The 71661-nt window shown below is 39.5% G+C and overlaps 4 protein-coding genes across 5 annotated transcripts; 3 read left to right on the forward strand and 1 right to left on the reverse strand.

The window, feature by feature from the left end:
• Positions 1–8946: 8946 nt before the first annotated feature.
• hrh2b (histamine receptor H2b) lies at positions 8947–10319 on the forward strand. Its single transcript, XM_026183076.1, has 2 exons — positions 8947–9567; positions 9836–10319. The coding sequence occupies exons 1-2, from the start codon at positions 8947–8949 to the stop codon at positions 10310–10312; spliced, it is 1098 nt and encodes a 365-aa protein (XP_026038861.1). The 3' UTR covers positions 10313–10319.
• An 8508-nt stretch (positions 10320–18827) lies between these two features.
• Positions 18828–42845, forward strand: kcnip1b (Kv channel interacting protein 1 b). Of its 2 annotated transcripts, XM_026182429.1 has the most exons (10): positions 18828–18897; positions 18983–19322; positions 19724–19949; positions 38104–38228; positions 39373–39442; positions 39525–39595; positions 39688–39795; positions 39885–39989; positions 40447–40509; positions 41270–42845. In XM_026182429.1, the coding sequence occupies exons 3-10, from the start codon at positions 19862–19864 to the stop codon at positions 41315–41317; spliced, it is 678 nt and encodes a 225-aa protein (XP_026038214.1). In that variant the 5' UTR covers positions 18828–18897; positions 18983–19322; positions 19724–19861; the 3' UTR covers positions 41318–42845. The 2 variants fall into 2 exon arrangements, with proteins under 2 accessions (XP_026038214.1, XP_026038215.1); XM_026182430.1 differs by lacking the exons at positions 18828–18897; positions 18983–19322; positions 19724–19949 and adding an exon at positions 31123–31801.
• Positions 42846–49212: 6367 nt separating this feature from the next.
• Positions 49213–54922, forward strand: npm1a (nucleophosmin 1a). Its single transcript, XM_026182605.1, has 11 exons — positions 49213–49419; positions 50516–50595; positions 50813–50932; positions 51086–51179; positions 51318–51430; positions 51526–51605; positions 52933–52999; positions 53089–53199; positions 53321–53431; positions 53515–53589; positions 53864–54922. The coding sequence occupies exons 1-11, from the start codon at positions 49374–49376 to the stop codon at positions 53906–53908; spliced, it is 942 nt and encodes a 313-aa protein (XP_026038390.1). The 5' UTR covers positions 49213–49373; the 3' UTR covers positions 53909–54922.
• A 2047-nt stretch (positions 54923–56969) lies between these two features.
• Positions 56970–60374, reverse strand: LOC113031118 (claudin-7-A-like). The gene is made up of 4 exons (XM_026183011.1): positions 59886–60374; positions 57885–58049; positions 57705–57789; positions 56970–57606 (listed from the first exon to the last, which is right to left on the reverse strand). The coding sequence occupies exons 1-4, from the start codon at positions 60106–60108 to the stop codon at positions 57438–57440; spliced, it is 642 nt and encodes a 213-aa protein (XP_026038796.1). The 5' UTR covers positions 60109–60374; the 3' UTR covers positions 56970–57437.
• Between the last annotated feature and the right edge of the window lie 11287 nt (positions 60375–71661).

The following is a 71661-nucleotide window of genomic DNA, read 5'->3' on the forward strand; positions in this document are numbered from 1 at the left end:
CCTGGGGTTATTTGTCTCTCAGAAACAGTTCATAACTTCCCTTCAACTCATTCATGTTAACTAAAAGGTAAACCTGTTTCTCCATCACCTGTTCAGCTCTGATGATTCAGTAAGGACATCTCCTGGTTTCATCTTCATGTTTCCCTCTCACCAGATAACCACACCGATATCATGACCATGCTAGCTAGCACGCAGTACGAAAAAGTCAGCATAACGAAAATAAACTCCAACTAAACTTGGTTCATATCTGACCCAGATGGACTGCAGGTTATAACTTCTTACCTGAAGTTCAGTTCACCTGACACTCGGACCAGCGGCCGCTTCGGGTCTCCCCTCTTGCCTCCCTTTTCCTTCATCCACGTGCTGGCTTCCACCACTTGCTAATGTTATTGAATCTGTGGAAGCTCCACGATAGCCACCACACGAAGTAACGAATAACGAGCCTATCTAAATCCCAGTAACGAGTAACGCGTTCCCGGTTTTGGCATAATAACTAGTTATACCGTGCTCGTTGCCACAATAATAACGTAGTTACTGTAACGCGTTACTTAATAACGCGTTAGTCCCAACACTGGTAGAGACACACCCTAAAGGACTGGCAGCTGTAATTGCAGCAAAAGGTGGTTCTACAAAGTATTGACTCAGGGGACTGAATAATTACGCACACCCCATTTTGCAGTTATTTATTTGTAAAAACTGTTTGGAATCATGTATGATTTTCGTTCCACTTCTCACATGTAAACCACTTTGTATTGATATTTCACGTGGAATTCCAGTAAAATTGATTTGTGTTTGTGGCTGTAATGTGACAAAATGTGGAAAAGTTCAAGGGGGCCGAATACTTTTGCAAGCCACTGTATGTACCCAGATTTTACTGCAAAGGAAAAATTTTTTTTGTTTTTTTAGTATATATATCTCTATCTTAGAGTGAACTGAACTGAATTATATTTACATTTTTAGCAGGATTTCTGATTTTATTTTGGATATGTACACATGCGAGATAATCTCGCATGTGTACACATCCAAATATGGGCACTACTATACATGTGACAGGGATCCCAGGACAGACATCTTTGAAAAAATGAAGCCTCCTATATCATCTAGAGTTTGCAGTACAGTTAGGTATCATAACTCTTAAGTTACATGTGTTATTGTTTAATCCCTTGAGCCTGAAGGATTATTCAGACTTGCTTTAATTGTTAACTTGTTTTCCTTCGTGGGCAAGTATGGTGATTTGAGCACGTACTGTCAACTCAGGAACCTCGTTTGAAAGAAACCATTAACTTATTTTGTTAAATGACCATTTATTTTTAGAGTCTTATTGCAATGGAGGTACAGTTTTATAATGGATCACTAGTCATTATAGAGCCTGAATATTAGTTTAGGGATTCAAGAGAGACAGTGCATGTCACACTAGAAGGTTTGAAGCTAAAATACCAACAAACAGTCTGAGAATTTTTTTTTAAGTCGGGACTTGCTGCTGAGAAGAGACATTGTTATTGAATATATAAGACACAGACCATAAATAAAATGCCTGTTAAGTGACAATGACTGAGAGTGAAATTGAACTTTTTGTTTTATATACATATATATGTGTGTGTATAGATAGATAGATAGATAGATAGATAGATATAGCTGGATAGCGTAGTTGTAAGACTACATGCCTTTGGAGCGGAGGGTCTGTATCCAGTAAGGTTCCCAGGGCTAGACCCCCCATGCTAAGCAAGCCTACTGCAGAAATGAGCGAGACAGATAAATATGAAGGCATGCCGGCGCCATCGCCCGGATCAACAAGGTCCGCGTCAGGTGTTGAGGAACCAGAGCACCCTAATGAGAAGTGGGCTACTGGAACAAGAAGGCATCGGTGGGCAAGAGATGAAATTAGGGCGTTGTTGGAATGCTACTACGCATGTAACCCTGGCGGAAGGGGTTACATGAATAGGATGAGAGACCTATGGAATCTTCGACACCCAACATCCACAATGACGGCGAAACAACTAGCAGCTCAGTGTTCCAACATTCGAAAGAAGGGACTGCTCTCACAGCTATTGACGAGGTACAACACAAATGCTATGGCAAGGGGGAGCCAGGATGCCAGGTCAGGGGAGAGATATCATCACCCGCGCCTGAGACTGGGTACCAAGCCCCAAGTGCAATAGAAGCAGGATCATTGAGTGCGAGAGGAACTGAAAGATAGGATCATGGCCAAGCTTAAAACTTGGATCACCCGTAGCTGGTTATCAAGACTATGTGAAGTACCCTCAGAAGGTCTGCTAGATGATGTTAATGCAGCACTGCGGACGATACCTACAGTCATCATTACCAACTCTAACAAGCTGATCTACAATACGGCGGCAGTGATCAGTGAGATGCTGGGCTATAAGTTGAACCATGGAGAAGGAGACTAGAGGCTAAGATCAAGGTAGCACGGAGAGAGGTTAGCCAACTATTGGAGCTGCAGAAAGGTGCGACAAAGAAGGTGCCTAAGAAGTACAGCAAGCTGTCCATACCTGAGGCAGCCTTGGCCAGCCACTTAAAGAGGTACACTAGAGAGATTGAAGGCAGGAGAATAAACCAGCTGTTCTCCACAGAACCAGCCATGGTGTACTCTCAGTGGCAGGGGAACAATATGAAAACAGCACCACCAAGGCTGGAGACGGAGCAATACTGGAAGAGCATAGGGGAGGCCACAGCAACCTCCCTGAACAGGGTCCAGTAACCATCACAGTGGCAGACATCCAAGAAAGGGTCTCCAGTATGAAGAGTTGGCACCAGGCCCCAACATGGTTCACGCCTACTGGCTGAAGAAGCTGACTGCACTCGTGGAGTGCAGTCAGCTTGTTTAATTGCATGTTTAATTCCCTAGAATTAAAAAAAATCCTGTTAGCAAACTGCACTTTAAATTTTGCTCTGCATTAATAAATCAATATTACCATGCAAACAAGTCAAAATGTGACAGATAGCAAGGATCATGTGCTAAACATCAGCAAGTTGCCATATCAGTTTACCAACATGAATGTATAATACTGATTCTATGAAAAGCATCACACGTGTGCAGGGTGCGGATCTTGATAATCATCCCTGAGCTGTGTAGGTCACTAAAAAAACAATATGCTTATTTCCTGTGCTGCAGGTTTTTTGTTTAAATTATATGCTGCTCAAAGGATCCTTTCTAAATGCTGAGAAAAGAATAGACTTTCTAAGCAGGTGATGCACTTACTGCTATATGATCGACTGAGTGTCATATAATGACTACTAGTGGTCTGCACTGCAACATTGTAAATGATAACAAATACAGTTATATAATTAAAGACATATTGTTTATAATTAAATAAATAGCGGCTCACTTTTCCCCACTAATTATATTACCTACTAACTCTGTCTTGTATAAGAAAGAATGATACAGGCTGAAGTTGTGGGATAAGCATTCAACTCTTCTGAAGATGTGGGCTGAAATAAACTTTAAAGGGAGCAAATGAAACGATGTCACAGAACTGCAAGAAGTGCATGTGCTGATAACATCTACTAAAACAGAGCAGGCAGTAGGGAGAGACAGAGCGCGCGAGAGAGAGAGCGAGAGCAAGAGAGAGAGAGGGATACGTTTACACAGCCAGGTCTGAGGAATCAGTACATCTATGTTCAAGGAAGAAGTGTTGGATCTGACAGGTGTTTACGACAAACCACGTGAGGTGAGGCAATAAACATTTCTCTTTTGTGGTTGTTGTTGTGATCTTATCTGAAATGAGACAGTGCTGAGATGAAGGCTCTCGCAAAAAGATAAACTTGATGTTTCTGTAGGACACGTGTGTGTGTGTTTATACCAAACGGATGTAGGGATTTGATTTATTTGATTTTTATTCCTATTCAGAGGATATTAGCTGGCATGTAGGCAGCTGGCAGTATATGTATAGGGCAACACAGAGATAAGCTGTGGCCAGGCATGCTTTTGCATGTCACATGTGAGTTTTAAATGTGGATTATCAAGTTAATGGGTTCTATTTTCTGATTTTGCTGACTTCATACTTCAGATTCAGATTTGGGTAAATGACAGTAGGGCTTGCTGATATTGCAGTAAACATGTAGGAGTTGTTCCGAATGAGCCACATGAAATTAAGTCTGTGTCTCTGAAAAGACATGAGCCGTGTCCCTAATGAAATCAGTTTACTCTAAACAAGTTGTAAACAAGTAGTAAAAAAGCAAAAAGCAGAGTTTCAGAAGACAAGGCAAGAACCCAGTGCCACTGGGCAAAAATTATGTAACCTCTTCTAGGATTTCACTTTGACAAATTCCCAAATGATTTACCAGACTGCTCTTCGTGGTTTCTTTTTTCAGTTGTTAAATTATTGAACTATAATGGTCCCTCCCCCTACTCGCTACATTCTTCTGCCATTCCAGCCAAGATCTTACTCCCTCTCATTGTTGATTTTTGGTACCTTCGTTAGTTCCATGATCAATTCAGGTTCTCTGACCACTGTGTGCACGATTGCTGCTGAACAGAAACATATTACCATTTCATTATTTTCAGTATTTAGTATTTATTTATTTATTTATTGTCATTGTCAAGAACAATGAAATTGCGTTTGGGGCTTCCATACAACCCCCAAAAAAAGAAGAAAATAATAAATACCCCTTAAAACCCAAGTGTACATATTTAACCCAGTGTGACTCCAATGCAATAAGACAATCCTTAGCAATAATAATGTTCGTAGAAATTCAGACAAAGACCTGAGAAACATGACAAAATACAACAATGCAACCCATTCAATATTATTGTACTGTGAGATATGATATCAGATATGATAGTTATCTATTTAAGAAAGAGGGGGGGGGGGGGCAGGAGGGGGAAGAGAATAAAGATATGATGCACCAATGCAGACCAGTTCATTGCTATTAAGAAGTTGGATATGGTTATTGTCCGTGAGAGGGGGGCAGAGAGTTCAGGAGCCTCACAGCCTGTGGATACAGGCTGTTGGCCAGTCTGGATGTTCATGAGATAGTCTGGAGTGCAGAATTGAAGAAAGAATTTTCATGTGGTAACTGTTAGTAAGCAATGTAGTATGATGAGCTAAAAGAGGCAGCATTACTTGTGGCATGTAGTTTGTAGTCATGCACAGAGTGTTAGCCTGACATCAATCTGCACATCCGTTTGTTATAAACACACGCACGTGTCCTACTGAAACATGGTGACCACAGATTATATCCAACTATTCACATTGCAGGGAACTATTGTAAGTATTACTTGGCAAGCTTATTTTTTTAATCTTTAGGCTTTTCTTCCTTTTATTAACCTCTTGCTAAGTGAAAGTTTGACAAATAAAAAATTGTTTGAAATTTTTATTTATTTATTTTTATTTTATTTGTTTGCAGATAAAATGTTGCATTTCACCGGTTCTCTCTGTGCGTTTGTAAGTCAACAAAAGTGCAAAAAAATGGAGACAAACATCAGTGATTTTTATTTGAATTTCTTTCCTATTAAATCCTCCCTGACTTTTTATGGCCTATACTCAGTAAAGCCTGGTTATTATGGCTGTAAATGACGGTAGCCAGATTACTAAACCTCTGTCTGTGCTGAACAAACATAGTCCCCATGGAAACAACACGTTTTTATCCCCGAGGGAAATCCATCGAGATGATCAAAAACATTAAAAGCTTCGATCCTCTGAATGGCCAAGTACAGGTGAAACAAAGGCTGCTTTAAATTCATTAACTTGAAGCATGAGAAGACAAATGGTAATGTCATGATTTGAAATAATGGCCTAGTTATGAGTTGATTATGATACAATTATATTATTATATTATTATAGGTAGTTCTTAACTTCACATACTTTACAGGAAAGAAGAAATAATTACATTGTAAGTCAATTTGATTCGTGATTAAATAATAGCGCCCAAATTTTGGAGGAAAGGAGATACAAATTATACCGTAAGTAATTTTAAGTACTGCATAAATATTTTTAAGTACTGCCTAATTTGTTTGTAATTGTGCGAAGAATAAACCACCTTACATCTTAAGAAAACTGTCATTTTTGATAAACTGCACCTTACCTAACTTTCAGGTATTTACTGTAAAAGGAAAGGAGACACTCATTTCCTGTACACTCTTCTTATGTTATGTTATGCTTGAACAGTATTTGTGTGGAAGAAAAAAATTTAATTTAGAATTTTGCTCCATCATTATGAGATCTCCAAAGTCTGCAAATGCTGAGACTTATCACATTTACACTGGTAAATTTAAAAGAAAATCAAATCACGGAATATCCATTATGCACATCATCATATGGAGGAACATTTAGGTGAGGGGTGTTGGCATTTTGTGTGCTTTTTTTTTAGAAGGAACACTGTTAGCAGAACAGTATGTGTAGGGATTTTTTTTTTAAAAAAGCATTTTGAAGAGTATTGTTCACAACTGTTGCCTGTGAAGCCAGAAATATGGATCTGACTTTCTTTAATTAATTAATTAAATTACATGAATCTATTTTATTCAATAGGGATTATGCTTTTTAGATAATTTGCAGAAAATTAAAGTGAAATGACAAAAAACAGTCAACTATACATACGTTATAATGATTAAAAAATGTTTAAAAATTGTTAAATTAGAATCTAATTAATTAATTTTTAAAAACTGTGATTTATTTTACACCAAACTTTGATGTTTACTGTGAAAAATTCTATTTGGCTAATTTAATTTGATTTGAGCGATTTGGTTTCATTTAGAAGTGTGTACCTAATGAACCTTTCTGAAAAATGCCGACTGTCAAAATTTTGATCTACAATGTTTTAGAGATGCCATTCACTATAGGCTATAATAGGCTATGGCTGTATCTAGAAATAATAACTTTCTTCCTGAAAATATAATTAAAAAAAATAATTGAAAAACTTAATTAGCTCTACCTACATTTACACCTGATTAGTCTGTGTACCTAGCATGTTCCTGAGACAAAACCTCGTGACTAAATTAATCACATATCCTCTCTTCCAAAAATAGGATCTTTGAACACGGTTGTCAAAAGAACAATAATTATTCTGTTATCATTACTTATCATTCTATTATTGTTGGAACACAGCCATAATTTCCTCCACCCCAATATAAACACCATAACGCGATATCTGTTCTTATTATTTTTGCATGTTTGCTGTCGCAGCATGAATTACATTCTGTTGTGAAACCCCTGAAGAGGATCTGGATCGGTGCCACAAAACAAAATTACCACAACTGTAATCTAAACATGAATGAACAGTTTGTCTTGGTAAACATGTCATAAAGTTGAGGCTCTGGTATCTTACATTCTGTTTAAACCATGCTCACTAAATATTGCATGTGTCTCTGATGTTTGTCTAAGGCCAAAAAACAAAAAAAACAAAAACACTAGCGATGAAACAGTCTATGATTGTAGCTATTTTCATGTGTCTAATTTCTATTTTGAATTAATTTAAAAAATGATGCATGGACAACACATGAAGCATGACAACATACATTATACAGATGTGATCAAATTAAATTAACTCTTACAGGAAATTGGTTTATGTTGCTTATTATTAAACTATGAGTTGCATCCATCAGCACTGGCTCAAGGCAGGGCAGCTGTCAAACACGCCAAAGAAAAACAGCGCGAGTCTGTTCATTTAGGGTTTTTATATTTTCATACTGTAAAATTTGATGTAAGTCGGGATTTTTTTGTCTTTTAAAAGTCCTCCCATGCTTAAAGAGCTTTAATGTTTATGTCTTCTTATACCATTAGACTTATACTATTGTCTTTTATGACTGTTTTAATATCTTGTTATGCATTACGCTGATGGTTGTGCATAATATAGTGTAGCTAGTAAAAATTTGCATCTAGGGACAGTTTTTTTTATTTCTATTTGTTGTATATTTTACAGCAGATCTGGCAGTTATGGATAGTGTAACATGGGGAAATGTCAGTGTGGGTGTCATTACTTGGGTGCATTTCTGTCTATAGAGGACTCCTCAACTGGATGTATTTGTTTATTTAACAATATAAGGCACAATGCAAGGGTTGTATACATTTCTCTGGTCTAAGTTCTATGAGTCACGGTAAATTCAACATGATTTTGTGAAAGAAAATGGAAAATGTTATTGTGGAATGCTTTAATATGTGTTGAAAAAATATGTAACTTTACTTAGCAGTGTTACAGATTCCCTGGGAGGTCAAATCCAAAGTCAGAGTAGAGATCAATTTTCTCATTTCTGATTTCAACTGAGAACATTTGGTCTTAGAACTGCATTAGTAGCATAAAAAATCAAAAACCAAATCTTTTATGAAGATTTATTTTTTATTGGATAGTGGAGGAATGAAGATGAGACAAGAAAGTAGGAAGAGCACGCAGAGAAAGACATGCAGAAAAGGTCCAGAGCTCATGCTGCATTCAGTGTGTAGCATATGATCGCCTGTCAGTATTGTAGTCCACTGTCTTATATTGAATTATTTATATTTTTATGGAAACCTTATTACTTAAAAAACAAATTGAAGTGACACTATTTTATATCTACATATACACACCTAATGTCAGGATTTGTATGCAGCCCTGTGCATAGTTTGCTTATTTGTCATTTTCTCAGTGACCATCTGTGGTATATTGACCTTTAACAGCGTTGGACTTGGACTTTTTCATTAAATGACAGAGGGATAAACATGTTTCCTTTTTATAGCTTTTTAAGTAACCCCATTGTTTTTGTTTTTCATCAGGGTCATGTTTACTTCAGAGGCTGTGGCAATGTGAAACAAGAGAAGACTATGAAGGGCTTTCCATACAGAGATAAACCTTTAAACCAGACTGCTTCTATGCACATAGATACCATGGAAAAGACAGTCTGAGGGACCTGACAACAGCTGAGAAACTTTGGAGATAAGCAGATGAGGCATTTTCAATATTTACTACTGAGGTACTGGCAGTAGCACTGTTCCAGTGCCAGAGAAGGAGTGCATCATGATCGCCACAGCACTGCGCTGGCTCATCCTGGTGTTTTTCATCATTCTAACCATTGGTGGTAACGTGCTAGTGTGTTTGGCTGTAGGAATGAGCCGTCGACTATGGAGAATTGCTAACTGCTTCGTGGTTTCGCTGGCAGTGACAGATCTCCTCCTTGGCCTACTGGTGCTTCCCTTGTCCGCCACTGTGGAGCTGCGCAGCGGGGAATGGCCGTTTGGAGAAGCCCTGTGCAACATCTACATTTCATTAGACGTCATGCTGTGCACGGCCTCCATCCTGACCCTCCTAGCAATCAGTGTGGACCGATACCTTGCTATTTCAGCACCCCTTAGCCACTCCCGGAGAGTTACACCTCTAAGGGTGACATTGGCTATCATCACCATCTGGGCTATGTCACTAGCTGTGTCCGTTCTGCCTATCCACTTGGGGTGGAACACAGCGGACTACAGGGTTCAAAACTTAGCCTGGGGCATGGGGGATGATGAAAAAGAGGGCTACTACTGTCAGTTTGGATGGAATAACAACTATGTTCTTCTTTATGCCTTTGGCTCATTTTACCTGCCTCTGATGGTTATGTGTGGAATGTATCTTTGCATATTCAGGATGGCACGAGAACAGGTCAGTGTTTATTATGATTTTGTCAAAGGTCATTACTTCAAGGCTTACATTTCTTTTTGAAGATGTCTGGCCAACTGCTATAGAAATACATATATGAATAAAGATATTTTTTTGTTTTTTCAGTGGACATTTAAATGGGATTTATTTAAATTCATATTGTCTTGTAATTGTAAATCCTTGACTATCAAATCAGTGACTTGGTTAAGTCCCAAGATCTCATTATCTTTGTCCCCTGGCTCTCTGTCCTTCTCTTAACCAATCTTTTCAGGCTAGGCGAATTCGTGCTACCCTGCCATCATTTGCACGTACAGCAACTGCAGTAATAGCCCGAGAGCACAAAGCTACAGTGACCCTGGCTGCAGTACTTGGGGCTTTTGTCATCTGTTGGTTCCCTTACTTCACCTACTTCACCTGGATTGGAATGAAGGAAAAGACAAACCCGCCTAATACACTTCACTCCGTAGTCCTGTGGTTGGGTTATTTTAACTCTACCCTTAATCCAATACTTTATCCAGCCTTTAACAGGGATTTCCACAGAGCCTACAGAGAGCTGCTTCACTGCAAAAGACTATATCGGAGAAAACTGCACCTTAACGGTGTATCGGTAAATAAGCGATTGACCTTTACCAATGGAAAAAGACTTTCTCAACAGTGTGAGGGACAGATAGACATACAAGAAAAAGACACAGAGGAGAAGATCCTCACGCTACAAATGGGAAATAGTATTCCTGATGAGCCAAGATGAAATGCTATGGATGTTGTCTCCCCAATAGAATCTAGAGTTCCAGCAAAATATTGCTTACTATTACTCACTCAAAGTAAAAGATTACCCAATGGTTTACACTGTCACTCATTTCTAGATGATAGATAGTGCCAAAGTTTATGCAATCCCAGGCACAGTACAATAAATGTTATATAAAAGTTTTATTAATGATTAATAACACTGTTATTGGAAAATAACATAAATCTTTACATGTTTATTTTAAGTTGCACATTTTTCTTTGGTTATAATAGTGTTGGACTAAGACAGAAGTTTGAACTGCATGTTTTTAACTGCTGTCTTCAGTGTAGCGAAGTTGATCTGAGTCGAATAAATAGATGACTCAGTAAGCTTCCCAGAAAGCTGCATGGAGACATGTGTAGTTAAAAGTTTGCAAATTGTTTATTTTTAAACCCTCCAGCCCTGCTATTCAAAGTAAATAAGTGACCAGCAAGTTCATTTGATATGTGCAATATGTGTATGAACCCAAATAGGACAAACAGAAGGACTTCCTGGACACTTTTACAGATTAACTGCAGTTGAACAAGATATACTTTTTAAAGAAAAATATGAGTTAAGCTATGATAACGACCAGCTCTTTTCTTTTATCTTAATGGACATGAGCTACATCATTATAGCTATGCTGCCTTTATGTATTATAAATACATCAACAGATGAGATCACTTATCTGCCATTATAGACAGAAGTGAAACTTATGCACAGTGGTGATATAGACTACTGTAAAAATCAAATCTACGTAAATCTAAGCAAAATGTATGATTTCTGCTTACATTTTTAATTTATAATGAAATTAGCACAGCAAGAGATTAATGCATTCAGTGTATTTATGAAGCATTCTCATTTCATGTTATATTTGTTATTTTTATTCCATAAAAGTATTTTTATTAATTACCTCCTAACTCTACCAAATCAAACATTACTCAAAAGTAAACTGTGGCATGAATGTTGTGAATATTTTACAGACAGTGTGCTATATACTGAATAATGCTCTAACATGGTTTTATTTGTGTCTTTGAATGTATGAAGAAGATTGTCAGTGGGAACTTAATTCAACAAAACTCATTAACAAGGCAAGCTGGACCTTACTGCACCAAGCACAGCTCAGAGTGAGTGTTGCATGTACAGCTTCCTGCACGTAGGTGCTGTGGGAGGTTTCATTGGCATTTCAGAAGGACAAATGTTCTTCCTGCAGGAGAAACATAAACAGAGAGTCATGAACATTTAATAAATGGGCTTTCTTTCCTGGACATTACATCTGTTTCTATGCATTATATTAAACTGTTTATTTATTACTGCAACTGCAGAATGTGCAGCTTTCTCTTTGTCTTTTCAAAATCTGAAGTGAGTGAAGTGAGAGATATGCTCTTGTGAATGTTGATTATAATCAATATTTGTTTGCTTTGTGTGTTTAATTGGAAAAAAAATGATAGCTGAAAACATCATTCATCAGAAAATTAATGAACTGATCCTTATTTTTTAAGCTCTGATATGTATCTGTATGTATAATGTATATTGCATTGCTTAAAAAATACATATTATAAGTAAGTACAAATAACTTATGCAAACAACAGGTTCCATTCTTTAACAGGATATACAAATCTAACTTAGTCTGGGTTGTCTGTGCTGCAGATTAACTAAACCAGACTGAATATAAAGGTCAGAAAGACAATCAAGATACAAGAGTGCTTTCTGTAGTCATCGGCATACATGATGGGACCAAAATGTAATTTTTCATTGTGATTAAGCTGATGAAAAAGCCGATGCGTCATCATGGCCTTTATGAAAACGCATCGTTGGCTCAGAAGTGCTCTAATCCAAAATTTTTACTTGCCTCACTATTTATTTAAGGCCTGATACATTTGAAACCTTTTATAGTCTCAGATGTGCAGTCCTTTATCTCTGTTTACCTGTGTATCGTCAGTTCCAGCATTACACCTCTAGGGCCGAGGATAAATAAAATTAAATGTCCAAAGAGCAGCACTTTTATCTAACTGTCAATAGCTGGATTATTATAGCTTTGGAGTGTGTCTCTGTGCGAACGGTTATTTGTCCACGTTTATGTAACACCGCACATACATGTCACATCACATACGCGTAACAGCAGGTCTGCTGTTGAGGATTGCCATTTCAGCATCAGTTATCTTTGTAAATAAAATTCTCTTTTACCAGTGTTTAAGATGAACCGCTGGGTTAAGGGCACACAGTAAAAAAAATTTAAAAAAAAAGAAAAGAAAAGAAAAGAAAAGAAAGAAAAAAATGTGTGTCATGTCAGTTTCACTTTGGCACAAAATGTTAAATCTCATTTGTCTGAAACTATGCAAAAACCATCATATGAAACTATGAAATTCTTTAATAAGATTGAGTTGTTGTTAATTGCAGTTATTTTTTTGGTAATGATCTTTCAAAACAAAAGTCTATAACTAAAGTAAACAATTTAATATGCTGTGATTCTGGCTTGAAGTGGAAACTTGAGTTAACTGTTAGTTTTAGTTTTAGATTTCTTCCTGTTGAAAGTGAGTTTTTCCCTACTGCTTGCTCACAGGGGATGATCTTATTGTTGGGAATTTATTCTCTGTAATACTGTAGGGCATTTACCTTACAGAATAAAGCACCTTGAGGTGACTGCTATTGTGATTTGGAGCTACACAAACTTGAATTTAGCCAAATTCAAAAAAAAAACAAAGCAAGATGTAGTTTTTTGAACCCATCATTTACAGAGGTGGAACCATGTGTCAAAAATGACACAACACAAGCTTCTGAATGACCTGATATTACATTACATTGCCAAAGGATCAGTCTCTAATTAATCCACTATAGGATTAGTTGGGCCAAAATAATCCTATATAGTGGATTAATTCTTTTCATAGGAGTATATTTCATAGCTTCACCCTGAGTGGCTGAGCAGGCATGAGAATAGTTTTCAGAGATGATTCACCAAGATCAACTGGTTTTTTTTTTGTTTGTTTGTTTGTGTTTTCTTCTAGATGCCCATATATCAGTGAAAATGTCAGTGAACAAACCATATATTTCCAGCAGGTGGCAGTGTTAGCCAGCTTTCTCTCTGATGACTTGTTTAACATCTGAAGCGTATTTGCTTTTCAAGGCCTTAGTCTTTCTCCATGTGGCACAAAGCAAACATGCAGAAATCAACAATTATGGATTATTAAAATAACAGTAAATCAAGGTACAGTCTGCTGATTGTGGTTATATCTCTGCAATAACTAATATCAACATATTAAAAAGAGCGCTCTGACAGCATAATGCATTGGACGAGGAACAGCAGTCAGAGGCAGAGTTTAGCAGGTCTTTAGGATTCATTAGAGACCACTCGAGTCATTAAGATCAGAACCCTTCTGGAATGTACCCAATGTGCAGCTTTGGGATTAGAAAGAGACAAAGTGAGTTTTTTTTATTATTATGATTATTATTATTTAATTAAGATCCGAATTGACTCTCCTTAGGTCAAAGATAAGAAAAGAGAACTAATAGAAATGATATCAGCTCATAAATACAGTTTTTTGTTTTGTTTTGTTTTTATGTGAGTCTAAAAATTCAAAAGCGTTCTTTAATTTTCACATAGTCTGTGCCCAGTCGCTGCCATTTGTTCATTTATTTGGTATCTATCTGTTTATTGTCTTGGGATTGTGATAAGAGCATTTAAATATCCTCATGCATTATGCAACGGAGTAGGAGGAGAAGGTGGGTGGTGAGGTGAAGAAAAAAATAACTTAAAATAAGATTCCTTTTCTGGTTTCAGTGCCATCATGAAAGTCTGCATACGCTTGCTAATACTGCCTTTGCATGTGATTGGAGGCTGTTGGCTGGTGTTTGTTAAGTCGCACGTCCTAATTGTCCCCAGTAGACCCAAACAGGACAGCAGCTGCCATGGATAATTAAACAAATTTCTTCCGCAGGCTGCACTGGGAGTTGACGGAGGTTTTACAATTGTTTTAGAATTAACACATAAAAGTGAAAGAACTGCTCTACGCTATACGCTTCCGATAACAACCGCACTCTGCGTCTGGAGCCTAATCTGGAGCTATTTTGCGTTTGCACTGAAAAGGTTGTAACACGTGTTTGTGCTGTGCCTTCCTCTCTGATGCAGTACAGGCTTTCTTTGTGGAGTCAGCACTTCTGTTCTACCTACATTAGTGTCAGCTGCAGCAGAGGAAGTGCACAGATTTGCAGCTCTGTGGGAGAGCCGGAATAACTGTAGAACTTTACAGGTTTTGCTTTTAGGTTTAGAAGTACTGAAAATGGGATAAAGGCATGTTATTAATAAAGTTGTGTTTTCTTACGCTATATCAACATTCTTTTCTTACTGTAGCAGCTTACACAAGATCGTCTTTCTTTATGTTTCTGTCTGGTTTCTGACGGACTTGTGCGTTGACAGAGCAAAAAATAAATAAATAAATAAATTTTTCTATGTATACTCCATTTGCCATCGTGGGTCTGTGTGTATTTTTGTATGCCGGTCTAGCTTTTGGCTCTGCTTCTTATCTCAGCTCCATGGCTTCCCACTGTTCTTGTCACTTCGCATCGTTCCATGCGCAGATGACTGCTAAGCTAAACTCCTGTAGAGATCCAGGAGCTGGTTTGTCTGAGCATGCTCAGTGCGGGGGCTTGGAAGACTTAACATCTGAGTGTGGGAGGCAGCACACTGCTGCTGCAGGGGTCAGCTGTGCGGATGCCTGCACCCAACAGCAGTTGTTTTCATACTGACAGCACTGAACAGATAACCCCGAGGAAATGGCAAAAAATCTGTAGCTTCCCTCGCCAGGATCATCAGAATGAGTGCAGGAAAGAGCACCGGGGGTTCGACTTTCAAGCAATTTGATTCAAAATATGCACTATTTGAAAAAGCCTTCTTTGTGCTTGAGGAATGTGCTTCACTATGGCAACAATATTTTCTGCCAATATGTGACAAAGTATTTCATCAGTTCATTTATTCAGATTCATACATCACCATGGATACTATGACCAAACCAGTTCTTCTCTCTTCAACTTCCTTTGGCTTCTTTTTAGTGATCTTTGTAGAATATTGCTGCCAACATTTTTTTATGACTAATGTCACTTTTGCCTGGTACACAATGATAGATCAAATAATTGGTTTGGGTTATGACGTTGATGAAGGGCTGTACTAATAACTATGCCACAGAGCACACTCTCTAGAAGTGGTGCAGAAATTAGACCAGTGAATTATCCAAGTTCTATGTGTGTTGACATTGCCATGGCTACTAATGGTCTCTGCGGGGCAGACATGATTACAATGAGTATGTGGATGAAGCAGCAGACGAGAATGCCAATGGGTGACTTTCTGGATTCGCAAGGTGCTTTGCAGCTTTGTTGGAAAGCACATCTAATGATAAAGCAACCTGTAAAGAAATCTCATAACAGAAATTCGTGAACTTAACATATCTTTTATTTCTTGCTGGCTTCATAGACTGTATATAAGACATGGAAATAGCCACCATGACATAAGCCACTGTGTTGACTGAACTCTGATGATTAATGAAGATGAGGGCTGTTTCCCTATAGACTCCCATACAATCAGAAGTGTTTCTGCAACCAGCTGAGTTGTCCCTGTCTACCCATTAAAAAGAATGGCAGGTTTAAAGCACTTTTACGCTGACTTCTCTTTTCAGCTTGTAAATTACTGCAATTTTGTTGCTACTGTGTCTGACAGCTAGCTTGAGTGCCATCCATTAAATACTCCATATCCTTTCTGTAATTTTCACAGAAGTGTCCATGAAACAAAGGCTGGAACTTGTGGAGGAGCAGTTGTTGTTTGCACATACAGATAAGGCTGCAGTCTGAATGACTGAAGGGAAAGAAGCAGGTTTCTGAAACAGTTACAATCTCCAGACGGCACAAAACATGGTAGAAAGGAAAGTTGCAAGTCACCCTGTGATTTAACTGATGAGTTGTCTCTTGCTAATCATAAATCTGAAGACACTGAAGAAGAGCTGAAGTGTACCATAAGCAGCTTTTAATAACTCCTTTAGAACTAAAGCAAGAAAAGCGTACACAGAAATAATGGGGAGGATACATCAAATCTTAGATGCTGGATTAGCATTTTCACCACTTCCATCTTGGACCAGCAGTGTGTGAAACTTTTTCTCATTCCTGAAGACTTGTCAACCTCAAGTTGCTAGCCAATGGCCATGGATAATCCTCCATTGTGAAAGATAGTATAACCAAGAATTAATAAATCTGACATTTTTTAATAAATGTGACATTTTTGGGTCACCTTAATCCAGTGGTTCCCAAACTTTTTTTGCTGGGCCCCCCTTTATTTTACATGAAAAATGCCCCCCCCCCCCCCCCCCCCCCCCCCGCGTGCACACACACACGCACTTACACATCCTCCAACCACACACACCCATATTCTGCTCCATTGCGGTTTATTTCACACCTCAAACATTTAGTAAACAATTAAGCAAATACAAGTAATCTGCAGGTAGTAATAAAATAAACTACTAACTCTTTTACGCTACGTCCACACCTACAGGGGTATTTTTGAAAACGCAGCTGTTTCGTCACCGAAAACGGAGATTTTTTAAAACTCCTTTTTTGCTTTTATGTGTGGACGAGGAATACAGAGTTCGTCACGCAACGTCAAAGGTGTGTGCCTTTTGTTATTGTTTACATGAGATAGATTGCAGAATGGCAGATAGAGACGAAATACTGTTAATCTGACTGTCTTCAGGTTTTACATGCAGTTACTGTCCCTCCATTTACAAAGGCAGAGGCCTCACAGTGTGATTATTTTACGTGTAGTTGTTTTTTTCCTGTGTAATAATATTCAACATTGCTATCAATACATTTTTCAAAAAATGCCTCTCTGTGCAAAATGGGTTTAAAAACATAAACAACTGTAGGATACTGTTTGTCCGTGATTTGAACCGAGGGAACAAATCGTGGCAGGATCAGCCTGATGTTATTTGTATCCCACTGTAACTTTACTGTATAAAGAGCTAACATCTCCAGGAGTAGTTAGTCATTACAACAAGTGTTTGTGAACTAAAAATCAAGAATGTGGGATACTGTTTGTCCATGATTTGAAGAGCCCAGCGGTGCTCCTGACGAAGGGAAAACCAATTCTGCAGGGGAGACCTACCTTTGCACTTGTGCAGGTGAAACCAAAGGGAAGATATGCTTCACCATATTTTCTAGTCTTTGGCTTAGAATGAAGTTGGTTTGGAAACATATTCAGCTATGCTTCATCTCCTGCTTTGCGTTTCTGTGGGCGCCCAGTGCTAGCAGTGTCCAAGCATTTTGTTGTTTTCCTGTTATGTGTGTTCTTGTTATAATAACGCATTATGATACTGCAAAAAGTGCCTTTTCATATTTTCTAATTGAATTTTGATTGCCGATATCCTCCACATATTCTTTTTGGCAATGTGGCCAGCTCTGTGCTTCTATTTTTACCATGCCACTCTTTGAGTAAAGTGCACCTCCCATGGGATCAAAGCAGAATTGTGCGAACAACCACCTCAAGTCACGAAAGCTATGGTCTTACTTAAGCTTCCTTTATTTTATTTATTTATTTATTTTCTTTATTGTACGAATCTATTGATGATGACATTTAGGATGAAGATAGTATCAGACAGAGACTCACAACAATATTCCACTGACCTTGGAAGATAAATAGAATCTGTAAACATTAAATAAAGACGAGACAGGATGGGGGGGGAGAAACACAGACAGAGGAAGTACTGCGTCATGCTCTCCCTGAGCATTTCCCCAGGTCACTGGAGTGAGAAACATAAAGCTCTGTCTCCAAAAGCAAACTCCCAGGCTTACATAACCTGTTTTGGAGTCATTTGGAGATAGAGTAGACTACTGTGTGTTGCTTGCTTGAAAGTGAATTTGGCACAGAGCGTGGTTCTGTCTCAGCAAGGATTTAGTCTCATTTCTGATAGAAGTTTGATTAAGAAAGTGACAAAAATGTGCATGCAGTCTGTGCATGTTACTCTCCATATTGGTTAATGATGAACACGATGAAGGTGATCAGGTAATAGTGTTCTGGTATAGCTGCTGTTTCATTATGCATTTTAATGTCATTTCCTAATTTAGTTTTATTCCATTTGTTTCATGTGGTTGCATGGTATTTAATTGAATACATTCTGGGAAACCTTATACCACACGAATGCACAGTATCATCTTCTCATCTTCCTACCTGTTTACACCAAAAAATAATCTTTAATGGGTACGACAAGGTTTATGATAATAATAATATTTAAACACTTTATTATGCTAAATAAAAAACATCACTTTTTTAATAATTCAAAAATCTCAATGCAAATAACTGAATTAAATAAATCAGCTGTTTGCAAGGTCAAAATAATAGTATTTCACATACAATTAAAATTCCAGGCTTAAGTCTTGGCTTCATGAAGCACACGTGTGCTTTAAAACACATTCCTGATGTTTTATTAGGAAAAGGTTACATTTTAATACACTGAGTGTAACTGCAGAGGACCAAGAGTGCCCACTTTAATATAAAGCGCTCTGTTATTGCAACATGGAGAGGATCTGGAAACTCCGTATGGAACCTTTTATACATTGAATTAGTGCTCCAGTTATAATCCACCATGCTTAACCTTTATTTGTTTCTTTTGATTGATTCAGCCCAGTTGGTGTATCGTGCAAATATACAGGATCAAGAAAAAGGTAAGATAAAGCACATCAACCAGACTAAGAGCAGAATGTGAGACAGGAGGAGGGAGCATCGAGGAGGCAGGGTGGGTATAGTGGTGGCTGCTGGCGCTCTCTGCAGTACAGATCTGCTGAGAGCACCAGAGCAGAGCTCCTCGACAGATCACAGCCGCAGGGTTCCCACTGCAGTTTAGAGGGAAACCTTACACCAAAATATTATACAAGGGGACAACAGTCAGAACAACTAACAGGACAGAAGGTAAAGGAAAGTGGAGGACAAGAAAAGAAGTGATGAGACAAACTGACAGAGGAGGTAAGAAGCACTGCATGAGGTTTTCTGCTCTTTCTTGGACCGACAGAACTTCCAGGGGGGCGAAGCGCTTTGTGTTCTACTTTTAGAGTCCTTTTAATTATTTATCTTCTCACTTATTTTGGTCTGTGAAAAGCAACTTTGCTTTTTAAAAAGTTTAACGTAAAGGTCTGAAGCCAGAGAACAGGAAATGTTGAACATTTTCTAGTTGTTTGGGTACTGCTTGTGTATATTTGTATATTTTTCTTTTGAGTGTTTCTGCATGCCTTTCTGAATGAGAGAGTGGAACACGCCTGAGTGCTTTAGGTACTAATGTGTGACAGCTTGGAAGCATATTGTAAGTAAAATTGTCTTGCACATAAGCTGTGGAGCAAAGGCTTAATCGTATCCCTTTTCTTCACAAGGAGCTGCTTGAAGGACCTCATGATGTCACATGAAGCAGATTCGTTTTTGTGATAACAATCACGGGAAACATTAAGTTCAAACATTCCTTGAGATACATTGAAGAAAGTCTACCCATCTGCCACTGCATCTACCTCAGGATGGCTGGCTGTACCAGCCGCTGCAGACAGGGGGTGCTCAAATTAATCCAGTCCCTGCAGAGATTGGTCTCAGGAACCCTCACAAAAGGTACTTTGTACTGATGCACTCACGTATTCTGAGCCTCTTGAGTGTTAGCTAACTTAGATACAGTGAGGTCTTATGGGTACTCCTGTGTATGCATGTGAATTCAGTTCAGTTCCTTTTTCTTTATGTGGCAACACATCACAAGATAGTTTATTATTGCCTTTGAACAGTTAGGCCAAACTTTACTTGATATAGAAAAATGAGTATTCCCTGTCACCAAGCACTTGGCAAAAAGTGGATGGATGTTGGACATTTTCCACCACCACTCTCTCTCTCGCCCCCTACAAAGCAATGCTTTGATCAGCTTAATGTTGTCTTCCTGCAGTTGATCTAAAATAATTTGCTAGTAAGTGTCCCTGTTTTCTGATATCCTGTTTGTTGTACTTTATATCAGTGACAGATTTCAGCTGCCTTCTAATAGCACTCAGTTTTGCTTTAATTAAAGAAGCTCAAAGATTCCTAAAGATATATTGAAGAAAGCCTACCCATCTGCCACTGCCTCTACCTTTCTCAAGCATAATTTATACGTCTGTGTTAAACTTAACGTAGAGCCTTTAACATAGCTTATGAAAGCGACAGATACTGTTGCCACGGTGAGCCCCATTTGCACTGCAATTTCACCACCAAAACATCAGCTGACGATGGTGTTGATCCATTCGCTCCAGTCTATTTCAAAAATGGTGGCAGAAGAAGAATTATCCAGAAATGAGCGGGACAAAGTGACAGTACAGATCACATTGCAGGTGTAGTCGATGCAATATGTCGCAACATTCCTGAGGAGGGACACATCAGCTTACAGAGTAGGTTATGCTGTAGGTTATAGTGCAGGGTTTCAGAAAGGATTATGGTTATAGCGTACCTACGAAACATAATTCAGTAGCCACATGCAAAACACAACAGGAAATAGCTCGCTTCGTACTACTGGAAATACTTTGTGTGGGTTGTGAAGAAGCCGCCCGAATAGACTGCTCAGGAGACAGCACAACTCGGATGACGCTGTGTGTAGCCCACAGATCAGTTATTTGTGACACTGTCCCCTGGTGACAGAAAACAGCTACAGCATGTAGCTGAAAGTCTGCAATTCTTTCCCGTAGAATCTGCAAAAGCGATGTTTGAGCCATTTGGCTAAGCCTGGTGGGGGGGTTTGTTTTGTTTTGTTTTGTTTTGTTTTGTTGCATACAACCACAGGTTTCCTAAATCTTTCACACTGCATAGCCAAATACCTACCCAAATGTGGTGCCATAGTCCTAACAAGGTTCAGGCCTGCAGTGCGTATGTGAAAGTGGTTGTAGGCTCAAGTGTTGGAATAAGAAGGCCTATAGGAGAAAAGAAGAGCAGTGAGAAACAACAAGCAATCAATACTGGGCAGGTCGGTGAGGCTAGTAGCTGCAGATCCAAAACTTACAGCCAAGAAGCCAGAGATACTTGTAGAAAGGTACAAAGAGAAAATGCGGTGGAGAGAAAACACAGAATTGAAATGCAATGATGGCATAAATCCACACCGAGTGAAAAACAGGAAAAGAAAGGGGTGCCTGTTAGTCCAAGCCTAGCAGCAGAAATCTGTCAAATTATGATCCCATCATTCATTCCGCTGAAAGTTCATATTAAGACTGTAATAGGATTGTTTTTCTGACATAGATTTAATTTGAATTCCACGATTGAGCCATTGTGTGGTCTATTAAGCAAGAGGCACATGTTCTGTCATCGTGTCTTTAAAAATTACAGTTGCTACAGTTGCAGGAAAGAGTTTATGAATCCCTTGTACTTTTTTTGTGTTTAAATTTCTGCATTAATATGACCTAAGCATAAAAGCTGTAAAAGCAGATAAACCAAACCAAGTTAAGGAAATAATGCAAACATTTTGAATGTTGCTATTTATTCACACAGCTTTATGTAACTGTCTGGAACATGGGAACTGATACACTAGAAATGTAACTTACACATTCAAGCCCTACATGTCATATATTTCTTCATTGTTTTTAAATCATTCTTCAATCTTTGATCTATGTATGATGTGTTGCTAAATTACATTTTTGTAAAGTGTCTTGCAAAAAAACCTGAATGATACTAATTTAGCGTTTCTTATAGGTTGCATAAAAATGCTGTTTTTTACTGTGTTAGCTTACTGTGCTGAAGCATAAACGTCAGTACAGTACTACATGTGTTAACAGTTGGTGTTGGGTTAGGTATATCAACCTTTTGAATTTGAGGGAAAAAGTTGAAATTTTGAGATTGCAAACCCAAAATTTTGAGATAATAACCAAAAATGATTACATTTTTGGTTATTATTGAGGACCACCTACAAAAAAAAATTGACCTTCCATAAATTATGTGACTTATCTTTAGCTAATAAGATATTTCAGATATGTCAATATTTCATTTGGACATATCTGTATACTTTTAATTTTCATCTACATCTAGTAAGCTTTGCTATAGAGACTCACATGTGCAGAAAAACACAAGTAAAACAAACGCCAGGAAATTCTCCTTCTTGTATGACATGCATGCTTTGAGTGGCTTTGAGTTAAATGATGAGGTCATTTAACTCTCATCTGCACATAGCTCACAGGCTGAGGCTGTGGTGTACTCTAAACTTCTTCTATTCATCATGCTTTAGTGCTTGTTTGCTTTTTCTGCCCCTTTCTCAGTTATAGTTAAAAAGTTACTTTTCACCTAAGCTGCAAAAATCAAACGCTGAGTCACGATGTCAGAGTGCAGCTGCGAGTATGTCACGACTAAAAAAACACACACAAACACAGTACTGCTCTCACTTTCAGAAGAACCTGTGGTCTGATATAAATTTAAAATTCACCCTACGCACATGTATGGAGCATAAAATATTTGTGCAGGTGCAGGCAGCGCTTCATTTTAACACTCGCTGTGGGCCACAAATTCCAAATTTATGTATTTTTACCACTTCTTTACTTTTCCATCTAGAAGCATTTGGATACTCTTACTATCTACCTCTAAATTATTTGCAGCCATAAGCACTCTGAGAAATTGATTTTTCACAGGGCAAAGAAAGAAACTTGCAAACTGAGAAACACATCAGATACTGTCAACAAACTGACAATGACAGCATGATGCCTGAATTGTACGTTTTTACACATAAACAGCTACTATCATGCATAATGAAGGATGAATCTGTTGACACATTTCCCACAGCTTGTGTTACAAATGCAAATATGCATTTACAGGAGCAACAAGCTCAATGTTTTTCATTGAATTAAGCAGGAATCCAGCCAGGCTTAGGTTTATAATAATGAACTAACCAAAATCTTACTTACTCTGTTACATGTGCAGTGTTTGTCCAGTGTTTTTTCATCTGCAATGAGAAAAATAGTATGTAAATCCTTTGTAGCATGAACCTATGTGATATAAACTGGTGTTTTAGTCAGCCGCTGAGCTATTCTAAAAATTATCCAACCAACTCATGGCAGTGAGTAGGCTGACTATCTAGGTCATGCAACACAATCGCATAACGTAGCTATTTGACTGAAACAATCCCAAACCTACTTTTTTATGGTTAGGAGCTAATCCTTTACCAAAGGAACGAAGGATTACAGTTTATAGCAGACTTGGTTATCAAGATGATATCTGGTTCTCTCATTATTTGTAGACGTTAGTTATATTTTTCTTTGCATTCTTAAAGGATGCATAACTGATCAAATGTAATGTAAATTATGTTGAGCATCCACTTGCTTGATACTGTGCATCTGGACATTTGTTGCTTCTGTCCAAAATGTTCTATTGTGCTTCGCTGACCTTTACTGACTTAAAGTTAAGATGCGTGCGCATTGGGCAGCATAAGGGCCGAGTCTTCATTTAGCTTCATAATTAAATGTCACAGAGTTAATTAAGAGCCACTGGTCAAAATACATTTAAGTGGTCTAAACGGGGATTTAATAAATCTATGATTTTATGCCACAGTGGGGGTTTTAAACCTTTGGAATTTTTACATTTATACAATGTTAGTTTCTCATTGCCATAGCTCAAGATGAACAGGCACAACTATCCATCCATGCAAAAACACAGGCAAACATAATATTTCTTCCACGTATCCAATTCAGGGTCACAGGAGGAATGATAACAAACATTATTCAAAGTTTTAAACATCATAGGTATTAATTTGATTTTGGTGCTTACATGGAGGGGGTTGATCTTGTAATGTGCGGTTACAGCATGAAGTAACAATGTCTTGTTTAGCTTTGAGCCCTTCCTCTGCACAGTTTAATTATAATCAGATTTCACAAGCACTTGCTTCCAGATTGCGGCAGAGGAAGACCGCATGCTAAAGTATGCACGGATGAAGACATGAAAACATGCACATATGTTCTCATAAACATTAACACACAAGCAAGCTATTTAGAGCTATTTTAACAGCTATATTCTATGTTGTTTTTTGCATTTTTCCTTGCATACACTATAGACAAAAATGAACTGTCTTATCTTTAGTCTTATGCCTTAAGTCTTATTAAGTTCAGCAGCATGCATATTCATCCTCAGACCTTTAAACATTGCAAACCAAGTGAGGATACAGTAGTTATGATATGCCTCGGGGCTGCAGCTGACTTACTGTTATTCCTGTTTCTAACATTACATTGTACTTTATGCTCTTTACATAGTGCTTTCCTTGTAAAATAAAAAAAAATAGTTTCCATGTAAAGATACAAAGGAGTAGCACTAGTAGCTTCAGTGTTTTGACAGTTGCTCTGACCTTGCATTCATGTTAGTGCACATTTAAAAATGGCTGTCCTCCCTGTTGTTATAAAAAGAGACAGTGACCTCTCACAGCACATTTTAAAAGCAAGATGGCAGAGTGCAGCCTCAAACATTCAGCTAGAGGCAACTTTTTTCGAATTTTACAGCACGTGAGAAACCAGCTAAAAGGCCTCAGACAAAGGGAGGGACTTGTGAGGTATATTTTGAGTGAGTTATATATATTTTGCTGTGACGTACTGATGTTGTAGTGCAACATCCAGGGAATCTGAATGTCAAACCTAATGGGAAATCTGATGCTGTGCATTACCTGACAAAGTAAAGAAAAACCTCTTTTTGAACTGACGGGACTCTGACAGAATGACTGACAAGGAAACTGGAACAGCACACAGATTTAATTTTATTAAGGACAACTTTTAACAAATACTATTTCAAACTTTTTTTTGATGTGTTGTTTAACCACAACAGCAGACATACAGTTTAGCTTTAGGAAAAAAATGTCTGTGTTTTTAACGTTGAATGTATTTAAAAGAATTTCACAATTAAAACAATATCATTTCTTAAATACCACAAGACCACTCCCAGATCTGAATGGTAAAAAAAATAGATTCAACACTACCCCATCAATTTGCATGAAAATATATATCCTCTATTTCGAGATAAAAATTGTGGCATTGTTGCTGAAATGTCCCTGCTGTTTTTGTAAACAAGCAAAGTTTTGTACCTACGAAACAATCACCTTTAGATTGCTTGGAAGAATTAAAACTTCCATCCTTTGCTCATGATCCATCTCTATCACGTTTCCTGAAATTCAGTTAGCGTGTAGATGTAGGCTGTAGGTGGGTTTGTGGTTGCATGTCTTTTTTTTAAAGATGGAATAGACTCCACCCATTCCACGGCCCTAGGTAGGAGCTGAAATGGATGGATAGATGGAAGGATGGATGGATCATTTGCAAGCAGCTTCTTCCCTGTAAGCATGTTTTCAATGAGGTCTGTTGTTGTAATTGTTTGCCAACACTCACACAATAAACTACAGAGTTTATAGTTTACTATAGCCACAGCTTACTATGGACCTAGAAAACTATACCCATAAAATTAAATTTGCCATTATATTCAAACTCATGAGGTAAAGATTATCTTTATCACAACTTCAACATCTACTTTTAAAATTTAGTTCACATCATGCAATCATGCAAACTGACAATCATCTTTGTTTAGATACGGGAAACGAGACACATCGGGGGGAGCACATAAAAAATGCATGGTTCAACAAACACAATAGATTTATACTGTCTTTTGTGTAGACCCAGGTCCTGAAAACACGAAGAGTGCAGGTAAAGACAGAAACCTTTCCTACCCGACCTCATGCTGCACCTGTCTCTCACTATTACAAGTCACATGTGTCCTCTAAGAGCATAACCTTGCAGCAGTGGTTCTGTCACCACACACTGCAGAGTTAGATTCAAATCTATGGCTCAAGCTCTTCTAACGTAGCATCTATTTTGTTCAAAACCCGCATAAGAGTTATCTGGCATTAAGCTCCGGTTTTACAACCATCTTCCTTAAAAAAAAAAAACTTTCTCCTCTGATTCTTTCCCTTTTTTTGTGACTGTAGAATCAGTGGATTGGAGCTGACAGTGTGTGTCTCTGCTTTTAATTTTTTACATCACCTCACTACATACTTTTATGTAACCGTCTTCTTCTAGATTTATTTTTATCTCTTGCTCTTTCCTCCTCCGTGGGTGTGTACCATTACTCCTGTCCAGCCACGTTGTTTTACTACTTGGTATTTATATGCAGAATCTCCTATGGTTAGATGGCTATTCGATCCAGCGAACAGTATGGTTATGTTTGCTCAGCCACATTTCTGTGGAATTCCTCTTTCATGTTCATATTTAGTAGTTCCCTGAGGATTTTTGCATGTGATGCATTAAATCGGGAGCAAAACTTGTTTTGAATGGTGACATGAGCTGCTGCTTGCATCAGGAACTGTTACGCTCTGCTGCCATCTGTCGTTTAACAAGTAACTCCACAGCATTAGAAACTTGAGCTCATGTGTTAGAGTTCTCTGCTGAGAAAACCTAACCCTCTAATGCACTTTGTATCATGATCAATACTTGCCATAAATTCAAAACGTTATGGACAAAATTCTTTTTTTGTCTAAAATTAACATTGTTGTTAACAAAAAGGTGCCAAAAATCTCCAATGTATCAAATGTGATATAAAAAATATATAATAAATATATAATAATTTCACACAACATGATATAGCAAAATGATTTTTGTGGATTTTGTTATGGGGTTATTAAACATCTCAGTTCCAAAAAATCTGAATTTTCTGGCTATTTTTGATGGGTTTTGTCTTGCAGGGTTAAAAACACTTTGTAAGAACATTCACACTAAATTTGTGACAGTCTGTTTTCAAGATGCTTGATGCATTTTCGGGGGTTTTTTTTAGTATTATTATTATTATTATTATCTAGCCTCCTGAAATAAAGCATCATTTTGCACTCACAGATAACTTAATACACATTTCAAAGTGGCAAAAAGGGGAGCTGTGGGTATTCGCCTAAAGATTCAAAAGTCATCAAATACAGGTAAATCAAAAAGATGTGATGAAAGCCAAAGCAGCTTCATTAATGGTGAATGCATAATAATAACCACAATTAATAAAAACGCTTTCAAATTTAGTACATATGATAAATAGTCTTCATCAATAATAATTGTATCATGTATTTTAGTTTATTATTTCCAATCTGATCTTTGTTATCACATCTGACAACAAACAATGACACTTAAATCTAGATGCTTAACATTTTATTCACCATACTGTGAATTTGTTAACAATTTTCAAATGTTACTGAGATTTGTTATATAGCATTCATTACAGATAAGTGACTCCAGTCTCAGTGTTTGGATTACAATTAGCATCATATTGTCACAGATACACACAAAGGTTGAGCCACAGCTTTCTAATAAGACACAGTCTTCAGGCTTAGTTTTTCTTAAATCTTTAAAAGTTAAAGCTTAAATTTGTATTCTTATATTAATAAATAGTTATTACAATAAAAACAAGCTTTAATCATCAGTCAAACCTTGAAAATGATACCATCCAATTAATCTTTATATGACGCATTAAATCAGTGATTCCCAAGGTGTAAGCTGATGGCATCTGGTGGGCCATGAAGGTACTGCAGGTGTACAGGTCCATCCATCCATTTAATTTTACTTTACAACAAATGCATTTCTAATTCTTAATTTTCATAAGAGTCGTACATTTTGAAGATAGGATTTAATTTTAAAACTATCTCCTTTTAAACATTTGTATTATCATATATATAAAAATAAACATACTTACTTTGAAATCATATGAGATGGCTTCCTGAGATTATTCTATTAAAACGTTCCTTATGGAATCCTAAAGAATCATTGTAATTCAGCTTATTATATTAATAATGGCATTAATAATAAGTAGTATGTAGTTGTATTAACAGTAAAATATATATTACCCATTTATGTTTAGTTTATTTGATTTTGTATTTCATAAGAAACAAAAGTAATTAATATACACAAATTTACTTGACAGTGAAAAGCACCACAAACTCCAGGAATGTCCCCATTTTTTCCAGAAAGCTGCTATACTAGCTTCAAAAGCTGTTGTGTAATAATTCCCATCTCAGTAGTAGCTCTAAAAAGGACACAACTGAATGTCAGGTTAAAGAAAGAAGACGAGACGACATAATTTAAAGATGCAAGTTCTTGCATAGTCAGACTAGAAAGCCACATGAGGTCTGAAACTGCTGTCTCAGCCCACTGGAGGGAAAGTGATTCCTGTCCAATCATCATTTGGTTCACTTGATTTACATGGCAATTGCAGGTTGAAATAACTGTTAGAGGAAGTAGTAAGAGGAGTTTAATGATAACGATGAGCTGCCTTTAATGCGTGCATGAGCATGCATTCATACAGAATACCAAAAGCAGATGGAGCAATGAAACACTTTGGGAAATAAAAGGACATGTGGCAGTGAAAAGAACAGTCTTTCATGTGCACTATCATTATTTGCATTCAAATTACAGGATTTCTTGTGAATGTGTTATTTTAACCAGCCACCGAGCACACAATGCACCAAATCCCTACAGCATGTCTGATATCTGATGAATCCACAAGAGGACTGGCCCATGTTGGGCTGCAATGTGTGTATGCTGTGTGGCGGTCAAGGGCAGAGCCCCTGGCAGGTCAAACCCCAGCTGTTGAAAGTGGTTGTTGGGGCATGGAATATTACCTCACCGTAGAGTTAGGAGCTTGAGCTCTTGCAGTTGAGAAGTACTGGCTAGATATAGTGGGATGCAACTCAATGCCCAGGTTAGTTCTGGATGTCAGGCTGGACTCTATTCCAATCTTAGAGACCAGATGCAGGGGTGTGTATACTTATCTCTTGGTTTTGCTGCCTGTATGTTGGGTTTTTCGTAAGGGAATCGTGTAATTTTCCAAAAGCATAAAGGGATTTTTTTACTGGAACCAGGAGCAACTAAATCTAAACACACAGTATAGGCAGTGCACAAATGTGCCTCTTGCTTTGCTCAGGGCATACTGACTATGCAAGAAAGAGCAAACAGTTGTGTCAGCTGTGTTTCAGAACCAAAGATAACACCTCTCTCATCTCATATTTTTATTTAAAAAAAAACACTAACCAAAGTAGCAATGGAAAACAACATGACTGATAAAATCATAAATAATGGCTGATTAGTGTACAAGGTCCAAGTGTGTCCTTCCCACTGTTTGTAGAAGGGGTTGTATGTGAATTAGAGAAAAGATTTTGAAGAGATTATGAAGCCAGACTGCAATGCAGCGTCCTTGAATGTCTGTCATAGTGCAGGGTGATATGGTGCACTAAGACTGTTCCAGATGGCAAACATCTGTCACAAGGATTACACCGGGTTATTTAGTAATCGGAATACTTAATTTCCCATCGCAAGTGTGTGAGTGTGACTGTCTGTATGTCAAGCAGGTTATTTTTGGTGAAGATTATAAACGAGTTAGAAACATCTGTGACACAGTTTACGAATTCTTTATGCTTCCTGAATTATCCAAGAAGGAAAAATAAATACTACTGAATTGAAGAAGGCAGAGAAATCATTACATGAAAGTCACTATACAGAGGGACTATATTTGAATGGATGAAACTGGGATACAAGAAAAATTTAGGACAGACACTTGATATAAAACATGATGGTCCTTAATGTTTTGCAGAATGCCCCTCGCTCAGCTCTCACCATCTTGGCTTTATTGATTTCAGACATCAAGTAAGCAGTAGATCTTGATAACCCCCATTCACTATACAGTCACTTATCTTATTGACTATACAATGATGATCATCTATTTTACTCAAAATTAGATCACAGTTTAAAAAACATACATCACTGTGGATTCTCTAAAAGCTGGGGCTACTAATCTGGTTACTGGGGTTGTAAAGTAAGCAGTAGGGTCGTTTTCTCATTGACCGGCATGCAATCAGACTTATTTTTGGAGCCAAAATAGTTGACCTTTTCTAACCTTAAGAAAAAATCCTTAAATTTGCTTCACTTTTCAGATCCAGCGGCTACATCCATCTAACTTCAGATAATATCTAAGTTGAGAGAAGTTTAAATTATTTTAGAATTATGCATGACTTCATGTTTAATTATTTAGTCCATGTTAAGTTCTTTTTCTCAGCACTACCCACACAAAGAAACTGAACTGTACAGCTGATCTAGGGTCAGGCTCCAGAGTTAGGTTGTAAAAAATAATCTGTACTCCCATACAGTGTGGATTTGATCATCATTATTATCATTTTTGCTCATGGATCTTGTTTTTAATACTCAGAACAGAACATATAGACGTCAACTTTCAAGAAACAAGAAAGCTGAAACAGCACTGAAAAAATGGCCCTCAATGAATTTTTTAAAGTGTGAGAGGGTTTTCTGAACCTCGCGTGCACAAACACAGACACACACATACACAAACAAGGAGCGAGACAAAGGCAATACATTTTTTGGTCGGCCGCCAGTAGAATATTTGATTGGATGCAATATCATTCACATTTTTTCTGTGTGTATCTCAATGTTTTTACAAGCAGCTTACAAAGACTGAGCTAACTGCCCTTCAAGTAGCTTCCATAAACTTAGACCATTTGAATTCTCCTGCAGAAATCCACAGTGAAATCTAAATTTTACGCTTTACTGATTATCTATTTTTTGTTGCTTGTGTTGTTTGTGCTGCAATCCAGCAACCCTGCTTTATTTTCTGAGTTTGAAGGAAAACAAGCATCACTCACCCCCACAGCTTTCCATCCCACGTTACACGCAGTCCACTCTGTGAAGATTCGTTGGCACCGTTTAATACAAATGTTCTTGTTTGTAGCACATTTGATTTGTTTTTTTTTCTAAAAATATTTCTTCAAAATCTCACAATTAACTTTAATTCTTTCTAGATAGAGAAAAAGATGTGCTCCTTTATCCTGTGGTGAGTTAACATAGGCATGCACAAATGCCATCCCAAGTGGGCAGTCTTACATATAGCTACATCCTCATTATGGTACACACTTCAGGGAGCAAATTGCTCATTTGGAGTAGTAACCACTGGGTTGAGAAAATACACGTGTGTGCTTTAAATGCACACACTTCACATGTCAGTAAGCGTTATTAGTGACTACACCACTCTACAATACCACAAGGGCATGAGGAGGCAGGGAGCTCGAAAGAGTGGGGGGGTAAAGGCTGACAGATGAGTAGAGTGAGGCACAGAACAGAGGGAGTGGCGCAAAGAGGCAGGAGCAGCTTGTGCGTGTGAGTGTGTGTGTGTGTCTTTGGAGACAGGGATCAGAAATTCAAGAGAGTCAGCTCAAAGAGGAGAAGCGTCCCCCCGTGACAGATCTGGACCCAGTGAAAGGACTTGACAGGGGCAAAAAAAAAAATCCTGTAAGGTACAGAGCCGTGGAGGGAGGCAGCGACGGGACGACAGGCTGACAAAATCGTGAAGTAAATAGAGGGACTATTACTCTCTGGGTTGTTTTGGCCGGCCTGGCTTCCACAGTGACAACATGGGTGCAGTGGTGGGCACTTTGACCATGCAAACCAAACAGCGGAGACCATCTAGAGGTACGTCGATGTTAGTCACAAAGAGAAGAGATGGAGACGAGACAAAAAGAGCAACAGAAAGCTAGACCAAACTGACAGTAACACTAAGATCGTAGTGTTTGTACACCAGCTGCCAATCATGATATGTCTTTGTTTTAGTTATTTTCTTTGCTTATCCAATGCAAAGAGACTTTATGCTTTCACCCTGTTTTTGCCAAGTGATTTAATTAATTGAACTATGAAGTTAAAGGAAAAAAAAAAGTGGATAATGAATCGTGGAAATGTTACATAGGTTTAATGAAAAGCCAGTAGTGCTGATTCTGTTTTCTCAAACAGAAATCTACAATGTTTACTTCTAGAAGTGGCAGCAGTATTGTGGAGGGTGAAGCATCTCTTACTCACGTTCAGTGACGAGGTACAGCACTTGTGCGGAGATAATGATTTAGAGACAACAGGATGGAAGAAAGATGTCCTTGAAAATAACAGAGCAAAATCACTGCTCTGTCTCTGTAATTATGCCTGTGTGTGTTTGGTGCATGCCCATCGAACGCGCCAGTGAGTGAGTGAAACAGAAACAGAGCGAGGTTTTGGGCATTTGAATTAACACGCAGCTCACATATCATACCTCTCCCTGGCCTTATGCTTGAAAAGCCTGTTGTCATGGAGACTGGGTTGTAGGGGCATAAAGGGAGGGTGTGAGCGCATACTCCACCAGGTTGAATGATGAATTTATGGCAGCGGGAGATCGAGATTAGAACCATGAAAAGGCAGCAAAATAATGACTTTTTAAAAAGACATTGATGAAATGCCCCACGGTATGAGGGTAATGCTTTAAATGCAGATAGGATGAAACCGCTTGTCTGTGTTTTGATAAGAGCCTTTAAATGACCTTTCAGCAAAGCAGGTCATCTAGGGATTGTTTTTAGCTCGAAGTAAGTGGTCTGTTAAAAAATGCGTTGTGGTGCCAGCTGTGAGGAGGTATGTAAGATAGGACAGATAAAGTCTGATCCTGTAGGGGATAAACAGGGACCACAGCCACACAAGAAATGAGACTCAGAGGTAAGCTACAAGTAGGATACAAAATATAGCTTGTTCTAGCAATACTGCTCATCACTGAGTATGCATAAATGCTATATATATATATATATATATATATATATATATACACTGAACAAAAATATAAACGCAACACTTTTGTTACTGCTCCCATTCCCCATGGGATGGACGTAGAGACCTAAAATTCATTCCAGATACACAATATAACCATCCCTCCCAAACAGTGGTCACAAATCAGTCCAAATGTGTGGTAGTGGACACATCTGCTATATTGAGATAATCCATCCCACCTCACAGGTGTGCCACATCAGGATGCTGATCTGACATCATGAGTAGTGCACAGGTGTACCTCAGACTGCCCACAACAAAAGGCCACCCTGGAATGTGCAGTTTTTTGCGCTATTGGGGGTCTGGGGACCCAGAACCGGTCAGTATCTGGTGTGACCACCATTTGCCTCATGCAGTGCAACACATCGTCGCATGGAGTCTATCAGATTGTCAATTGTGGCCTGTGGAATGTTGGTCCACTCCACTTCAATGGCTGTGCGAGGTTGTTGGATATTCGTGGGAACTGGTACACGCTGTCGTATACGCCGGTCAAGCACATCCCGAACATGCTCAATGGGTGACATGTCCGGTGAGTATGCTGGCCATGCAAGAACTGGGACATTCTCAGCTGCCATCTGCCCTGAACAATGTGAACCATGATTCATCCGTGAAGCGCACACCTCTCCAACGTGCCAGACGCCATCGAATGTGAGCATTTGCCCACACAAGTCTGTTACGGCGACGAGCTGGAGTCAGGTCAAGACCCCGATGAGGACGACGGGCATGCAGTTGAGCGTCCCTGAGACGGTTTCTGACAGTTTGTGCAGAAATTGTTTGGTTGTGCAAACCAATTGTTCCAGCAGCTGTCTGGGTGGCTGGTCTCAGACGATCTTGGAGGTGAACCTGCTGGATGTGGAGGTCCTGGGCTGGTGTGGTTACACGAGGTCTGCGGTTGTGAGGCCGGTTGGATGTGCTGCCACATTCTCTGAAACGCCTGTGGAGATGGCTTATGGTTGAGAAATGAACATTCAATGCACGGGCGACAGATCTGGTTGACATTCCTGCTGTCAGCATGCCAATTGCACGCTCCCTCATTGCTTGTGGCATCTGTGGCATTTTGCTGTGAGACAAAACTGCACATTCCAGGGTGGCCTTTTGTTGTGGGCAGTCTGAGGAATCACGTAGGGGACTATGATTTTGACCCGGCTCAGTGACTTCTTCAACTTTTGTCCTCATGGCTACAGACACCAGAAGGCTGCTGGATTAAAGAAACCAGATATAATCTCATAAGTAGCAGGCTTTAGATAAACTGGTAGGATGATTATATTTGGAACAAGGCTAGCTGTTTGGGCAGTCGGCTGCTTCCGTGAAGTTAAGAGGACGAAAGAAGAAAAAAGGGAAGAAGAAAGCAAAATCATGCCAAAGTCAAAGCATGCAGAACTGTAAAAAGTGTCTGCCTTGATCTTGGTGTTTCCAAAACCAGATGTGATGAGAAGGAGGCAGATCTGAAGGACACTGCACACTCATATGGTAGTAACTTCCTAATCAAAATATAACATCAGCCTATAGGACATACTTTACAAGATGATGTGATAGATAATGTTAGATTCAACTATGACTTGAAACTAGTGATTAAGACCATAATTTATAAGGAAAACCAAGAGTAATTTTCCCATAGACTTCTACATGACCTTCATTTTCATTAGTGCTGCAGTGTTTGCCACTGACTGCGTAAGAAAGCATGTACACGCACTTTCAATTATCAGCACCATTTCAGCGTCTCCCACCTTCTTCCATTACATGCTAATAAGTGATCACATGCAGAGCAGTTGTTGCACCATTTATAACAAGACTCACTGCAAAAGTCTGCAGCATTTCTTTGTCTGAGTCTTACTCTGCGATCAAATAATTCTGTTATATGATATGATATATTCAACAGGTTTTTGAAACCCTCAGGCAACATATTCTTTTGCTGACTGTGCTTCTGAGCCCAGTTCAGCTCTCGTTTCTTCTCGGTGTTATTCTGTGTTTTCCCATTTTGCCTTTTGCTGTTCTCCTTCTTGTCTCTTGTTTTTCTTCACGCTCTGCCACCTCTTCCTTCCTCTCCTCCCAGTCCTGTCTCAGCTTTCTCTAATCAACACCTCTGCCTTTTCATCACCCTCATTCCATTTCATCTGTTTCTAATCACACTGTCACATTAACAGGAAAGAGAAATCAGCCCACAGGAAAGATTAGTCCACATAGGTGGAGTCTTAACAGCACCTTTGTCTTTCTGTTTTCATGTAACCGAGAGACTTTTAGTCACAGGGAAAATATATGTACAAATTGTGTTTGACACCTTTAAAAAATGGTTGATCCAGTATACCACCACTGCTCACATTTATTATGGCTATCTATCTCCATGACAACATGAGTCAGTGGGTTGGAACTGGAGCTCAGGGGAAGATGGAAGGGAGATTGAGAGAAAGTAACGCATTATATGTTTGCATGGTAATGGACACCATGCTATCTCACCACTGACAAATAGGCCATGTAAAAGTGGCAGATTGGGGTAAGAGGCAACATGTGTGTCTCTAGTGAACATTTTATTGCTATAGTTTCCCAAGCATGTGGAAAATCTCATTGAAATGACTACTCCCTAACGGTTTTTATAGCTGTGTCAACCATCCTGTCCAGATGTAAGCAGTATTTAAACCTTTAGTGCATGTTTTTAATAAATGAAACAAAGGAGAAAATACAGGAGAATAAAGTTAGCATCACAATAATAAAAAGAAAGCTGGCATGCTTATACAATAATAATAATAATAATAATAATGGATTGGATTTATATAGCGCTTTTCAAGGCACCCAAAGCGCTTTACAATACCACTATTCATTCACTCTCACATTCATACACTGGTGGAGGCAGCTACAGTTGTAGCCACAGCTGCCCTGGGGAAGACTGACAGAAGCGAGGCTGCCATATCGTGCCATCGCCCTCTGGCTTGCCCATACAAGTGCAACTAGCTGACTAAAATGTTAGATTTAGCTTGTTAATCTAGGACTTTTTTAGCACCTTGTATCTACATAGCTATTATAAAATTAATGTTAGCTATCTATTAGAAATACTAAACAGCGTAGCAGATGGGTGTACCTTCGGAGACATCCATTTTTAAGCCTTGAGGTGAGCATTTTTGGTCTCACCATCATGTTGTTTGAAACTGGAAGTGACAAGCAAGGGTGGGATCTCACTGTGAAAGTGCACACTGATTGGCCAACAGCTTTTCAATCTTCCTCTACCAATGAAAATACCATGAATAATTCTCCTTTCTGACACTAGAGAATAAAAAAGATAAAAACTAAATAAAAACTTTTAGCTAACAACAGTAGCAAGCCACTGTTGTTAGCTAAAGCACTTACATGCATAGTAATGTTACAGCGTTCTGAAAGTTTGTTACCTCATTTTGCAGAAATGTAGTGGACTAAAACTGACATCCATCCATCTTTTCATTTATTTAATTCAGGGTTGTGAGGGAGCTTGGAGCCTATCCTAGCCATCCAAGGGCAAAAGGCAGGGTGCACCATGGTCAGGTTCTCAGTCTGTCACCGAACTAACACAGACAGAAAGACAATATTCTCACTAACACCTATGGGAAATTTAGAAGCACCAATTAACCTGACCCCACTAACTGGATGTCTTTGGATTGTGGGAGAAGCCAGAGAGAACCCAGACAAACAAAGGGATAAAATGCAATCAGCACACAGAAAGGCCCTGGCTAAATGGTGGATTTGAACCAGAACCTTTTTCCTATGAGGCAACAGCACTAACTAACACATTGCATATCCAACTACTAACCAGGCCTGACCCTGCTTAGCTTATGGTATGGACATAAGCTGGAATTTTGGCATTATCGACTTATTTGACATATTCCGTATATGACTGTTAGGATCCCACAGTTTCACTACATTTCCTAGTCACGGGATTTTCCTAGAAGTTTATTTCTCCTTAAAGTCACAGTTTTTCAGTTTAGAAATTCATAAAAACCTATTCTGGGTTCTGTAATCAGTCTGCAGTCCATTTCACACAGAACGTTTAAGTAAGTTTTCTATTTTTCACTAGCAGACAGAATTGACAAGGATCGTCTCTCCCACTCAAAAGTCAATGAAGAGCCGGTAATTGCTTTCCCCCCTGGTGTAGGTGGGACTTAAATGAAGATTGCACCTGTTACGACCGAGAATGTGGCTGCAGGCAGTTCTATAGCTGTGCCTCTTCTCCTGTTTCCTGTTTAAAATTTAAATCACAATGGCCTCTGGCATAATGATGTATGCTACTTGATACAGTTTCATTGTTGAGGATTAATCCTGACACCACTCATGAATGGGCTGAAATGAATGAGTCATCACTACCATCCAAAAAAAAGAAGAAGAACAATGTAGTCATGTTAATCTCCTTTTCTTCGTGTCTAATCATCTGAACTGAGTCTGAATCCATTAGGAAGCTTATTTGTTCTCACGTGTGTGTTTTTCAAGTTAATAACATAGGTGATTGAGAAATTCTGGGAATTGATAGTGTGCTTTGTCCACACTTTTGTGTCAAAACAATTCATTCAAGGACATATCATCTAATAATACCTGCAGTCTCAACAATGCATTTCAAGCCACAGACCACCCTTTGTAAATAGGCCATCTCTATACCTCACACAAAGCGTCGGACTTCAGATTTTTCTTCACCGGGGCCCACAACAGCCACTGGGAGTTTTCTTCTGGATATTTGTCCATGTTTGTAAAGCCGCTGCCCTGTAGCATGAGATAGTCACAGTGACAAACACTTGCCCACAGCAGCATCTCTTCAGATCATTAACCACCATCCATCTCCACAGGACTGGGCACTGAGCACCATGTTGCCATTAATAAAATGCTTCAGCTCCTAAGGGGAAACCTAATTTGTCAAGTAGATGAAGTTCTCCACAAATCCTTCCTTTGTTCTCTTTTTCCCTCATCCTCCCTTATTTTTCTTCTGCTTCACTCCGAGAAGCACTTTTTTATTCTCTTTGATCCCACAACATTCGTTGCAGACTTAACATTTTCAAGCTTCGCTGAGTCATCTCTTTCCTGTATTTAAAAGCCATCATATTTCTAAATCCTGAGTGGGACATACTGTTAAACAGACAGCGTGTAAATGTTGAGGCTCACATACATCTTCTTTTTTTAAACTGCCTCTCTCTTACCCTTCCCTGTAGATAAAACAGATGATGAGCTTGAGATGACGATGGTGTGCCACAGACCAGAAGGACTTGAGCAACTCGAAGCCCAAACAAACTTCACCAAGCAGGAACTGCAGATCCTCTATCGTGGTTTTAAAAATGTAAGCACACACCAGATATTGTTATTTTAAAAAATGCAGTCATACTAAAATGCACTATATTGCCAAAACTCTGTTCTATTCCATTCTAAGTATTGTTACACCTCTCTAAATCACTGAGGCATTGAAGTGTTTCAATCACTTCCATGGCCACAGGTGTATAGCATCAAGCACATAGGCATGCAGACGGCTTCTAAAAATATTTGTGAAAGAATGAGTTGCTCTCAGGAGCTCTGGTACTGTGCAAAATGTCCAGTTGTGAAATTTCCTCACTACTAAATATTTCACAGTTAACTGCTAGTGGTACTATGACAAAATGGAAGAGATTGGGAATGACAGCAACTCATTAAGTGGTAAGCCGCATAAAATTAGAGAGTGGGGTCAGCAAGACTGAGGTGCATATTGAGCAGAGGTCGCTAATTTTCTGTGGAATCAACTGCACATGTGCTTCATGTGGCCTTTGCTCAAGTAAAGCACACAAAGCGCTTCATGTTCTTTGGACTGAGAAATCGTGCTTCTCCAATCCAATGGATAATACTGGGTTTGGCAGTTGCCAGGAGAGCAGTACTTGTCTGACTGCATTGTGCCAGGTGTAAAGTTTGCGGGGGAGGGGGTTTCAGGAGTGGGGCTCATCCTTTTTGTTTCAGTGAAAGAAACTCAGTGTTGTGGGAACAGTTTGGGGATGACCTTTTCTGTTTCAACATGACTGCGCACCAGTGCGCAAAGCAAAGTCCATAAAGACAAGACTGAGCAAGTTTGTTGTAGAAGAACTTGACTGGTCTGTATCTCAGCCTAATCTCAACCTGCCAGAACACCTTTGGGATGAATTAGAGCAAAGAATTCAAGCCAGGCCTCCTCATCCAACATCAGTGTCTGACCTCACAATTGCACTTCTGGAAAGAATGGTCAAACCTTCCCATAAACACACTCCTAAGTCTTGTTGAAAACCCTTCCAGAAGAGTTTAAGTTGCTATTGCTACATAATATTAAATGCCATGGATTAAAAATGAGATGTCAGTTATGTACATATGCATGTGAAGGCAGACAAGTGAATACTTTTGGCAATATAGTATATGTGTGCATCACATCATCAGACAACCAAATTTTCATTGAGTAGAATAACTGTAGAGTCTCATTTCTTCCACAGGAATGTCCAAGTGGAGTTGTGAATGAGGAGACTTTTAAACACATTTATGCACAGTTCTTTCCTCATGGAGGTCAAGTACACAGTTTTTAATCTTTTTTATTGCACTATGAAGCTTTTCTTTTTTTTACACTTTTCTTCCATGTGTGTTACAGATGCAAGCATGTATGCGCATTATCTGTTCAACGCTTTTGACACTGCAAACAATGGTTCCATAAAGTTTAAGGTACAAAAATGGACAAAATGTTAGTTATTTCTTTAATTTTCTGCTCTTTTTTTAATTTATGCTTTCCCACTTCCCTGATCTATTTTGGACAGGATTTTGTAATGGGACTATCTATTCTGCTGAGGGGAACACTAAGGGAAAAGCTGGAGTGGACGTTTCACCTGTATGACATCAACAGAGATGGATACATAAACAGAGAGGTGAGACTGTGTTGTTACAGTTTTAACTGGATATTATTTGTTATCTCAAATCTTTGTCTAAGCATGACATGAATCTCCTGTTCTTGCAGGAAATGACTGAGATTGTGAGGGCCATATATGACATGATGGGCAAGTACACCTACCCTGCACTGAAGGGAGACGTTCCACAGCAGCATGTGGATGCCTTTTTTCAGGTTCATTTCAAATTCAAATTCAAATTTTATTTGTCACACACACAACCATACACAGTATGATGTTTGGTGAAATGCTTATTGCTGTGCAATGCCCGACCATTAAATGACAGTAAGAATTGACAATAAAATTTACAGATTTACAGATTACTACAAAATTACAGACAACAAGCCATACTATTTGTTTAAATTGGATCAACTCCCTTTATGGAGTTTTTTTCACACTTTCAACTTAACTACATTTTTCAGTCTCGTAAGGTTTATAAACCCTAGTGTTTACACATTATGAAAGGAAAGCAGACTTTTAATGTCTCTTGTCATAACCCCGTAACTTCCCAAGAAACCTTTGTTGGTTTATAGCAGCTTTGTAGTCATTATTAGATTGTTTCATTAGGGTTAGGATGCAAGGCAATGCCACCAGAACAGAATCAACAAAATAAAAATAACTTTTTCTCTACAGAAAATGGATAAGAACAAAGATGGCGTGGTGACTTTGGAGGAGTTCATTGTAGCCTGCCAAGAGGTCAGTATTCTTCTTCATGTGTTTTTGTCAAATGAATTATATTTTAAAGAATTAAAATATAATATGCATAAAAAAGCAACTAGTTTCTTACTTAAGCTTGTTATTCTAGTCGTGAAACCACCACTACACCTGACTCAAACAGCCTCTCCTCCACACAGTCCTCATTCATAAAGTGGTCTACAAACGCTAACATTACGGCTAACAGGTGGATTTTCCCATTTCATTGCAGCTAGCTAACAATTAAAAGCCACTTACTGTTTGAAAGAGTGAATGTGAACAGTATATCCTCTGTTATTTAAACATAAAACTAAAGTGACTCTTTTAGATTGCTTTTTAGATTTTGTTTCTTTGTTTTCTATTGAGTTATTGGTTCTTTTAGTAGTTAGACTTACATTAAATTATATTAGCGATCAGCAGCAACCAACTAACGCACTGACATCATGTTATGTACTGGTGCAAGATGGCACTATACATGTTATAAAAACTTTAAACACTTTTTTTTAATCCAGATTCACAGACATTGTTAAATCTGGCCCTTTTTTAGAGAAGGACTCAGTGGTGTATATTAGCCTGAATACATGCAGTGTTAATAGTGTAAATAGTGTAAAGTGTAAATAGGCCTACATAATTTCACCATTACTTAAATTTTTTTATGTCAAAAGTCAAGCATAAGAAAAACCACAATCCATCAGATGATTTCATTTCACAGACACAGGTATTCAAAATAATTCCATACACCATTTGTCTTATTTCTCAACAGGATGAAACTATGATGAGATCCATGCAGCTGTTTGAAAACGTGATGTAGAACAAGCGGAGAGGGTGGAGACAACCACATGGAAAAATGAGAGGGCTGAATGTGAGTGCGTGTGTGTGGATGCATATGTGCAGTACATCCAGTCTCTCCTCCTCCTCCTCCTGTTTTATCCAGCTGTGGTCAGGATATAGGCTGAATCCCCCACAATGACTTGTATGAAGGGACTGGACTGGGATGCTCTTTAGTGCTCCTGACGAGTTTCGACACACAACACAAAGTGACTGATGTGACAGACATGGATTTTAACACATTCGTCTCTGTTCTGTCATGAAGACATGAAGATTGGCCTGTTAAAGATAAAGCTGCTCATCCATTATGAGGCTGCTCCTGACCAGCGAAGGGCAATGTGCTCAAGAAGCTGATCGTTTTATTTTATTTTTTGCCAAGAAGCAGTTGGGGTTTGTTTATTTTTTTGCTTTTTTTTTTTTATTGTTTTTTTGCCAAAGTATGATTGCATGCTTGTTTTATTTCCAATTTTTTTGACAGATTTGACCATAAGTAAATCTATACTTGTGTCCCATCCATCTTGCGGTTGACAGATATGAGATACCGCAAACGTTGTACGTTGGTTTCACTGATGCGGTGACCCTTGTAAATTTGTGCTGGCCTGGATGTCGCTTGTGTGCTGAGTCTGTGTTATGCTCGTCTGTCCAAAACTTACAGTACAAGTCAAATAATTTTAAAGCAGCACATTTCCTGGGTCTTACATGGTGTGTGTGTGCTTATCTTTTCTTTTCTTTTTTTAGTGAAAAAGAAACCAATTCATTCTTTTTTTTCATGTTTTCATCTGCTGCTTTTCGGCTTGTGGTCAAATTGGTGTATTGTCAAAAATGTGTTTTTTAAAAAGATTGAAAAACGAACAGGAATAAATTTTAAACAGAATTATGAAATGCCCGCAAATCAAAGATGTTGACGAAGAGGCTTATTAGATGTTCATTTGCACAGATGACAAGTAATCGGGATGTGACTCTCAAATGGAGACAGCGATGCCACAGAAGAAGTTTTGTCCAAAAGACATCACTGTGTCAGAAAAAGCAAGATTTTGCTGCTGGTCCATTCCAGCAAAGAACTGAGAAAGCTTCTGATAATCTTGCAGGGAAAACCGCTGAATGTCAGCTTTGGAATGTGATATGACACTGAGGACAGCTCCATTTGTAATAATGAACATTTGGCACTGTGTCCTCCATTTAAACGAGGACAGTGATGTCACACTGACGTACATGGTACACCGAAAATAGGGTTTTTTTCTGTAGCAGTAGCCCACTGAAGGTTTCCTGTGACTCGTGGTGTATTTAAATGCGCCACCATAATAGAAAACTCACAAGACTATCGTAGTTTAGGCACTAAAATATTAATTGCTGTTCTTTTTCGCAGTCATTAGAGAGGCTCTTTTTTCTGCACCGTGCGACCGTGTGACATCGCAGCCTCAGGTCTTGGAGATCTTATTTTGGAATCAGATTATTAAATCTCACCAACAGGTTCATTCTAAGCCATATGAATAAATGTGTCCATTCTTAAATTTGAGTGGTGTGCTACTTTATACTGGTGTGCCTATATTTTTGTATGCTATTAAAAAATGTAATAATTATTAGAGCAGAAACCTAAACAGATGAGTGAAGAGCACAAAAACACAGGGCAGGCTCTAAGGAGTCACTGAAAAATTTAATGAGTATTGTTACGGCCCTAGCAGGGCCTCCTGAAACTACTCTTGTATGGGTGTGGTGTTCGCTCTCCGCCTTCTCCTGTCTTGCTCTACCCCTCTGTCTCTCTCTTGCTCTTCTCTCTCCCCAGGACACAGCTGCTGTTCATTGGCCTCATTTACCACCTGGGCCCAGTTAGCAATCACCTCTCCTAGGTCATATAAGCTGGGGATGAACTGGGTATGAGAGAGTGTTTTTTCTCTGGTGTTCCCACATTGTGTGTCGAAGGTGTTGGGAGAGATCCTATAGTGTGGAGTTGTGGAAGCAGTTTGCAGTGTAGCTGCTTCACATGAGTAGTGTGGGCTTGTGGGCCTCGGCAGCAGTAAAGCTAGCTGCTGCTAGTGACAGGGTGAGCTTGTGGGCCCCTGGAAGTGCCTCCTCGTGGTGTGGAGTTTGTTTGGTTGTTGTGTTCTTTGTTGTTGCAACCTTTTTCTTTTTCTAGTGTTATTGGTAAAACAGCGTTGCCGGCTCCTTATGTTAATTTTATCTATAATAAAAACTATTTTATTTACTAAGCACCTCTGTCTGTTCTCCTTTCATTCTGTTCTGGACCCATTTGTTACCAGTCCACACACACCCCTAGACCTTCATCGTGGGGACGTAACAATGTGGGGGCTCGTCCGGGATATGACTGGAAGGAACAGCGGTTATGTTGTAGTGTGTTGTTTGCCGGTGGCTTGTGTAGTTGTGTTGTATCTGCTATACTCTCTCCAGTTAGCACAGGGGGGTGTCTAGCTGAGCGTAAGCTCCTCCTTCAGGCACTCATTTTTTTATTTTGCCTTTTTTATTTTCGGAGTAATCCCAAGTGGGGATTAGTTCCCTGTCGGGGGTAGGCTTGTCGGTGCTTTGTGCACTTGATGCTTAACCTTTAAAGTTCAGAAGCTCCAGAAGCTAACTAGGCTAAGATTTTAGTAGGTAGGTCTGGGGAGAGGGTCGATGGTCCATCCATCCATTCGCTTCCGCTTATCCTTTTCAGGGTCGCGGGGGGCGCTGGAGCCTATCCCAGCTGTCATAGGGCGAAAGGCGGGGTACACCCTGGACAGGTCGCCAGTCTGTCGCAGGGCCAACACACAGGAACAGACAACCATTCACACTCACATTCACACCTAGTGACAATTTGTATTATCCAATTAACCTATCCCCACAAGCTGCATGTCTTTGGACGGTGGGAGGAAGCCGGAGTACCCGGAGGGAACCCACGCAAACACGGGGAGAACATGCAAACTCCACACAGAAAGACCCTGGCCTGATGTTGGAATTGAACTCAGGACCTTCTTGCTGTGCGGCAACAGTGCTAACCACCGTGCCACCGTGCTGCCAGGGTCGATGGTATTTTTATTTATTGGTTAACCTGTGGTCACACATATTTCCCACCTGTTTTTGATTTGTGTGTTGGAGGTGGTGTTTCTTTGTTGTTATTGTTAGCCTCAGGTAGTTTTGAATGGCTACCTTTGATGTTGCCATGTTTAAGGCAAACCCTTCGCTTGTCCAGCTGGACGCCTGTAGGAAGAGGGATTTGCATGAGGTGGCAGCAATTTATGGCATTTGTGTCTCCATAGCTCTGCGTAAGGCTGAGCTGAAAGCTGCTCTTATGTCTGGATTGGTGGAGAAAGGGATGGTGGCCTTGCCGGTGTCTGCCAGTCCACCTGAGCATGGTGTAGCGTCTCAGCCTGTTCCGCAGGTGCCAGCTCAAGCTGTAGCTCCATCAGTGTTTACGCCTGTTGCTCAGGGGTTGCCTGAGGACAAATAGATGACACTGCCTCACTTCGAACCTCTCTCCATTGAATCATCAGTAGGCTCTAAGCAGGATGCTAGGCTCTGTGTACGCCTGGCTCGTCTTAAGTTGGAAAAGGAGGATCGTGAAAGGGAGTTCCAGTTAAAGGAGTTGTAACTTAGGCGTTTAGAGGCAGAGCTTGCAAGGGCCAGGGAGGTTGAATTGAAGGAGGTGGAGGTGGAGACAGCTGTCAAGTTGCAACAGTTGGAACTCCAGCCGGCTTCCCTTCCTCCAACTGCCTCCATTCGGTAGGCAGATGTAGGGAAAAGCAGTCGTCTGGTTCCGGTGTTCCGCGACAGTTACTTCGAGTCATTTGAGCGTATAGCCACAGCCTTGCACTGGCCACGGGATTCGTGGGGCATTTTGTTACAATGTAAGCTGGTAGGTGAAGCTCAGGAAGTTTGTTCCTTATTGTCCGCTGAGGACAGTCTGAATTATGACAAGCTAAAAAGTGCCATTCTTCTAGCTTAGGAGCTAGTCCCAGAAGCTTATAGGCAGCGTTTCCGGGGATTAAAAAGGGGACAAGGTCAATCCTACTGAGACTTCGCGAGGAAGAAAAGTGTGCTTTTTGATCGGTGGTGTCCAGTGTTAAGAAATCAGTTTCACCCCGGTTCTTTTTTTTTTTTTTTTTTTTTTTTTTTTTTTTCCCTCAGGCATCCAGAGACGGCACCGGAACTCAGTAGTCATTTCACAAAATCTTTATTCATCTTCATCTAAGCATGCATCTTCTAGAAGGGAAGACGTGCAAGGCCGGTGTCCCTCTGCAGACCTTCACTGCTTTGTCTGTGAAACAGTTTTGTAGAAGTGACCCCATCGTAAAACCCCCCAGTGTGTGCTGGAAACTCTGTCTGTGTGTGTCTGCACGAGCATGTGAGTGCCTGTGTGTGCGCATACCCGTGTGTCTATGTGAGTGCACGTGAGTGACTGTGCATGTAGGTGTGGGTGCGTCATAACAGTCAAAGCACTGTGTGTCTCTGTGTACGTGACTTCCTGGGGGTCATAAAAGTAATCTCACCCAAGCTACACACAATTCCTCTACACAACATAGAAAACAGAGTTAACATATTACAAACACTGAGACCCCCACTCTGCATCCACTGGGCCATTGGCCTCTTGCTGTCTTACATTTACAGATCATGTGGAGAATCTCCTGCAAACCTACTTCTAAGTGTATAACACTTAAGAGTTTTATTAAAGGTATAAGCATCAGCAACCCCCAACTGTAGCTTCCTGTCTCCTTTTATGGCAGGCAGACCCCCAGTATCCATAAATTCATTTCTCTCTAAACAATTACACACTCTCAGGCCTACAACTAAGCCAAACTAAAACACAGACAAACAAATCCTTCCCTATTCCTCTGATCTAAACAAATTTAACACATATTACACTAATTATTTTCTTGTACTCACACCAGCAAAGCTACAGACCTGGCGTCGATGCGTGAATTAATGCTGATAGAGGAATTTAAGAACTGCGTCTCCGAGCGCATCGCAGTACACCTTAGCGGACAAAGGGTTTCCTCATTACAGCAGGCTGCAACACTGGCTGATGAGTTTGCCCTCATCCATAAAACCAGTGTCATTAAGCATTACCGACGCGATGCCTCAGTGAAGGTTAGCAATGTGCCAGCTGTGCCGTACCCAAAGAGCGAGGTACCTGTGTCCCGTCCCAAGGTGAAAAGAAAGTTTTTCTTCTGTTTCAGGTCTGGCCATTTGATAGCAAATTGTGAGGCCTACAAACAGAAACAGTTGGTCTCGAGAGCTAGGAGTGTGCCAGCTAGCAAAGCTGATACAGGCGTGATTTCAAGAGCCAAAACAAAGCTCTGTTTCTTCTGCCACAAACCTGGCCACCTGGTTGCTAACTGTTTGAAAGCCCACTCAAAGCAAAAAGGCTCTGCTTTGAAAGGAGTCAATCGTGGTTCACAAACGGACAAAGTTGCCATTCCGAGACGACAGTTGGAGCATAATTGCTCAGTGGTGTCTTTTGGTCACTGTCAGAGGTCGACTAATTCTGAGCTGCCACCTGTTGACCATCTTCCAGATGACCTACAGTGTGACAGATTGTGTGTGACACAAGCATTCCAACCTGCACCTCTGGCTAGCCAGCATGCCTGTTGCCATGAGCTAGCGAAGAAGTGTCTTTGTGTTTCAGAAAGGCCTTCTAGCTATTCGCTGGGTTCTCCATATGTGATGGCTCAAAAAAAATCTGGCTGTCACTTGGGACACTATGTTGAGGGACTTGAGCCAACCCGATTCAGTGTTTTCAACCCATCAAAAAGGTCTTGGCAGATTTGGCAGGGTATGCCTAACCATTATTATGGTGCACGGTAGGTGATAGATTTAAGAATTGTGTAGGACATCCTGTGCCAAACCACTGGTTTGTATTTATGGGAGGGGGTGTTACGGCCCTAGCTGGGCCTCCTGAAACTGCCCTTGTGTGGGTGTGGTGTTTTCTCTCCGCCTCTTCCTCTCTTGCTCCACCCCTCTGTCTCTCTCTTGCTCTTCTCTCTCCCCAGGACACAGCTGCTGTTCATTGGCCTCATTTACCACCTGGGCCCAGTTAGCAATCACCTCTCCTAGGTCATATAAGCTGGGGATGAACTGGATATGAGAGAGTGTTTTTTCTCTGGTGTTCCCACATTGTGTGTTGAAGGTGTCGGGAGAGATCCTATAGTGTGGAGTTGTGGAAGCAGTTTGCAGTGTAGCTGCTTCACATGAGTAGTGTGGGCTTGTGGGCCTCGGCAGCAGTAAAGCTAGCTGCTGCTAGTGACAGGGTGAGCTTGTGGGCCCCTGGAAGTGCCTCCTCATGGTGTGGAGTTTGTTTGGTTGTTGTGTTCTTTGTTGTTGCAACCTTTTTCTTTTTCTAGTGTTATTGGTAAAACAGCGTTGCCGGCTCCTTATGTTAATTTTATCTATAATAAAAACTATTTTATTTACTAAGCACCTCTGTCTGTTCTCCTTTCATTCTGTTCTGGACCCATTTGTTACCAGTCCACACATACCCCTAGACCTTCATCGTGGGGACGTAACAAGTATGAAAACTGTGTGAATCATATGCCATGACATTTGCAAGTCCTCAGAGTTGAAGCTCTTTGGGTCATGTTAATTAGCTTTTTTTTTCTCTTCTTACCCATCTGTATTCATTTAGCTCAATTATTCAAACTGTGGGGGAAAATCAGAAAAAAAGATTTTTGGTGAAGAAATTGCCCATCTATCAACTTCTTGGCATTTATATTATGAGTACAGTTCTGCGCAAAATTTGAGTTAATCTTTCTTCATGGTGATCAGATTCTTACAGTACTTTTCTGCATTCCTAATTTCATCAATTTTGACAAGATCCCAGCATCGAGCCCAAAACATGACAAAGCCGTCATCATGTTTTACATGTGGCTGTAGAGAGTCACTGTTGGGTCTCCACACGTGAAATTTCAGGTTTGTATCAATCATTCCGTAAGACCTGTTGCCACAGATTTTCAGTCCAGTTCTTCTGTAACTTGGCACACCTGAGACTGCTATCCCCGTTTCACTTCCCTGAGTGATGAAGCATCAACTAAACAGTTAGATGCATCGCTCATGTCCTGTGTCAGGCCTTTGTTGGATTTCTTTTTCTACTTTTTACTTTCAAATAGTGTCGATGTGCAGGAGATTATTTTTCTAGACCTGCCACTTATTTTGTCCTTCACTTTATGTCTTTAAGGACACACTGCACACCATACCACAATATGCCAAGTTTTTGGCTAAAGCTCTTTAGGGATTACCTTGTGATGCAAAAATATTGTTTTATGCCTTTCAAACTGTGTTATCTTTGGTATTTCTCATAGATTGACTCAGAAAAGGGAAACAAGTGATGTGATTTTTTGACGGGCTACTAGTAAACTGCTTAAAGAGACAATTTAAAATTGGTTCTTTAAATTGGTTCAAGGTTCATCCTTTGAGTTATGCGTCCTAATTCAATCATTCTTGAATGACTGATAGATCAGTGTTGAGTGGCTTAACAAATAAAAAAATACTTTTTAATACTTTATTATTGTAGTGTCTTTCCATTACAGTATAAAACACCTTGTTGTTGCTGTGATTTGGCATTACATAAATAAAATTGACAACAATACAAGAAAGGCTGGCTACTTGGAAGTAAACTGTAAAGAAATAAGGAAGAGCTCGAGACTTTTTCACACTGCTGACACCTACAGACAGATTTTCAGTGACAGAAGAACATAATAGGTTTGATGGGATCGTAAAATTAAAGGTTTATGTAAAGAAAACATCTTAAATGACTGTAGTATGCATGGGGAAATAAATGAAGGACTATAGTGTTGAGACGTATTTCAAAATGACCGTAATTCCTAACAGTCAATGCGCGTTTACACTTTTCCAACACAAACAATGGAGCTAGCTTTAAGACGCTCTGTGCAGCGGTCCTGTAGGTGGCGGTGTGGGCTGATTTTTTCGCTCCGTGCCTCATTGAGAAAAGAAGAAGAGCGGGAGCGCTGTAGCACGTTAGTTAGTGGCTGCTGGTACCATTTGGTTATTCTTCTACAGCATATAAGGAGTTTGTCAGCGTCCTCGTCTCAAACATGAACGGGCTAGATGAACCAATGGCGCCACAAACGTTCCTTTACGGTGAGAGCACAACTTTGTTTTATGTGTGACTTGAGGTTGTTTTATATTCTGTGTTCTCGTGTTTTTTGGCATTAGCAACAGAAAAAATGACACGTAGCATGCTTAGCTACACGTGCCTTGTTCCAGACGAAGACAGTGGACCTGTTTGCATTTAAAACATTTAAAATGTCTTGTGGTGTTGGTTGTTATGAGTCGTGGCAGGAGGTTGAATGAGTCTTGCTGAGCTGCTGTGCTTCAGACCACTCTGCCACACACGTGCTTGGTTATCAACATGGCGGCCCCAGTGATTTATTAACGGAGTTGATATCTGATCAGTTTCTTTAAACAAAGAGTTAGCGCTGCTGTTCTACTGAAGCACCTGCTTTTTTTTTTTTTAGATGAACTGTCCATTTGAAGCTCTTAGAGCTGACAGTTTTCTGCTGGCCGGGGAAATTGGTCTCAACGTGGCTTCAAACACACGCGGACCGCGTTGACCTCCCCACCGCTCCTCCTGCGACTGCATTTTAAGCCACCCCAGATCTTAAAGAGTGTTTCTATTCTTCATCTGTCGTTCTGCTCCCCTTACTAACTAAAATTTAACCTCTTCTTTTAGGGTGGATACTTCAGACATCGTTTAAACAGCAGATACGGTCACAGTGTACTGTTTTAATGTTGCAAATTCTGAGGTGGTTCTAAAAGAGCAAGAGCTAAATATCTTTTTCACACACAGAAACTAAGCCAAATCGTTCTAATTTGATAATAGACTGTCTCCAGTTTGGTGATGCTTATCCAAAGCTCTGCAATTGGCTTTTAACCAAGGTTAATTGAAATGTCATACCTGTAGAGGATGCATATTGGAATATTAACATGGCACGTGTCTTTTGCTAGGTGTTTCAGAACTTTAGCATAAGTTTTGATGACGTGATTTTCACTTCTTCCCCTTCTTCATTTGAGGGGAATTCCTGCTGTTGCCATGTGGCAATGTTCACCCCTTGTTCTGTAGGGCTCCCTCTTGTGTGCACCTTATATGTAGCGCTTTACACCTAAGTGATTGGTTCTACTCATTTTCTACTTTTGTATTCTTTTAAAATTAATTTTATTTTAATCTCTTCATCAGGGTGTGTGCTGGAAGCTGGAAAGGAAGTGGTCTTCAATCCTGACGACGATGACTTGGAGCATCAGTTGGATCTGAGGATGGTGAGTGTCTTTCATGCAGTTTGTTCATCCCTGTATACTTGAAGCTGTTACGACACAGTGTACGAAATGTCATTGTGTCCCACACACTGAGCACATTGCTTGTGGTTGTGTGAGAAGGATGCAGCCAAGTGGTACAGTGAATACCAAATCGTTGGTTAACATTTTCAGTTTGAAATTTTCCACCACCAAAACATCAAATGTTCTGTTGTGTCTTTAGGTGTGTGTGGACCCCAGCACAAAAGATGAACTTCATATGGTGGAGGTAGAAGGGCAGGACGCAGAGGGTCAGAAGGTCAAGGCAGTTCTGGTTTCACTTAAGCCCTCTACCTTGCCAAGTGTAAGTAAACGTTCTGCTTGAAAACACACCTTGGCGACCAAATAATTTTATGCTTTATTCTTCCTTAGCCTCACTGAGGGGCTTCTGTGCTGCCTCAGGAAAAACCGCTGTATAGTTTTGCAGCAGCTGGCTTATTTGTGTGTTTTGCTGCAGGCATGTCTTGGTGGCTACACAATCACGCCCCCAGCAGTTTTTCGCCTGAAGGCAGGTTCTGGTCCGATCCATATCAGTGGACAGCACCTTGTCAGTGAGTATTCATAATTCGGAGAATGTGGCGAAAACCCTCACACAATCAAGACTCCTCATAGCACAGCAGACGGAGTAGTTTTTTTTTTTTTTATTATTATTATTATTATTATAAATTCCTTGTAAATTGCCCCCGCAGTGATGGATGCAGATCAGTCTTTTGATGAAGACGATGAGGATGACGATGAAGAGGAGGAGGATGTCATAACATCAAAGAAAAGGCCTGCCACTTCCCCTGCTGCAAAGTCTCAGGTTTGTTTGTTTTTTGTTTTTTTTAAATTGGTTTTAGTATAAAGTGTAAACTTGTCACTGTAAAACGCATGACTGACTTTTAATCTCATACACAGAAAAAGATGAAAATGGAGGTGGAGGAAGAAGATGATGATGAGGAAGATGACGATGAGGACGATGAAGATGAGGAGGATGAGTGAGTGTCTGACCACACAAATGCTGTGAAGTCTTTAAGTTGCAGTCCTCATGCGAACAGATGGTAGCTTTACATCTTTCCTCCTTCTGCCTCTTGGAGAGCCGATGACTGTAGGCGATCAGTTGTTAAAGATGGCCAGCTCTGGGCAAAGCGTTATTTCATATTTGCGTCACTGCATTGCTGGTAAAAGAACATACCTCTGCTCATCTTGCTGCCAGCATGTGTAGCAGGCTTTTGTTGAAAATTACCCTTTTTTTTTTTTTTTTCTTTTTTTCTTTTTTTTTCCCAACCAACTCAAATTGTGAAAATAAAATTTATAGCAAAGGTCAGATGGCTTTTGAACACTTGTTCTGTCATGTTTTATAAGAGCTCATTTGTTACTTGCTAATAGCGTGGAAATAATGCTTAATGGAGGTTGCTTCCTAACATGATAAAAGCAAAACTTGTAGGAAACCATCTAAAAACTGGTTATATTTGTAGCCATGACAGTGTGCATAGTAGTTACTGTTATTTTGAAACTAGGGAAAAAGTTTTCTGGTCCATGTCAGACTTTTCAAAACCAAACCATGTTCATGCTACAGAGGCCCTTCGTAAGGCTGTGTGATATGACCAAAATCTCATATCCCGATATAAGACATTTATCGTCCTGACAACAATATCACAAAAATTCTACTTTTTCTGTAAATTCTGTGATTCTCGGGCAACTTGACTTGCAAGAAATGTTTTCAGCTGGGTGTCATATACCTGGAGTTGAGTGTTAGATAAGTTGAAATGGCCACAATTTTCTTGAGTATTTATTACACATTGTGCTACAGGGAAAAGCCTGTTCTAAGGTTTGTTTGTTTTTTAGCAACTGACAGCTTTTTAGCTTCTCGGCCGTAAACACTGCATACTATTTCACGGGATTCTGTTTATTTTGAAAAATCTCAACAGGATATTCACCTTCATTGTGAAAGGTTTATGTGGGGGGGGGGAAACAAGCGGATGTTGGAGCAATCGTGGTTGCTAACAACGCATAAAAGCAGTCGCTTGTCCGTCCATAGTGTGGTTATTTTAATGTAAGAGAATATATAGAAGTTTTCATATCATCATCCGATATCGTTATATCGAACAGCCCACTCCCTCACTCCTCCCTCCAGTAAATGGCTACAGTGCCTTATGACTTGTGTTCATCTTTAAGTTGCATTTCTCTACTGGGATGGTGAGGACAACAGTTTGGAGCACTGTTGCTTTTAATTAAGCTTTGACCTTGCTGCAGGCAAGAGGTCAATTTGAGGAAAAAAAAAAAGTTGAACTGCTATTGCTTTAATCTTTCTCATTTCTTCAGGGATGATGATGAGGCTGATGACGACGAGGACAACGAGGAGAGCATGGAAGAAGAATCTCCCGTTAAGGCAAGCAGATATCCTTATCGCGGAGTTTTAAATTGAAGCTTAATTTACACATGCTCACTCTGCAACTGACAGCTGCCCATTTGTTACAGGCCAAGGCAGCTCCAGCCAAATCTATACCATCCAAACAGACGCCATCCAAACCCAAAGCACCTGCACAGAATGGCAAGAGTTCAAAACCGAACACTCCAGCCAAAAACCAGGTAACAATCGTTTACATGAGCAAGAATGGCGAGCAAAGGCAAATATATTAAAAAAATTAAATTCAACACTTCTAATGTCTAGACTTTAATTTATTTGTATTTATTTTTTTGCCCAATGTAGGAAAAGACACCTAAAGGAAAAGGTGACAAGTCTCCCAAAACCCCACCAACTCCTAAAGGACCTTTGAGTGTGCCAGAGATCAAAGCCAAGATGATGGAGGCAGTAAAAAAGGTTTGTTCTTGGATGTCCTTTGAATCTGTTTGGCATGATTAAAATTGCAAATTGATTACATTTGTTTATATTTTTCCTAATAGGGAGTAACGTTACCTAAAGCCCAGCCCAAGTTTGAGAACTTTGTGAAACATGGTCACAAGGTCACAGAGCCCAAGGTATACAACAAATTTCTATTGCCTGCTATTATAACATTTTTACTTTCTTAGATTATTGTGAAAATGTAGCTACTGGCCGTAATTTGATTTAAATGGAGGCGGTGTACTGGCATTTATTTGTCATGCCACTAGGGGGCATCAAAGTCCAAATATTCCAATCATAAGTAAGGAGGAAGTTGTGTTGCAGTAAATGAGAGACCATGTTGCATGAACCTGCTCTGTTTTTGACAACAATTTAAGTCAGCTGTTTATATATGGGTTTTTTTCTCCTCAGGTCATTGCAGAGCTGTGGAAGTGGAGGCAGGCATTGAAGGAATAACAGACGTTGCAGTTTTATCTATTTTTATAACTTGTTTATGCCCTTAGCACCTCTTAAACCCTCTGAAGCCAAACTGAGTGCCTCACACTTGTCCTTAAATCGCTCTTTACGTATAGGCCACTTCAATTTGCCCTCCTGGATGAAGAGATTGGAGAGGTAGTGAGGGGCGGTAGCTGTGCAGTACTGGTGCATAGTCCACCTCCATCACCCTTTTGTAAGAGCACAGGGCTTAGGTTTTTTTGTTTTTGGGGTTGTTGGTGGGGTTTTTTTTTTTGTTTTTGTTTTTGTTTTTTTTTTTTAATAAATCCTTGCATTGTTTTAAACTTATAATTTCTGGCACCAGATAGTGGAGAATGTTATGTTTCTTCATATTATATATTTTTTTTCTCTCCCCACTTTAGTAAGTTTGATATACTCTTATTAAGAAACAGTTAAAACACACCTATTACACAATTTAAAAACAAATACACGCTTCACCAGGGATCTAATACTGAAAATACTCTGAAGTTTGTTTGGTTTAGTATAATTAAGAACAGGAACACGTGTCACTCTTTCTAGAACATTGTCGTTTCTTTATTATAATTTTAGATTTGTTGCATCATAATCCTGTGACAGCGATTTCTCTCCCTTCAAAATGTGTTGGAGATGTATTTTTACCGTCCAAGGGGAAAACGATTCAGCCAATCTGTTTGGGCAACGAACCTAGAAGTGGAGTAATAACACATTTCAGCTCTGTGAAACCGTTTGCTCTGTGTTGCCATGCCTACTGACAGCCCAGCGGCCAAAGGTTACATGCTCAGTAACTGTATGTGTGAGTTAATTTGCAAATGAATTGTTTAATGTTTCATAGAAATTTCTACTGGTATCAAGTTTGAAGATGCAGTTTGACCAACTGTGGTTATTCTGTTCTCAGTGCATGAGGCCTGTTAAAACACAAGACCATTCCATGCTGTCAAGTTTTTACGACTTTTCAACAGACTGTCCCTCAATTGATAAAATAAAATAATAAATGTGTATCTTTGTTATTGTTGTTTGTTTAAAATTAGGTTTCTGAGTTATTACAACATTCCTCTTGGTGTTTCATTGACAGAAGCGATGAGACTGGCAAACAACAAAATCAAGTGTTTCCATGTGACCTTTGAACACATAACTTTTTATAGGCGTTTTGTCATCTGACAAAGGAACCATTTTACAGAAATGCAGATGGGCTATAAAGTTCTCTTTGTAATGCTGTTAAATGCCAAGGCCACTTTAGTGTACACTGGCCACGTTTCTAAGCAAGATCCTTTTGATTTTGTTTGATCAAACCACTATAAAGAACCCCTCCGGTGTCAGCACATTTTACTCAAATATTCAGATGTGCTGCAGCAACCTGCAAATGGCTTACCATGTGAATGATTGTGCCGCTTGAAAGGGAACCTTCACCCCCACATTAAGTGTACATATTTTACTGGTTATTTAGATTCTTCGTATAAGCTGCCTGTTATGGGAGATGTTAAGCATCTGCCTTCCCTTGATTATAATGGAAATAATTGGTACAGGATGTGGTGTTTTTTGTTTCTTTTTTTAAGGAAAAACTGCAGTTTCATGCAGTAAGTACCTCTTTGCTGAACCACACCTGCCAACTCACACTGCAGAGGGAAGTGTGACAATGGGCTTGTGGTCATGCTTTAAACACTGATGGCTTCCCTCTCTTCTGGTGTGTGGATGTAGTTTAGTAGAAGTACAGTTAATGTTGTTTTATAACAAGGTTTATAGATTTATTTATTTTTACATTTTGAGTCCCACAAGGTTGATCCTGATGTATTAAAGAAAGGGTACACATGCCTATGCCCAAACAATGCAGGTGGATAAATAGCTCTGTGAGGTGAACTGTTCCTATAACACGAGAAGCCTCGTGCAAGAGACCCTGTTTATTTAATAAGTATTCTGTATCAATGTGGCTTTCTATTACGTGTATAGTAAAAGTCCCTTCAATTCAGCGAGGTACGTTTCTGATTAGCAGTGCTATCTGGCTGATTAGAGTAGGGGATGTATGGTGTTCAGAATTTAGACAAATGTTTTTCAACTTTAAAAACAAAATGAACATGAACGCCACTGTTATATATGACAATAAACCAAAAGCAATTGAATTGAATCTTACAGGACAAGACAATAGATGTGTTTCTTTTTTTGAGGGTGAGGGACACTGGCAGAGAGGCGTTAAAGGTTTGACCCTTTTAAGAAAAACCAGTATAAGTAGGTTATGAGGAAGACACTACAGCCTCATAAACGGCGAGGAGGATATAGATATAGATATCTATATAGATAGCTATATATAGAGAGATATATAGAGAGAGATACACACCACTAGGTGGCATTAAAGGCAAAGCAAAGCAGCCAGCTAAATTATGTGTGAAGGAAGGAAGATGGCTTTCCTTTAGAAGGAGAACTGTGTGGCCTTCATGATTTCAGCCTCCTCAATAAGAAATTTATCTGCAATTGGAGTCTGATATGTCTGCACTGCAATACTCCATATTTTCATTGTCTTCATTTTGAGATGGCGCAAATCTAAAAGCCAGAAATTCTTTCCATTTTTAAATGCACAACACAAATTTACAAATAAAAAACAAAACAAAAAAAATCTTTTTTAAAAACTGAAAATTTATTGTATGCAACAGATATTGTGACAAAACAAAACAACAGTAATCAAGACAAAGTCAAAGACAAGGTCACAACATTTCTCAGCAAAACACTAGAAATTTAGAAAAATCCGTATTTGTAGTTCCAAATTCACTCCTGCAAATGATTAAAAAAAAACAAAACAAACTATAATGGTTTGTGGTTGTATGATTTGTGTGTTTACACAGGGGAAACAAAATATTGGTAGCACAGAGCTTCTCATCTTGGATGGCAGGTTAAATATTATGCATTCAGTCCTCACACATGTTTTTTTGTTTTGGGGGGATTTGTTGCCCAATTGTTGACATAGCTGGCAACTTGACCCACTATGCTCCCTCATGTGTTATGGCACTCTGATGGCAGCAGCAAGATAACACAGCCACATGCCAGAATTTAGTTGTTTTTTTTTTTTTTGGGGGGGGGGAGAGATTTGCTTACAACTGGCGCGCCCCAAAGCTCTTCAGACACCAAAGTGCATTGCAGAGGTTCACTGAACCAAACCTGTAACTGATCTAAAGGGTCTACTGCCAGTGTCACAGTACAGCATTTTGGCAGAATGAGGCAGGACTGACATAGTACGTGGGTGGTGGTGTGGTGTACATTAGATAAGCACGCGAGCAGTAGGTACAGATCCAGACAAAACAAAGCCAATAATCTTGGTCTCAGGTAAACAGCCATCATTTAAAATATTTTACTGAATTTAATAAAATAGAGTAACATCACAGGTTAGTACTGGTGAAACTAAAATACAAAATAAAAAGTGAGGTCTCCACCTCCTGCGATACATCTTTGCAATGCTTCAATCTCTTAGTTGGACGAGTGTAAATGTTAAAGTGTTCCTTCAGCCTCAAACCAGGAACGTTCCTGTTCATACATAATCCTTGTTGCTACCACTGGATCTGGGGTTGGAGATGGGATACTTTGGTCCACTTTGACGTCCTTTGCTTTTTGAACAGCTTGCTGCCAGAATGCCGCCTCCCACAACGGTCAGGAACGCACCAGCCCAGGCAATGAAGATGGCAGCACCGAACTCATACCTAGAAAAAAAAGTTAGTCAGTCAAACAGATGAACTATGCCAAGATGACTCGATATTCAGAGTACACAAAGGTCAGTTTGAGATCGTAATGTACATACTTAGTGTTGACAGGGGTGAAAGGGTTGTAGAAGGCCCGGATGATGTCATTCGCATACCAAGAGCAGGCAACAATGGCACACAAAGCTGTGGCAGAATACACAACAACATTATTCACTCTGTTAACCTTTTAAAAATAAATAAATAAAAATTAAAGACAACCAAGTCAGATTGCTCTTTACCTCCAATCAAGATAATAATTCCACCACCCATTGCAGTGCGGGACTTGCGCACTTTGTCATCTCCGCCACAGTTGGTACACTTCATCCCCATGCAAGCTACACCCAGACCAGCCAGCGTTACAATAATGCTCACAATCATGAGGGCGCGGGTTGCCTGAAGAGCACCTGGTTTAAAAAAAAAAACAAAAACACAAGGGCCAGGGTTAAACCATCAGTTAATGTGACAAACATGAAGCACTCTGTAATATGTTACATGGATTACAAGGGTGTGGTGACAGGCTGTAGGATTTACTACCGTGAATCTAAAAGGAGGTAAAAAGAAAACAGTAAGCAAAACAGCAGCATTTTCCTGCAGCAATTTATTGGTAACTATACTAAGCTGTCACTTATATTTGCAGACTTATGTGTTTAGATTTTCTATGTGGAAGAAGGTGGTGGAAATACAGACACAAACACACAACAGAGAGACCCGTCTCTTGTGTCTCACTGCCACTCCCTATAACAACGACACACAGAAACTGGCTCTACCCGGAAGTCTAACAAAGCTCGAGGGGGAGGGGTTGGGGGGTTGGGAGCCTGGCAGTACATGCATGAGAGTCTGAAACAGGTCTAACCAGGTTTCAGGTTTCATTTCAGGAAGACGCTCCCAACCTTAGGCACTAACAGATCACATTTTAAAGCAGGTGCACACTTTGTTTATTAAAAAAAAAAAAAAAAAAAAAAAACCCACACCATCTGACAGAATCTGGGTTTCACTAAAAATCAGACAACGAGCTCAGAAACGACTTGTTCGCACTTCTGAATTCGTGTTTTTCCTTCCCCAGTTTTGGTATCCATTGTTGGTAAAGAAATTTCAAGCATCCATTTCTGAACAACAGGCCATTATTTACTCACTTGCTCCATATCTAACCACCAGGTTTAATCACACAGTACTTATCAGAGTTGGATTGGGTTCATGTTTGAAGAGGTGATACGGCACTGCCGCAGATATTGTAATCAAATGTTTTGACAAATAACCCCAAAAAAAAAAAAAAGCCCTGATACAGATGGGTTTGTGTTTGTTCATTGAAACAAATGGTCTATGAACCATCAAGTGAATTAGCTATTCACAACTACAAGTTATGTGATCTGTCCCACAGTGACTTTCAGGCAGTTTGACCCCAGGGCACAGCTTCGATCAGCTAAATTTGAAGCACGGGAAATAAAGCTGCCCTGCTACTATTAACCTACTTTTGCCACTGATTTATAATAAGAGATAAGAGCCATAAAGATGGTTGGAATACGACAGGAAGAACTCTTTGGTCAACAAGAATGACCTAGACTTTACAGCTCCATCACCCAACTACACTTTTTTTGCTTTTCCCCTGGAATATAGTCGAAAAGGAGCTGCCATTCGGTGTTTGTTAGAAACATTTGTGGCTCTGCTCTATAGAGAAAGGTTTTGCATATGGCCTTCAGACATAGATGAGTAAATGGTGTCAAATAAACTCCCACACGGAAAGGTAAGCTCCACATGTGGGTGGGGGGGGGGTGGGGGGGTGTTCTCTATCATACAATGGTTTATAGGTAATCATTGCCAAGGTGTGCACAGACATTCCCTTGTGTAAAATAGAAGATAAGTTTAAACATTTGGCCCGTTAAAAGCCTTTATGAACCTGAGCTGCTCTGCGCAGGTGTAGCCTTCCTCGGTGGTTTAAACAGGAAAATTAAAGAACGAGTGATTAAACCGGTTAGACCAGTTCTAGGAAACCAAGAACCAAGCTACAGACTGCGCCAAAAAGTTAACAGAAAGATTTAAAGTAGGCACAATCTGCAAGTCACTTCCTACCAGACATTAAAATTTCCTCTTCTATCTTAGGAACAATGACAGTACAACAAGTTGCCGCAGTATTCACAGTAAGCCGGAGCCTGCCGTTAAACTTTTAAACTATTTGGCCCATTACAGAGAGAAATTATGTGGACGCTCGTACTTATTTAAAAGCCATCAACCGTGTTACTTACTGTTGAGCTGCAGGATGGAGTCGTACACTTTACACTGCATTTGACCTGTGCTCTGGAACGCACAGGACATCCACAGTCCTTCGTACATGGAGATCGCAGTGATGATGTTGTCCCCGACGTAGGCAGACATCTTCCACTGGGGCATAATTGTACCAACTACGAGTCCAATCACGCCCAGAAGAGCCAGGGCGAATCCCAGAATCTGAAGACCCGAGTTAGCCATTTCTACTTCTTCTCCGACTTGACTTTGAAACAACAAAGGACGCTGTTCACCTGTTCAGGTACTCCTCAAGACACAGACTTCTCTCTTCTTTAAAAAAACAAGTCTGCTTCCTTGCGAGGAAAAAAAACTGGCTCGTCTTTTGCTATCTAGGCACGTTTTCCTTAGCTTTAAAAAATAAAGTTAGCAAACAACAGCTATATGATTTCTCGACGATTCCTCACGCACCTGCTTGGCTGCCGCACCTTGAATGGAGAGGAAATAACGGGAGCGAGCTTTTTTAGGCGGTTTCACAGGTGGGCGGGGACGCGCACGTAGTTTCGTCTGCCGTAGCAGCAGCAGACACCTGAAGTTTCATGATGTAAGTGTTTCCTGAACCAGACCACTGCGATGCCACGCATATGCCCATAAATAGTTTATAACAAACTGTACACATTACATATATGTATATTACAACTTCCTGTCCCGCTTTTGACACAGTGATAAGAAATACAGAAAGACAGACGGGGAATTGTTTTACTGCTGTAAAATAGTGAGATCTTTTAAATTGAACTGTTTCGACAGTCAAAATGAAGATTCTGGATAAATAGTTTTGTATTATTTATAATAAATTAACAATCATAAATTAACACATAATAAAATAATAATAAAAACTTAATTTTATGTTCACCTATATATATATTAAGATATTTTTAAGAAACCTTGACATAGTGAGAATGTGATAAACAACACAGTGCCGCAATTCTTACCACAGAAAGACGCTGAGTAAGCGAAACCAATCAACAGTAACAACCACAACATTTTGCAGCATTTTCAGTTGTACTTTTGTGAACCAGTATTAAAATATTGCTATCCACTGAGCTGTACAGACAGCATCTGTTGGAGACAGATTTTTCTGACCAGAAAGAGTCTGCAGCTTCGGCCTTCTATAACGGGGCCATTCGGTTTTTGTTTTGTTTGTTGTTGTTTTTTATTATATCTTTATTTGGAATGGACAAGAAAAATCCATCTGCACAGCAGTATATGAATAACATGGGAACAGAGTCCTTCCAGGTTTTTAGATTAAGTCCAGGAGAGCAAATGATAAACACAGTGATCAACAGGTGCATATTATCCTCCACTGGCTATAGGAGAGTTGCTCACATGCTCTCCAGAAGGAGATACACAACACATTATATGGAACTATAAACACGAACTGGGGGGATGCCCATGCTGCTGCCATGGTAAACAAATAAATAAATTAATAAATAAACAATAGTAATATAAGTAAATTAAAAAAAAGTGAATTAACAATTGTCAGAAATTAGATAAGTAGATTACAAAAATACAAGTAACAGTGAGATCAAGTGAAGTCAGCTCTTGTGGGGGTAATGAATAGGATTCAATTGTTCCAAATTTAGTGGAATTTGGCCTTTTGATTTCTTTACAGATATGACAGTTTTTTCATCCCAAATATCTCTAAAATGATCCCAAACCAGTCATCCAGGGTAGGCTGGACTGGGCTTAACCATCTTCTAGTAATTGTTTTTTTACTTGCCACCAAGAGTAATTGCACCAACTTAATCTCACTCCTACGTTCCAGAAAAGGGACCAGACCCATGTATAAGACCTTAAAATCTAAAGGCATTTGAACGTTAAAGAATGCGCTTAAGGAGGCCTGGACACCCATCCAGAAATTTTTTAACTTGGGACAGTCCAAAAAGACATGAAAATGGTTAGCAACAGTCGAGCCGCATTGTCTCCAGCATTGCATATGAGCCCCTTTATATCTCTCCTGATATGGTGTCTTGAAGTATCTAATAATATTCTTCCAGCCATGTTCCTTCCAGCTCATAGAACTGGATGTGGACCACTGGCAGCACCAAACATTTTCCCACTCCCCCATAGAAATAGCAATCCCTGATTCCCTTTTCCATTTATCTTTAGTGTATAAAGTGTTATCCTCGCTGGCACTAGAGAGAGCTTTGTATAGTTTAGAAATGGATTTAGTAGGGTTCATGGTTGTGGCATTTTTCAGGATGAGGAAAAAATGCGACTCAGCATCATTAAAGTCGGACAATTTGCATTCATGATCAATATGTGATCTCAGCTGTAGGTATCTATGAAAGTTGTATTTTGTCAGGTTGTGATCGTCCCGTAAGGCCTCAAATCTGAGCACAATATTTCTATGAGTAAGAGAGAGGAATGTCGTAAGGCCATAGGATATCCATGCTTCAAAGTTAGAGTCGTGTCTGTTTGGAATAAAATCCGAGTCGAAAGCAACCCACCTGAAGATTTTTAGCATTTTGTGTATCCCACAGATGTTGATTACCTTCTGCCAAACTTGGAGGGTGTGGGTTAACCAGGGGTTCCCCAGCTTTTCCAGCCGGCACATTAGACCCTTATCTGCCATTACAGCTTGTAGGGGGAATCGGTCCAACAGGCTGGACTCCAGTTCCTTCCACCTAGCCGTGTATGTTTTGTTACACCAATATAAGAGGGGGGTTATTTGAGCGACATAATAGTAATTCCTGAGGCAGGGGAGACCCAGTCCTCCCTTTTCCTTGGGGAGCTGGTGGGAGGTATTCTGTTAAGCATTCATATTACTCTTTGCTGTATAAATAGTATTATAAGAATACAAACTGTCTTTCTTTTTTATTAGCCAAAATAAATTTCCAAAGTGGGAAGTGACAGTTACATACCTGGAAGTAATGTGGGAAGTGAAGTTTCATACAAATACCACAGTAACAATAATAAAAAGTTTATACGTTTTGTGTGTGAGTGTTTTTGTTTGATTATTTGTTTTTGAGACACATGGGTAAAACAGTATGATCACAAGCCATGTTAAAATTCACCTTCAAGACTATGAACTTACCTCAGTACTGTAATATTTAAAAATAATTATCAAATAATAAATAATTATTTAATTTTGTACATTCTGTCTTTGGGTATTTATATTCACTACATATGAATATTGCCAAAACCATTGCCACCATCTCTGTTACATAAGTATTTTCCTATCAAGCACGTCTTACTGCTGGAATTATAGACAGAAAAAAAAGTGAAGATCTGGGGAGTAATTCAGGAAGCTTAGACTGAGAGTGTTACTCACCCTGAGGGTGTGCCTTTACCAATTCACAACAACAACATGAGTTGAGATGAGGAAATGCTGGAGATTTTAATGCGAGTTATCAGTCAGAAATTCTAGAAATCCAGTACTTTGATTTGTGTCATCTTCTTTTTTTCCCAATAACTGGATTTTCATATTATTTAAATGTGTACCTTGCTGAGAAATCTGAATTTTGATTACATAGATATAATCAATCAATATATATTTGATATAGAAAGAATGAAAAATAGGGCTCTCTTTCTCTTTTGACTTTTTTCTGTTTGCCAACTGTGTGGTAACAGTGGGCGCCAACTCAATCAGCAGTCAAACAGGTTTTGTTAAGGATCTGCTGGAGTTGATGGAAAGCATAAAATTGTACATTCAAATGCAATTTCCACCTACAAGTAAATCCGATAAGGCTAGGCACGTGGACTTCTTATTCCTGCTTTTGCGCCGGTGTGTAACATCTTAACAAAAAGTAAATTGTAGAGCAGAGGTGTTCTACTATGAAACCGAGACTTTTCACTTTAAATCTGATGTCACCACTGTGAGTCATCATACAGAAAGTAAACGATAAATATTTTTGATTTGTCTCTTGAGTTTTGGTCAGTCACATGACTCATTCGGCGCGGATGGCAGCAAACGGAACAACTAAAATGTTTTTATTTTGCTTCACAGGGCGTGTCCTTTCATCGGAAGTTTCGGGAGGATTGCCGGTAGATCTCTTATCTGTTGTTGGACAGATATGTTAAACTTTCAATTTATCCATTACATTTTAGTTAACCCGCCGTAAACGTAGCCACGTGCCCCAAGTTCTGTGACTGTGAACTACGTCATTGGGGGGGGCACATGATTAAAGCCATCGCCTGACAAGCTCCCCTCCCCCACAACTCCATCTCAAATTGTTAGTTGGTTGAGCCTAAACAACAGGCCATTTCCTCCTGTCGTTCGAAGATTTGAAAAGGTGAAGCTGGATGGAAGCCAGGGGTTTGAACAGCTTAGCTAATAAAAGAAAAACAAGCAAAGGGAGGGTGTGTTGCTTAAAAAGATTTAAATAGGTACTGTTTTTAAAAAGCGGAAAAGTGAGTATATAACAACAGCGGAGGGACTGTGTATAACGAGTTTGGTAATTATTAGCAAATTGCACCAACCAGACAAGCAATCTGTCAAGTCAGTGGAAGCAGCTAGTTTTTATATATCCCAGTATGACACATCATTTGCCTTTCAAAAACAAAAACCACACATACTCAAAAACGAAAGCAAAACTATGCAAGGGAACTTCATCTGATTCAAAGTGATTTTATTTCTATGGAACATTTTACAAAAGCTCAGTGTCGAGCATGTTAAAAACACAAAATTGAACGGATGAAAGAAATAATAGGTTCATGTCTTTTAATCTGTATTTGCTCTACACGCTGAATTCTATGAATTGTGTCGATGGCCTTCAGACCTTTGGCTATACTTAAAAAAAAAATCTCCCAATACCAGAAAGCAAGCAAGCAAACAAACACTAATTGGCTGAATGACCATAAAACTGACTAAAATCGATCTTGGCACTGCAGTCAAGCTTTTACCAACGTAGTGCTTACCACTCTTCTTCAACTGCTTGTTTTCACAGCTCACCCCAAACAGTTTAACACGGTTAACTGAAGTTAAAGCAGTAGGTGTAGATTTCAGACACCGGACACCATGTTATAAACCTCCATTCGACTGCTCCCTTCAGCTGAACATCTTTTTTATTCTTTTGTGTTCATGAGAACGAGAAATTAGCAAAAGGCTTATTTAGAAAAACAAACAAAACAAACTACTATAACATGTATTCAGCTGTTGTAATGCTTCTATCTCTAGGGTATGTGACTGGGCTTAAACACAATCCTAGCCTCTGGGGAGCATTGCGTCAGGAATTGCATCTGGTTTAAAAATTCAAATATACAGAACCATCTACTGCAACAGACAGCAGTCCACTTTTTTGAGAAACAAAAGAGCAACCCCCAAAAAATTTTTTAATGGATTTGTCGCCGTCATAACATGAAATCAAAGAAGCCTTATATAGAAAAAAATGCTATAACATTGCAGTCAGCAGTTGTATAGACTCTCCTCTGCTGTGCACTCAAATGAAAAAAGAGGACAATATTTTCAAAAAGAGAATATTGTGCACTTCCACTCTTCAACTCCTCAATAGCACAGCTGAAATGTGCTTGAGTCCTAAAAATCATCAGAAACACAGCTGAATAAAAACCCTGAACATATCAAATCCTGTGGTTTATACATTAATTCATTAAAAGGTGACTCAATGTGCATTTAAGCAGATTACTTCCTCAAGCCAAGGACACAGAAGTACCACGATATCACACAATTGTCATATCTCTCAATCTGAAACAGGAAAGAGGACCACAGACTGTTGATAGACGTAAGCAGGATCAACAGGGCATTATACTCTCTACTGACAATGAGCCAAATGTTGCAAAACTGATTGGACGGCGCAAATAGATATTGACCCAAACCGCACCGCTAAAGCAGCCCAAGAGATGGTCAAGTGTGGGATGTGATATTCTTCAATGGTCAAGTCAGTCACCTGATCTCAATCCAACAGGTGATTTTGAGTTATTAAATACTAAAGTTAGATCTGCACCCGCACTGAAGCAGTAATTCAAGGTGGCTGCAGTAAAGTGAAGAAGTCTCAAGTGAATATTTGGTTATGATTTAAAAGAAATTAACATCTGTAAAATTATGTTAGGTTGTGGGGACTATGTATAAAAATAGCTGTACTTCCTAAACAGTTGATCCAATTTTTCTTATCAATCACACCTTTATTGTTTGGTTTATAATCCACATTACTGACCTCACGATACATACAAACTAACCAAACAAGTTTTTGTAGTTTAGTTCATTTTATAGAGCAACGTAAGGAAATAACTCAATGGAACTCTTTAAAATGAAATAAAACCTTTGAAATTTTAACATAGTTTCAAAAATTCTCTAATCACAGATTTTATAGTTTGCATGAAACCTCAGCATATCACGTAGGACTTTTCCTCATACAGTTATGACTCACCTGAGGTCTTTTTTCCCAGAATTGTTCTTTATGATTCTTGGAAGCAGGATAAAGGACATAAGGTTACACAGGGGTGAAACAAACAGACATGTGAAGTGAAATGCTGCCATCTAATGGTTAAAGCAAATAGAACACAAAGCAGTTCTATACACAGCCATTTTAGCTCACGCTTTTACTAAAACATCCATGAGTATATGATGCTGTTCATATATTTAGAGGAGCTTGAATATTTAAGGACACGGTGTATGTTAGGACTTATATTCATCATTTAAAGTCATTGGGTCACATATATACAGGTAAAACAAATGGACGCAATTTTAATCTTGATGATCACAAACTGTGTTTTATAAGCCTACTTCTTATTTGCTATTTTCTAGCAAACACTATGGGAAAAAAAAAGAAAGAGCCAGCAGTCATTCCTGTCCCATAAAGCGGTGGAGAAATCAGCTATGATCTTAAACAAGATAGATACACAGCTGGAATGGCCCCTGCTTTTGCCTTCAGAACTGCCTAAATTTTTCATGGCATAGATTCAACAAGGTGCTGGAATCATTCCTGAGAGATGTACAGCTATGAACATCCTATTCCACCACATCTCAAAAGTGCGCAATTGGTGGCTGTGGAGACCATTTGAGTACAGTGAAATCACTGTCATGCTCAAGAAGCAGTTTGAGATGACATACTCGAAGCAGTCATCAGAAGATTGGTGCGCTGTGGTCATAACAGTACACAGGTAGGCTGTGGAGTTCAAATGATGCTCAAGCTGTAGTAAGGGGCCCAAAGAGAGGAAAGAAAATATCACCACGCCATTACCCCCCCCCCCCCCCCCCCCCAATGGATCCATGCTTTTATGTTGTTTATGTCAAATTCTGACCCTACAATTACAGAAAGAAAGAAGAAAGTGTGTACATTATTGTACTTTATTGAGCCCCGTGGGGAAATTGCTCTCTGCATTTAACCCATTCACTCAGTGAAGCAGTGAAGCAGTGGGCAGCCATTGGGCGTCCCAACAGAAATGTAGACTCAACGCAACGTTTTTAAAAATCTTCTATTGTCCAGTTTTGCATTGCAGACTCAGTTTCCTGCTCTAAGCTGACCGGAGTAGTCTTCTGCTGCAATAACCAATCTGCTTCTTCACAGATGGTCTTCTGAATAGCTTGGCTGTAATGAATGGTTGTGGTGGGCGTGGTTTGCGGTGCCGTGCGGACGCACCTGCATGGCAGCCGCAAACACGGGGACCTCTGTCACCTCGCGCAGCTCCTCTGTAAATGCCGCCGCTCCCGGCTGGAGCAGCCACTCGCGCGGCTCCTCTTCCTCCGGCTGGCGCAGACCTTCGCGCTCCTCGTCCGCCGCCTCAAATTGGAGCGGCTCCTCCACCACTCGCGGCAAGAGCAGCCCTTCACCCGGCTGTTCCTCCTCCTCCGGCAGGCGCGGACCCCCCGCGCCCCTCGTCCATCACCTCCGGCTGCCGAGGTTACCGAGGTTACTGTTACCTACTTTTCAGCTTGAAGCAGTGTTGCCATTCTCCTCTGACCTCTAGCAACAACAAGACATTTTCACCCAGAGAACTGCTGCTTACTGGATAGTTTCTGACCATTCTCTATAAACCACAAAGATGGTTGTGTTAGACAATCTCAGTAGATCAGCAATTTCTGAAATGCTCAGACCAATCCATACCATGTTCAAAATCACTGAAATCACCCTTTTGTCCCTTCTGATGATCAGCTTTAACTTCTGCAGTTCATCTTGACCACATCTTAATGCCTAAATTTACATAGTATTTTAAACTTTAGCCAACTATCTAAATTTGGCTGTATTTCGACAGCAGCTGTAAAAGGCTTTACTCGTACCTTTAGAAAATGTTTTTCATTGCCCTCTTACATCTCGGGCATTGGACAACACTTGAGAAGAATGAAGCAGGAACACAGACACTGTGTCTCACTGACATAACTCAACATCTTTGAATATTACTTACTGATATGATTTATATTTAGTTTCTTTCCTCTAAGCAAACTTTTACTAAAATGTTAAATGTTCATTTTTGTTAGAATTAGTTTTTATGACATCTTTTGCTTCATATTTAGAAGTGATGCTAAATAGTAAAGCATGATTTTCATATGCATTCCCATAATGTACATGCAATTCTTTCAAATTTTTCTATCATTTCTCTGCATCCGTTTGATGCTGTGCTGTTGACAGGAAAATCAACGACAGACCATGTGAATTGCGTGCAGTCGGGAGAACATTGGCACTCACTGGGAAAACATAATTAAACGTGGTGCAAGGTTGTGATTTTCCCACGTTTGTTCAAATTTAGCATGTAGATTCCTATAATAGAAACATACACATGCTGAGGGTAATTGGTTCCTCCAGATACCCTGAGAACTATATTTGGTTTAATGCCTTAATCCTTATTTGTTACATTAAGAAATATAAAGCTCCATTCAGTCTGAGCACAGACTGCTCCACTCTGTGTGGGTTTACTGAGAATAATCTTATATAAATGCGCGAGTCATGCTTCCATGAGATTTAAGATGCTCCCATTAAGCAAAAGAAGGATCAGAGGAAGAAAGCGGGCTGTCTGACCCTGACTGAGGTCACATCTCAAAGGGGAACTTGTTGTGACAGACCAGAGTGCACAATAATCTCCTCGATCAGATGCTGCTCAACTTTGGCTCCAGAATATAACTTGTAGTCTAATTATCAAAGTCTGCGAGGCATTAATTTACCACAGTTATCTCTGACAGATTGTAATATGTAACTGACTGCTGGGTCGTGAACGAGAGACGTAATTGCAGCTATTCATCCGTCTGATATGTTTTGGTTAAATAATCTTAGGTCTTTGAAAAGACAGATTGCTTCTTAGTAGATCAGACAGATGTTAGTTTGTTAATTCCCCATCAGAAAAAAAATATGTATGTATGTATGTGTGTACATGATATGTATATTTATTTCTCTTGTTTGCTCTGTCCTTTGGATTTATACTGACAGATTTGACAGCAGGGATGCTGAGGCAAAGAGGAGGGGAAAAAAACAGACATTTTTTTCTTAATATATATCAGGCTGCAGAAACTACAGACATGCCAAAGAGCTGCAAATAACTGACAGACTTTGTTTTGATTTGGTTGTGCTTATCGTCTGAGACACTTGGAGAGTCCAATGCTGAGCAAGGAAGAGACACACAAGAAGACTGGCAGCTGTTGTCTTGAGCTTTCAGATCTTAAACATCATAATGTTTTACTTCAATAACCTCCATGAAAACTCCTTGAATTTGAATGTAGATTATGGCCGTTGGAAACCACAAACAAGATTGTCAATTGGATAAGGGGGCAATTTTGAAGAAAATTGAAGAAAAGTGAAATCTGAGTTGTTCTAGCAAATAATTTTGCCTTCTGACCGCCACTTCTCCACTTCTGACCTCAGAGGTCAAGCTGGAGATTTGGGGCACATTCTGTAACAGTCTGGCAACCTATGCTGTGTTCAGTATAAACAACTGGTCTCCACATATACACACAAAGAAGGAAGAAGGCACAACAATGCTTTAATTTAACTTGTAAGGCTGGAAAGGTGCAATGCCAAGAGGCAGCTCTACAATCCATACCAGTACAGTGTTTTGTCTTGGGGATGCACCTTTGACCACTAATAACTTTTATAGAAAAAGACACATTTGTCAGCACAGTATTCTCATGGGTGATCCACATACAGGCGGACTGCACTGACCGTGTCAGAACATCACTAATACAGAACGGCAAAGCACTCTAAGAAATATAATTTGCACTCAAGAAGTTCAAAGGGACGGTGAGGGCCTTGAGAGCAAATGCATCAACATCTGAAGAGCTTCAAATCAAGATAAGTAAGTGTCCATGCTCCATTTCGTGACATAACAAACTAATATGCTTCTCCTTTTTTTTCTATTAAAACTCACATGAAAGCTGGAATAGCTGCTAAGAGCGCGTTAGCTGTATAACATTTCATATTTGGCATTAATAGGACGCTGGAAAGGAATATTGTTTCGCAGCACACTATTCTTCAAACACTCTCTACTTAGTCGTAAAGCCATCTGGTTGCTGGCCCTTTTCAACTGGTCACCATGAAGGAGCTGCCTCTATTCCACCAGCTAGCGTAAGGGTGATTAGTGAAGAGCAATTACAGCGTTGGATTATTTTCCTTCTGGCCCACCAGAATGCCTTTTCTACTTGTGGAGTAAAATGAGAAGATATTTGCTCCTTCTGAATGACAGCTGCAATGGCTGCCAGCAACCAAATACTGGCCTAACGGAATAACGCCTTCTGTTGATTGTTATACTAAAGTAATTTAGGCCTTACCTAAAAGTGAAAGTGTTTCAATGCAGGGGCAATTCTAGGTTAATTCACATTAATGGAATAAGCTGTTTCCAAATGTCATCTACCCTTTTCACATTTGCAAACCTCAATTCAGTGGGATAAACATTACTATGTTACCTTCAAAAGCAACCAAATTAGTTACATTTACAAGAGTCTAACATGTAATTTGAACAAAAGGATTTTATGTTTCTACGGTAGTTAAATCACGTATGATCTGCATGAAATTCAACAACCTAAAACTAGTTAAATTTATTCTTGTTGAACTGAAGATGATCTTAAACAATGACATCTAAGGTAAAGTTTAAGGCCACAGATCGCAAGGACTGGAAGTGCATCGTTGACCAAGCTGGAATCCCTACGGAACCCACAGTGCATATTGGCTTCGTGGACAGCCTACCTTGCTGGCCGCTAGCTAGGGACAAAAAAAAGAGATTCTTGTTGTGATGACATGATATACTCTGGTTTGTAGCCTGGAGTCGCAATATTACAAAGTCATGGACAAGAAAATATTGGGGGTTATTTCAGGCAGAGAAGCATACATACACCATGTGTATGCTATTGCTATTTATTGTGGTTTAACCTGTCAAGGACAACAACATAAAGAAAATTCTGTATCAAATTCACAGCTTTCCAACTTCTTTTAAAGTATGGAGTGGCAGCTTGGTGGCATGGTGGTTAGCACTGTTATATCAGTGCAACAAAGTTCTGAGTTCAAATCCACCAACTGGCCAGGGCCTTTCTGTGTGGAGTCTGCATGTTCTCCTTGTGTCTCTCTGTGTATGTGCAGTTACCCCCCAGGACAAGCAGAAAAGGATAGACAAGTGTGATGGCATTTCTTAAATCCAATAAATTGGAGGGGGGGGAAAGATGCGCATGACAAGCTTTATGTTAACCAGACTCTGATTTGTTGAACACTCCAAAAATAATTCTTTAAATGAACTTAAAATACTCATGGAAAAGATTTCCATGTTAATAAATGCCTTTCTAGTAGCATTATGTACTTTCTTTGGACTAACATAATTTGCATGTGTTGGATCAACTCAATTGAATTAAGCTGAACTCAACTAAAG

Source organism: Astatotilapia calliptera, chromosome 10 (assembly GCF_900246225.1).
Source record: "Astatotilapia calliptera chromosome 10, fAstCal1.2, whole genome shotgun sequence".
In the NCBI taxonomy this organism is placed as follows: Eukaryota; Metazoa; Chordata; class Actinopteri; order Cichliformes; family Cichlidae; genus Astatotilapia; species Astatotilapia calliptera.

What these genes read in the sequence shown, in the direction of transcription:
- LOC113031118 (XM_026183011.1), bottom strand. Translation starts at nt 60,108, where the DNA reads ATGGCTAACTCGGGTCTTCAGATTCTGGGATTCGCCCTGGCTCTTCTG. An exon ending in CTCCATCCTGCAGCTCAACA is followed by an intron (nt 58,050 to 59,885) that starts GTAAGTAACACG and finishes TTTTTAAACCAG; the next exon opens with GTGCTCTTCAGGCAACCCGC. An exon ending in AATTATTATCTTGATTGGAG is followed by an intron (nt 57,790 to 57,884) that starts GTAAAGAGCAAT and finishes ATTCTGCCACAG; the next exon opens with CTTTGTGTGCCATTGTTGCC.
- kcnip1b (XM_026182429.1), top strand. Translation starts at nt 19,862, where the DNA reads ATGGCTGGCTGTACCAGCCGCTGCAGACAGGGGGTGCTCAAATTAATC. An exon ending in ATGGTTCCATAAAGTTTAAG is followed by an intron (nt 39,596 to 39,687) that starts GTACAAAAATGG and finishes TATTTTGGACAG; the next exon opens with GATTTTGTAATGGGACTATC. An exon ending in TCATTGTAGCCTGCCAAGAG is followed by an intron (nt 40,510 to 41,269) that starts GTCAGTATTCTT and finishes ATTTCTCAACAG; the next exon opens with GATGAAACTATGATGAGATC.
- npm1a (XM_026182605.1), top strand. Translation starts at nt 49,374, where the DNA reads ATGAACGGGCTAGATGAACCAATGGCGCCACAAACGTTCCTTTACG. An exon ending in AAGAAGAATCTCCCGTTAAG is followed by an intron (nt 53,000 to 53,088) that starts GCAAGCAGATAT and finishes CATTTGTTACAG; the next exon opens with GCCAAGGCAGCTCCAGCCAA. An exon ending in TGATGGAGGCAGTAAAAAAG is followed by an intron (nt 53,432 to 53,514) that starts GTTTGTTCTTGG and finishes TTTTCCTAATAG; the next exon opens with GGAGTAACGTTACCTAAAGC.
- hrh2b (XM_026183076.1), top strand. Translation starts at nt 8,947, where the DNA reads ATGATCGCCACAGCACTGCGCTGGCTCATCCTGGTGTTTTTCATCATT. An exon ending in TCAGGATGGCACGAGAACAG is followed by an intron (nt 9,568 to 9,835) that starts GTCAGTGTTTAT and finishes CAATCTTTTCAG; the next exon opens with GCTAGGCGAATTCGTGCTAC.